Source organism: Uloborus diversus, unplaced genomic scaffold (assembly GCF_026930045.1).
Source record: "Uloborus diversus isolate 005 unplaced genomic scaffold, Udiv.v.3.1 scaffold_682, whole genome shotgun sequence".
NCBI classification, from domain to species: domain Eukaryota; kingdom Metazoa; phylum Arthropoda; class Arachnida; order Araneae; family Uloboridae; genus Uloborus; species Uloborus diversus.
In genome coordinates, this window is record NW_026558882.1 from 19,800 (window position 1) to 91,888 (window position 72,089).

Below are 72,089 nucleotides of genomic sequence, written 5' to 3' on the forward strand. Positions count from 1 at the left end.
TTGTCCTAATAAGAAAATAATCACATACTCAGAATTACAAATGGGAGTACATTGGTATTCTACAATAACAAATAACAACAATTATCAATAATTAGGATGATCTATAAAGAACAGGGCCGATCCTAGGGTGTCGGCCGCCCGTGTGCAAAGAGCTAATGTGCCGCCCCTCAAGAGTAATTTGCATATTTTGACTACGCTTTAACGTCCATATAAATCTTTCTTTAAATTTCCATGCCAAGTTCGAATTTAAAAAGGGGGGGGAGGACAGAAGAATGATCTTATAAAAAGGAACAAATTTTTTATAGTATGAAACTCCTTAGGTACAATTTATATCTTTTAAGTAATAGATACCAAAATTTACTAGTCGTAAAAACGCATTTTATAGTCTTTCTTCGGTGACATCAGAGAAGGGACGGAGGAAGGGGAAGCGTGGGGGGAGGTATCAGTGGTTCAGGGGAGGAGGATTGCTCCAAGAAAATTATCGAAATTGGCGTATGAAAGATATTTCTAGTTAATCTTTAGTTGTGTTTGGTTGCAAGGACAAAAGAGTCAAGTATATTCAAGGTGCATGGAGAAATTTTCGAAATTGACGTCAAATAACGCAATTTTAGGAACTTTTTCGAGACTTTAGGTGAAAGTAATGTTGCAGTTCTTTCCTAAAATTCTTTCAAAATTGAAATCAAATTGAAGCTATTTTTTAAGCCCGTAGCTTAGGAAGGATCGGCGTTCTTTCCGAAAAATCTCCGAAACTGAAATTTTAAACCCGCAATTTTGGGTCTCCTTTGTTGACGTTTCAAGAGGGAGATTCAATCGTCTCGCATCGAAAGATTTCGAAATATAAGTTTAAAACGCAAATTTAGGCCGTCTTTGGTGACGGTAGGGGATCTGGCGGCTATCCTCCGGCAATTTCTCGGCACTATTTTTTCAAAAACCCGTTTTTGGCTAGATTTGAAAACAATAGGGGAAACGTGAAAATATTCCGAACCAAAATATTTTTCGGAACTGAAGTTCATTATAGGCTATTTTTGGGAAGGAAGGATTTTGGAGCTCTTAAGCGGATATTTCTAAAATTGCAATTTTATATTATTTTTGGGTTAACAAAACTGGGAAGTTTCTACTGATCTTTCGGATAGTTTTCAACATTAATATCTGAAAAATATAACTATAGACTTTTGTTCACCTCACCTCGACAATTGATGGATATGCCCTAGCGCCGTGAAAAGTTACATAAGCCTGGCAGTTCTCCTCCGGAATTCTTTAGAATTATAAGTCCCAAAATCGTACTTTAAGCATTGTTTAATAACGATGGGACTAAGAGCGGGCGGGGTTCAGTGTGCCCTCACGAACTGTGTTTTTGAAACTGAAGTCAATTTCAGACTAGTTTAGGCAGGAAGCTGTGGCTCCACGGAACCGTCTAAAAACGAAATTTTCAGGTATAGAGATTGCGTTGGAGAAAATGGGGACCCGGGGTCTTTCCCCAAAAGTTCTTGAAACTGATGTTTGAAAAACGCAATTTTAGTTTGTTTTTCAATACGTTAAGTGAGAGGGGGTGGAATTAGGGGCTTCTCTAAAGACGCTGATTGAGACTGTCTTTGGTAGTAATGTTTGCGAATAAATTTCGGGGTCCTTCACTGCAAAAAATTCGAAAAATGTCAAAGCAATTTTATATGATGTTTGATGATAGGAAGGGCTGTCGTCTGAAAACACGTTTCGGATTTTGGAGTCAACATTTTTAGGCTATGTTTGATTAAGTTAAGGTGGAAGAGGTGAGTCAGAGACTTAATTGGGTCCTTAAGATCGATGGTTCAACCAGCGAAATTTTCCGAAAGTAAAGTCCTAGAAACGCAATTTTAAGCCTTCTTTAATTTCGTCAAGGAGGTCATGGCATCCTTTTGGATCTTCGTTTTGGAGCTGCATTTGCTTCCCGGGGCAAGGGCCATGTCCTCCTACCTGATCTGAAACCGGGCAGTTCATTCAAGATTTTAATCAGAAAAATTGTCGTAAAGGGGGAAAAGTACATTATTTTAGTTCATCATTCATATATGTTACTCTCAAGGGAGTAGTAATTTTCCACTTTCTCTCCACGCATCCACTGTTTGAAATGCTTGCGGGAGTATCTAATCAGTATAGATTTTTTAAAATAAATAAAATATGTCTTCATTGTTTAGGTCTATAAAAGCTTGGGGGGTAAACATTAGTGGCCGCCCTCGGTGCTCCTTTTAGACGGCACGATTTCATGCTTCAGAAGGGGACCTTTCCCCTCCCCTGTATCCATGCCTGATTACCGGTTCTGTTACAAACTTTGCAACCAAATGAAGCATGTGTGTTAAGAGTAGATATTAATGGACAATGAACCAACACAATGTTCCCTAACATTCTATTTTTCTTAAACTATGCTATGCTGTCAGGAAATCGACACATACTTTGACAATTGAACATTTAAAAATCAGCATATTTATTCTACTTATTATAAGTTATCTTGTGAGAAATTCTTGAGGAATTTTGCTTGATTATAAGAACTTTATGATTCGGCCTGCGGCCGCCCCTTGCTTTGGCCGCCTTTGTGCGGCGCACTCTCTGCACACCTGCTAGGATCGGCCCTGATAAAGAATTCTATTTAATTAGCAATTTAATGACAAATAATTCATGTGATAGTCTCTCAGAGGTCCCTCTGAAACAGAATCCTGACTACGCCACTGTAACCTTTTGACGAAAACTCAGAGGTTCCACGAAAAAAGTGAGCATTAAAAAAGTTCCACTAATCAAAGAAATTAAGAAACGCTTATATACCGTGTTTCCTCGAAAATAAAACCCGGTTTTAAAATATTTTTTGTTGCCGATTTATTCTTGCAACATTAATTTACGTTATGCCGTTATCGAAATTCTGGTGCAGTTTAAGTGATGGATTGTATTCAATGCCCGAAAGGTTGTGTTGACACTTTTAACGTTTGCAGTGACGTAGTGCCAACTAGAAAAAAAAAGTACCTCAAACTTACTAAAGTACCTGATTTGAGAATTCAACTTGCATTCGTAAAGCCATTTGTTAAGTTTATCTGCAATAATAAAGTATAAGTACCACTGATACCATAAACTTTAAAACCTAAAATTTTGCTTTAAACGAGTTGTTTAAAGATATTTTAAGAAATTTTATCACACCTATTAAAATACTTTTTGAGGGCAATACATATTATTTGATTTAATTTTTGATTTCTGTGCAATTAAATCATTTTAGAATGCTGCATGCATTCAAACAGTAGTATTGAAAAAAAAATCAGGGGTTCTATGAAATAAAAACAGTTAAAATGGTATGGTTCCTCATTTCAAAGAAATCAATGGAAACGGGGCATCACTGTATGCATAATGCATACGATGAAAATTTACTATACTTGGTCTGATAGAAATACTAAATAGCTTTTCACAATATTGGAAAGTAGAGTGGGCCGAAACACACTTTTTTTCTCATTTCGAGGATGGGTAGTGCGGAAAATGTGCCATTGGCGGAGCAAAGTGCATATTAAAAATTTGAATTTTTTCGGACAATTTTTTTTATTTGTCGTAAATTTTAAAAGGTATTTTCTGAAAGAACATGCTTAAAAACATAGGATTTGACTTTTTAAAAATAATTTGACAAAGTTTATTATTTTTTAACAGTTATTTTAGTTAGTGCACAGATTTAATTTCATTTTTTACGCTTTTGCACATAACACCACAAGTGATGCAATGCCATTCGCGCAGAGCACAATATTTAATTAGCTTCTTTACTCATATGTAATAGCAACGATATGGTTGATAGTAAGCGTAGAGCGCAATATGTAATTCGCTTCTGAATTATCATTAGCTGGAAACGCAGTAGACAGTAAGCGGAAGTATTCAGGGCACCAGTGGATTGCGCGCCAAAGTACATCTCTTGAGGCGTCATAAAGACCACGCCTTGTTTGAAAAATCGGACATTGAAAAAAAAAATAATTCAAAATTAAATGTTGTGAAAATGAAAGTTTTTTCTGGGTCCATGTTATTGTTTTTGCTCATTCTATCAACTTCGGTGACTAAAAGTAGTACTTTTGACTGAAGGAAACAACCAATTTGGACCAAATGCTATTTTTTGATATTCTTTCGCAAAACTAGTAAAAAGACTCTTTTTTTTTTTTTTTTTGAATGTTTTTAAGAAATTTTGTCAAAACGTTAAAAGCTTGTGTTCGCCTTATTTACCTGAAATAATTATATATTAATTTGTCTTATATGATGCATTTTAGATGCTTGGTACGTTATAAATTAACCAGTAATTGCGTATAAATTTGAAAATTTGATGCTCAGGGCCGGCTGTAGTAGTCCTGCCGCCCTAGGCAAAATTGATAATAGCCCCCCCCCCTTGAATTTTTATAATAATAATACAAAATAATATATTAATAAAAAAGAAATAATAGTTAAATGCTTAAAACTAAAGTGAATTTCCAGTTAAATTCCAAATTGGGTTTTGCATATCCAAGCACTGGTACACACGCTAAATTATTATTGATTTTTTTAGCATTGAAGCAGTGAATCTTATGGCGCTGAAACAGATATTCATTCTCAAAAAAAAAAAATAATAATTTGAATCTTGACATCTTGAATTTAAATTATGTTTTTCGCAATCACGAGTGTGTGTATGTAGGCGCGTGTGTTTGTGTGTGTGGGGGGGGGTATGTGTATTGTGTGTAGGGGTATATGTATGTGTGTGTAGGCATGTGTGTTTGTGTCTGTGTGCAGGCATACGTGTGTGAGTAGTTGTGTGTATGAATGTGTGTGCGCGGGGGCGGGGTATGTGTATGTGTGTAGGCATATGTGTTTGTGTCTGTGTGCAGGCATGAATGTGCGGGTAGTTGTTTGTGTGTGCGTATGTGTTCGTGTGTATGTGTAGGTGTCTGTATGTAACTGTGTGTGTATGTTTGTGTATGTGTGTAGGTGTATGTGTGTGTGTAGGTGTGGTAAGTGTGTGTATATGTGTGTGCGTGTGGGGGTGTGTGTGTGCATAGTTGTGTATGTATGCGCGTGTTTATAGGACATGGATTCAACCTGGAGACGGCTTTCGCTATTGGAGCAGCATCGGGAGGAGCCGGTCGACGGTGATGCTGCAGAGGGTGCTGGCGGGAAAATAAAATGATAGGACATCAAAACAGTCAAATGAAAGCAATAAGCAATCGTGATTGCTCAAAAAAAAGTTTCAACTTCAAAATTTGCCGCCCCATAAAATCTGCCGCCCTAGGCGGTCGCCTATCGCAGGAACTGGGCCTGTATATGGGGCATTCCACGGTATTTTTGACATTATGTAGAGTCCGTAACGTGACCTTTTTTTGCCATAACTTTTTAATTTACCGTTTGATTTGCAAATTATTTTAACTTGAGCTGGTGTGTTGGTAGGAAAAGATCAAAATAAAATAATATGCTAATCAAACAGTAAATTAAAAAGTTATGGCAAAAAAGGTCACGTTACGAACTCTACATAAATGTCAAAATGCCGTGGAATGCCCCATATGCTAATAAATAAGACATTGAGTCGCTTTGTTTGCTGTGCGTTCAAAACGGAAGTAAAACAACATGGAATTCACCAAAGAAGGGGCGGATGTACAAATAATTTCTGCCTCTTGTCTCAGCAGAGTATTTTATCTTCACTGTTTTAGGTGACAGAAAACTCTTTCCCGTAGCATCATCGAAGATCGCTTAAAATTGCATTTCTGGAACTTCAGTTTCGAAACATTAGCCGAGGAAAGTGCTTGAACCTCATTCTTCCTTCTAACGTTACCAAAGGTGGTTTAAAATCTCGTCTTTATCATTTCAATTTTTCAAACTATGCGGCGGAAGGTCTCCGAAACTCTTCTCTGCTTAAAATCGCCGATGGTAAAATTCCGATTTTTGAACCCCAATTTCGAAAAATTTTGAGTAGAGAATTCCAAACCTCATCCCTTCTCCTTACGTTATTAAAGATTGCTCGCAATTTCGTTTTTAGGACTTAACTCCGAAATATTTCCGGTTGAGAGCTCCCTGAAATTCGTCGTAAATTGTCTAGAAAGCACATTTTGGATCTTCACTGTCGTAAAACTGCCAGCATAGTCCCTTAAGGGGAAGTCATCACCCCTCCCTTTTATCCGTCAAAGCCGCGTTAGTTTTAATTGTATTTCTATTCACAGCTAGTGTAGAACTTGTAAATCATACTGTATAATCTAAATACGTTTTGGATTTTGGATACTATGCTTGTTTCAGATTATTCTTACGAAAGGCACTTTGTGGTTCGAGGTCCGCTGATAGTAGTTGAGAATGCAATCAAATAGATCGTACTATTCCATAACCCTATGTTTTTTATTTAGGAACTTTAAACCCTCAAATTTATTGATCCTTATTTCTTCTTTGACTTGCGGCATATATTTTCAATTAATTTTCACAACAATGTTTTGATATCCTGCATTTCATCAGTTGCGATTGTTGTGGTTGCATTGTTGTGAATTCTCTGGATGACTATATTTTTTATTTGCCTAGATCCGTTTACATATTTCTTTTGAGCGAATCTTACAGGAAAATCAACACAAATAACGATGGGCGCCAGATGTCTTACGGCTTCTTTAGGATTTGAGATACTTAAGTGCAAGCATGTGACCACTAAATTTCGCTTACGCTTATGGCCGTGACAATCGCTGAAACTCATAAAAACAAAGAGGGCGTTCCAGGGAATCCCTGTTTTCCATTACGTTGCCATTGATTGGTAGATGCACAGGACCTCTTTCGGTCAAAATGGGCGACGTCCAATGAAAAATAAACAAACTTTGAAACGCAGTTCCTTTCTTTAATTATTTTCCAACAATGGCAATGACACCGATGATTTTTCCCCCTTCTGTTCTTATGAAAGTACCGTTTCTTTCAACTGCTACTGGGTAAAAAGTAACAACTTTGTTTTCATTTAAAAAGATCTATCAGTATTTATAGGAGTGATTTCTGGGTTGTTCCCGTTGGTTTTAAACGCAAAAGCAAACAGAACAGCACACGCATATTTCAAATTTTTAAATTTATACGCAATTATATATGTTATACTGAAGAAAATTGCTAACAGCTAATATTACTTACGGGCAGTTTTTTTGGGCTGTCTTTGAAATATTAAAAATATACAACTTTTAACTTGAAGCATTGAGACACGAAGTGCTTATAAATAGCTTTGGAGTATTTCTGCTTAATTACTCAGTCCCCAGCATTGTTTTCCACTTTAACTCCTCCTTCATTGTATGAGCTCATCAATTTTTCACTTTATAACACTTTCTGAATTCAATTCCTCTTCCAGTCCTGCTTCTAAAGAAAATCAAAGGGGCTAAAATCAGGCTTGACCATGGAGAGATGGCAGATGACCTTGAAGCGGAAACATCATTTGTAACAGGCAGAATCAGCCGAAACGCGTCTAGCAATAAAAGGCGCATTCTAGCTGGTCATATGTATTACAAAACAGTGACAAAAAAAAAAAAAAAAAAAAAAACTTTTACAAGTTATACAAATGTTGTTTCGCTTCAAGGTCAACCGCCAACTCTCCGTGGTCAAGCTCTGCTATTGAGGAAATGCAATATTTTGGTATGGGTGTATTGGTATAAATTATGATGAGGCACGGAACGGTGATATCCTCCCCCCCCCCCCCCAATTGCTATGTTTAAAAATCATAAAATGTGTTCAACTAGAGTAAAAAAGCTATGGATTAAAGTTCTTCTGTTACGAATCACTTCCTACATTTATTCAGAGGTGCCCACGAGGGGACTTGTCCCTGGGCAGCCCCCTCGAATGTCGAGTCAATAATCGACAATTTTTGAATATGTATTACAATGTTGCATGGAAATGTCCTTTGGTCCCCCCCCCCCCTCTCAAGAAAGAAGCAATATTTTATCACATCCATCATCCATCAGCAAGTGTCTTCGTGCGAAACAAGACATAATAAAAAGAAAAGAACCGGTGAGGGCCCGCCAATGGCACGGCGTATTATGAGATTATTATACCGAAATCGGAAACATTTGAAATCGCAGCTCTTCAAAACGCTGAGTAAGACTTTACAATCTCCGACATTTCATGTGAACTTATGTGTATCTTTGTCATTGAGCAGAGAACTTTGAATCCCACTCCGAACCGATCGGTAGTCCCCCCCCCCTCCCCATTGCGCTGCTGCCAGCCGGTTTTCTCGAAGGAAGCTCGTGTGCTGGATAAATATCAACAAACGGTTCCCCGACATCTACCGGAACAAAGTTCCGCATAGGGGCGGAGCTAACAAGAACTTTGTGACGATGCACGTGTATGGAGATAAATTTCGCACTTAAAAAAAAATCCTGATCCTGGATGCTACGCCATGACTGACCACGAACAAACGAAAACAGAACAATTTCCGATGCCCAAACTTTTATGAAACAGCATTGGCTGGCTCAGTGGCGCAGCCAGGGGTGCAGTACTGCCCCGATGGGAAGTCACTGCGACCTTAAAAAATTTCCGTATTCAGCAAAATTTTGTCTAACAATTCGGAAAATTTTCGAGTTCTATTCGGCAATTTGGAGATCCAATCGGCAAAAATTATTATTCGATGAAATTCGGAGCTCTATTAGTAAAAGTTATCACCAGTCACCAAATTGTAGAAATCCATTCGGCAAATTGAAAATTTCTGCACTCCCAAAAATTTCACTTCGGTTTGCCCCTGCAGTGGTAGTTTTGAGATCATCTCTCAACAGCGAAAATCCTTGGTTTTAACACATATTACAATCTTAATACGGTATTTTGTATACATAAGGGTGGTTATGACCAAAAGCCCCGCAGAGAAGGACTATCTGGCAGGGCCACTTGGTAGGGTTTATTGACTTGGCGCAAAAAAGGTTATACCGCACCAAACAATGGATGAATTTCGAAATAAAATAAAATAAAATGAAAAACTACTAATTGAAATAAATGTAAGAAAAGTTGAAAGGACATAACAATTCTAGAGTTCTGGATCCACCCCTCGATCCGTCCAGTGGTGAATCCAGGGAGGGATCATAAAAGTTGTATTTATAAAATAGATACGCAACCAGAAACCACTTCCATGGGCAACTGAGCCCTGCGAGTAGACGGGCAAGCGTCCGAAAAGCGCATGCGCACAAACAACGTTTGCCGTAGCCTGATAGGATGCAAACAGCGTTGCATTCTTGTACGCTTTTGCCCATTCACTTCATGTTTAGTGCGTTTAATAGTGGTCAGCGGCTGTCGCTAGGGAGTTTTGAGTCTAGTTATACTACATCTCTGCCGTGTGCAGGTAAAGGACAGTAACTGCAAATTTTCCCTTTTTTTTTATTTTTGTCATTTATTATACGTTATCTTTATCGTACAAGCTTGCTTATTTGGTTTCCGCTGAAAAAAAAAGCGCGAAAAAGACGTCTAATTCCAACATTTGCCTGTTGTTAGTATTGAATCCAAAACGTATTTCTTCTGTTTTTTTTTAACAAAACACAATTTTATACATAATTATGGTTCGAGGAATATATTTCAGCCGGATTGCCTATCAAAATATGACCGTAAATATTGTGAGGCTCTGAGAAGGTGAGCTGCAACTCTAACTAAGTTTACCTCTGTTTCAGTAAATAGGGAGGGGTAATTGACGCTAAGTTGAGTTGAGAAACTTCCGTAGTAGTTTTTCAAAAATATTCCAACTAAAATCCGAGTCAGTTAAACGTCTATTTCGAGTAGACCCCCCTAAAACAGGTAAATATAGTCAAGGTCACAGCTCAACTAACAAGAGCTGCACCATAGGAGGAACTCGTGCCGCCATCTTGGATTTCAAAAGGTGACTTTGTTTTTTCCTTCAGTTTCCCCCCTTTTTTTTCTTTAGCGTGGATTTGGGTTGAAAATTCACGAACTTGGAAATTAAATATCTCCGCACTTCCTTCAGCTGCAAAAGAAACTAAAACAGCATTATATAGGTTCGTTTTATGTCTCAAAAACTATTAACGTATGAAAAAAAATCATTCCTTCATAAGTTAAAGAGCATAAAATTACCTATATAAAAGAGTTTTCATTTGTCAGTAGCCTAGCACGGGTGTCATCCGGGGTGATAATTTTCGGAGTAATCCCCCCCCCACCCCCAAGAAAAATAACTTTTAATATTTTATGTAAACAAGAAATTCAGACCATTTTTCAAAATGAAATTTTTACTTATGTGGTGCAGAGAAATTATATTTAAGAGCCAAGCGTTAAATAGATCGCAATTTACATAAAAGTCACGTTAGACACATACATTTCATAACCGTAAAATCGACGCGACGGTATTTATTGTGCACTATTTTCGTTGAAATTTAACAAAAAATATATTTAAGATTTTTTTGGAGAAATTTTTAATTGAAGTATTTATATTTATCATAAACTGTTTACACTAATGTTTACACTTTATCATCTCAAATTTCAGTGTAATGGTTTATCTTGTAAGCTGTCGAGTTTTCTGAAAGTTTGATAAAGTTTCTTGGAAAACTCAGCTGTTGAGCTAAAAACTGAAGAAGCTAATTGATATTTTCGAAAGAAATGCTTAAATCTTCGTCAATGTGAATGCTTTTAAGAAAACCTATTGAATAATTGTGCGTACACAATAAAACTAATTTGTGAAATTTACAGTTTATTCTTAAGCCTTTTACGATGTAAGGCACCGGTTCCCTATGCATGGGCCGCGGCCCACTTGTGGTCCGCGAGCAGCTTGTTACTGGGCCGTAGACACTAGTCGAGAATCTGAACCAAGATAAATCTGGGTCTCAATTTCCGGGGGGGGGGGTTCCCGAAAATTCCCTTTTTAGATGTATCATCGCTCAAAAACTCTCCATGACACACAGCCAATAAGGAACAAAAGATGAAGATTTTTCATATTTCTTTAGGATTAGCCTATAATTGAAGATGAATTCTTGTGAAACAGGAACTATTTTAAAGAAAATTGCCAAAGAAACTAGTATTAGCTTCATGTTAAAAGTGCTCCTCTTTTCGTAAACTGGCAAAATTAACCAGTGAATTGAGACATTTGACACAACCTTCCTTATTAAATGAGACTTTTCATTGCAGTTTAAAAAAAAATATAGAAATGCATTGAATGTTGCGAGGTATTTGAAACTAAAACTATCCAGTTTCAATCTATATATTCACTTCCTCGTGGAGGAGAAACAGCGCCATCCTATGGAGCTTTAAATTTGATGAATTATTTTTGAGTTTTCTTACAGCTACGTGAATGCAATAAAGTTATTTCTTTCTTTAAAAGTTATTTTGAAAATTTTTCTTTTACAGCATATCTATATCAGTGGTGCAGCATGAAGGGAGATTTACATTTCCAGAACTCTTTTTTTTTTCATACTTTCAATCCTAATATGGTATATTAGTTACACTTACGGAAAAAAACGAGCAAATGCCACTCCCTCCCCCCCCACCCAAAAAAAAAATGCTGACAGTGTAAGTAATATATAGTAGTTAGTGGGCCTCAATGGTATTTTCTACAAAACTGGTGGGCCGCGCAGCTAAAAAGGTTGGGAACCGCTGATGTAGGGTGATCAAAATATCTTTTGTGCTTCTTCAATTGGTTCTCGGTATCTTAAATGCATGTCTGATTGAGTTTTTGCAGGAAAGTGAATTCAAGCAGTAGCATAGCGGGAAATTTTAAGTGGGAGAAGGGGGAGGGGAGCAGGGCTGTTGAGTCTGATTTTGAGGTAAAGGAGTCGTTCGAAAACATGCCGACTCCGACTCCGGGTTTCTTTTTTTTTTCTTTAACTTTCACTGATTCTCCTTGCATTTTTTAAAAAACTGACTACCAATTAATTTGATTACATGTATAAAGGCGTACTAATAAGAAGGTAACTGTCATTATGACAACCAGCTGGCTTGATTGTTTATCGAACTTTCTGTAACAGCTACCTACGCCGCGCCGTGTAATAGTTTGCTTATTTTCTAACTTTATTTAACTGATAGCAACTGTTAGCAAACAGTTTTGTTGCTTAACATTTTCTAAGTATAATCACTTTCAAATAATAATATTTTTTTAACCTCGGTCTCAGTTATAAAATAATAAAAGGAATAGAAAGGAATCGCTTGAGCAAGCCGGGAAACTTCTGAGGGTGCTTGGTTAAATTCAAATAAATGTTGGCACGAAAGCGCAAATCCAAAAGATCCGATAAAATATAAATGTTTTTTTTAAAGACTTTATCTAAGAAAGCTAGGTTATCACTGAAAAGTACAAAATAAAATTAGTACATGTTTTATTTGTTATAACACTCAATAATTGTAGTTAATCCAAAAATCTTCATATTAAATTTAATTCTGCCAATAAAATTAAAAAATTGAGCCAAGAAATGTAAATATAGTAAAAGCTATTCGTACAAAGCTGTAAACCGCCGCATTTTGTATAAAATTTACTCCAGATATACATGTACCCGATCTCTCTTCGCAATACAGTGCACTATTTTTGTTGAAATTTTTAAGATGAAATTTAAGATTTATTATTGGGATTTTGTTTTAGAATTAAAGTATTTCAATTTTTATAGACTATGAAATTAAGTTGAGGTGTCACCCACCAGATGGGTTTCTCCCAGGAGGGGGATGGGACCGCCCCCTCTCAAGAAAAGTTTTTTGTGTGACTTAGCAAAAAGTTTTTTTTCTCTCAAAACTCATTCTCCCACTCTTTCCTGTGCTTTCAAAAAGTGAAAGCACAGGATTTGATCAACATCTATTTGTTAAACATTAAAGGGGAGCAAATTAATTCTTTTCATTTTTTTAAATGGAATTTTTAAGTAATCTCACTTTAGAAATCGCAACTATTGGAAAATTTGATTTTCAAATTGAATTTCTAACATTGTATGCATCTTAGTTTGCAATAATATACAACGCGAATATTTCATAAAAAGGAATTAATATTTCAATCTCTGTTTAGGGGTGGGGTGATTTGAAAAAATAAATTAAAAGAAATAAATAAGCCGGAGTCGGAGTTGGAGTTGGAAGTTCCGAAATTCTGGAGTCGGAGTTGGAAATTTTTCTTCCGACTCTGCAGCCTTGGGGGGGGGGGGAGTCAGATGAAAATTTTCGAAATCAAAGATCAAAAAGCGCAATTTTAGGCTCTTGCATGTGTTCATACAGAAAATTTTGTTGCTCCCTTGAGGGGGGAGTATCCAGCTCCCCAATCCCCCATCTTGGCTACGCCAATGAACTAAATGTCTATTGTACTTACACTTTTGCTATATAGTGTAACTTAAGCAAATGCCGTTTCTAAAGAATTTCTATCTTTTAACACAATTAAGCGGGGTATTCGGTGATGAAGAGAAGCTAAATACGTTAATATGTGCGTTTAACGTAATTAAATTATCAACAATAATCGATAATAAGCAATCAAGGTCAATTACAAAAATAAAATTTCTGAAATAAATTATGCAAACATGTAGTAATTAATTATGTGGTCTTATACGAAAAAAAAAAATTACACGGCGTTGCTCGGGTCAGTGATAAATATGAAAGTCTCATGTGATTTAGCGGTTACTATTCTTTCGCAGATGATTCGGATTCGATCCCCAGCTTAGTAAGAACCTACTACGGGCACCAGTGGCGCAGCGGGGGAGGGGGGAGGGTAAGCCCTCCAGAGGCACAGCGATTGGTTTTGACATAAATGCAAATTCTAATACAGTAGCTTATGCATATAAAAGGGCTGTTTTGATCAAAAAAAAAAAAAAAAAACATTTCAGAAGGTTTTTTGATTAAAAACCACCTCCAGAAGGTATTTTTGATCCCCCCTGGCATTTCTGGCTGCACTGGTGACTGGCACTTTAATGTTTTGAATTTTGCTGCCACCTGAAATCTGAAAATGTCTCAACTAAAACTAAAGGGAACGCATAAAAAAAGTAAAAATAATTAATAGTGCCTTATAATAATAAGAAAAATATTTTAAATACTTACACCCCTAATTTGTTGTTGTTTAAAATGGGTTTGCGTTTTGGTTTCTTACCATTTGTAGACCTAATCTATCCCCCCCCCCCCTTCATCCATTCTTTCATGTGACGCCTCTATTGGCGGATAGTTATTACAACGGGAATTTTGATGCACGGTTTCACTATCAGATGGAGACATCTGGGCTCTCCTCAACGCGAAACTTCAATAGGAATTTAATTTTTCCGAGAGTATCCCCCAATTTGTTGCAAACCCGTTCAGGAAAGACGATAGAAAATTCAACAATGTTTTTAATCGAAAATTGGGAAGATCTCGTAAACTCTCCAAATTGACAAAATGGATTGGCACAGTAACCATTTTAGTTAAAATTAATTAAAAATAATCTCTTTTAAAATGTCTTCACATGGATTGTTATGTAGGTGCATCGTTTTGTTTTTCCCCTATTTTTCCACTGCGTATATGGTACATGTACAAAGGACGACAAAACATGAGACAAAAATGGCGGTAAGGAGAATTGGAGCAGATATCAAACAGCTTATCAGCAGCAAGGCGGGAATTATGATAGGTAGTGAGAAGTTACGTCAGGACACGGGCTATATAATCTTCCTGGTCGTGAATAATACAATCTACTTGTTGTCAGTTTCTCAAAAACTGCATTCCGAATCTAGCTGTGTACGCCCAAGTGAAATCTCCTAGTATTCAAAAAATTTCCAAAGCGTTTTTGTCACCGATACTTTTTAGTAGTGTCTAAAAGCGGTTGGAAAGGTTTTGAATACTTGGAGATTTCATTTGGAAGCTTCTGCTTTCTTTTTGCTTTCGTTTCAGCATTTCTTTCTTCTCATTTATGAAAAATGAATCCGCACCGAAAATGTATTCATTGTTCCCGTGAGTAATACAACAGAAATCCGGTTAGAAAAAATCCTGTTGAGCAATTAGACTTTTGAGCCATTTTTAACAGTACAGAACTATTTTTAATTCATTTTGCCTGAAGAATATAAATAGAGTTTCGCTGAATACCATTTTTTGTTGGAAAGCTCTGCTATCATCAAAAGAACATAAGAATAGGAAGTCTTTAACAATCCCGATGAACTATTTAGAAATCATGTGCTCTTCGTCAAAATTAACATGTTCTAAGCAATTGCATTGGATTTATGGTCAGGTTAGGTGACGAATCAGCCAAAAGTAAACTGATAGAAGCTTCGAATCTCTTATTTATCGTCCATTTGCAATAAAGTGAAAATGACTTTAATAACTCTTTTAGCGAGTCAGAAAATTCTGTTTTCAGAGAACAAAAAAGGTATTTTGTTCAGCTTCAGCACTTTATGTTTTGTCGCTTATTTGGCTGTGGGAGGTTTGTGTTTTTGGCTCCTTGAAGGCCCTCAAATCGAAAAAGCGAATGAAGAAGTATGGAATGTAAAGGCGAAAATCATGAACAAATATCCTGACGTACCTGGTGAGTACATTTTATATTTCCACAATATTTTTAAACATACTTTTAAGGAGTGTATATGATGCATGTTTGGTAGTTCTGCAGCTCAGTCAAACTGTTTAAATTAGCATCTTTTGTTTTCTAATTCAGCTTTTTTTTAATTTTGAAATTAAATATTTTCCAAATTCCAATTATCTTCCCAAAATTTTATCTTTTTTTTTTTCCTTTATAAACATACTTAGTGCAGAATTTATTTTTGTTTTTGAAATAATAATGTACTTTTAAAACGCTAATAACCTTATTGAAATTCAACTTGAAACAAAAATGTAAGAATCAAATGTATTGTTTTCCATAATAATTTAATATTTGAAACCAGATAACAAATAATTCATTGAAAATTTAAACTATAGAATAGTTCAATTTGTGAAAAAATAGCTTTTAAAACAATTGTAACACGGACGCCATTTATTAGTACTGAATTCCGTCTTTGCAGAAAGTTGGCGGACAGATTTCTGTCCTTCAAATTAAAAGTTTATTTTCATTTAAACTTCCCATAGGACGGAAATTTCTCCACTGACTTTTTTCAAAGAAGAAATTCCATCATCAGTACTGAAAAGCGGCAACCACTCTAATAATCCTTTTTTTTGAAAATTGAAGTATATCAAAGTATGCAATCACGATATGTATAATTAACCTTAAACAAATTACAATTTCATTACAGCTTAATTTATTAATTATTTAAAGTTTCTTCTCCTTTAGAACTCTTTTTTTTTCTATTTTCTTTTTAACTGAGCGTTTTTTTAAAAACGCAATGTTAGTAGAAAGCAGATAATGGTTTATTCTAATTTATATTCGATAGAACACCATTTTTGATGGCTGTTTGAAAGTGTTTTTCAAAATTAAACTTCCAATTCAGTTTTGTGAGATGATTTAAATACCTCCGCAAAAGATTAAAAAAATAAACTAGTCACATTAAACTTTCATTATTGTAATTGTTTTAACATTTTGCATGGGAAGTGATTACGATGAAATAAGGAATCAAATAATCATATTTCAAAAAAACATTTACCCACTCGTATAACTATTTTCTATAGGTTACGATTTTCAACATGAAAAATGACATGTTACAAACATGTCATGTAGCAAACATGACATTTCATGTTATACAAAATCACATTTGTGTATCTTGCGAATGTAGATATACAGGTACTGTTACCGTGAATTTCTCAACATCGTGTAAGCAAACGTCATCTGTTTGCCCTCGACAAAAAGATAATAGTTTAAACTTTGTCTTTGAGAGATACGTATATCTTATCGCTCCAGCTTATACATCAAAAACCTATTTTCTATTGGTGTCTAAAAATAAATCAATTCAAGTTTGTTCTAATCTCGGATTTTTATTTGATTAGATTACAGAATAAAATAATGCTTTATTTAGTTGGACATTACGCTATTAATATGTTGATTTAGTATTTCTATATCACATACGTTTATGATTTCCGTTTAATGTATTAAATAATTATTATTTAAATATTCCAATAATATTAATAATGTATCAATAATATTATTTCAATCTTAAAACGTACGAACAAAAGACATGATGGTTACGGAAACATGAAAAGCTGCCGTATATACTTCACTGCAAATATAATGTTATTGTAAAAAACAAACTTTACAGTTTCATTTTGTATCTAAAAAATCAATTTGTTTCAGAATCAAGGATTGCAGCCAGATTTTGAATTTTTTTTTCTTTTTAAGTATTTTCTTTTAAAATTTTTATATCATTTCACTATCCCGTGGCTCTAAAAATTAAAATTTTTCATAAAGATCAGTCTAGCCTTTCAGATTTTATGTTCATAATGAATGTCACACAAAAAGAACATTAATAAATCGTAATACTATAAACATGAAGCAATCAATAAAAATTAAAAAAATTATGCAGTAAGAAATTTGTAACAGTTGTAATGGTGAATGAATGATACTGTTTAAAAAATTGCAACATTAAAGAGATAACTTAAAATATAAGTGACTTTTGATTCAGTTTTAAACTTAATCTTCTTTTCTACTGATCGATTTTGTGAGAACATACAAAACATAGGCACACAAAAATATCACTTAATACTAAATTTTTATCTCTTTATTGTTTCAAATTGATATAATGAATATTTTCCTTTTGTGTGACCATGTCCATGCTTGATAGAAAAAAGTGGACATACTTATGAAATATATATATTCCTTTCGTTTTGCACTTTTTTTGCGGTTAACACTATTGTTTATCATTTTTTTTCTTTCTGAATAACAATAGTACATTATTAAAATGAGTAAAATTCTACCAAATAGGGAATGGGGTTGCTTCCGTCAGTCAAAAATGGTACTTCTAGTCACTGAAATTGATAAAATAAGCAAAAAAGAAGAAGAAAAAAAAAAAAAAACATGGACCCAGAAATTTTTTTTATTTTTCCAATAGTTATTTTTTAATTAATTTTTTAAAACGTCCGATTTTGCAAAGAAAGCGTGGTCTTGATGACTTCACAAATGATGCTATTTGGCGTATTTTGTACCGCGTTTTCCAAGTTACGATAATCAAGAAGCGAATTAAAATTGCGCTCTACGCTTGCAACCATATCGTTGCCAATACATGTGAGTAAAGTTGCGAATTTAATATTTTGCTCTGTGAATGGCAACACAGAATGGCATTTCATCATTTGTGATGTCATCGGCAAGAAATGTATACAATGAAAGCGCAACGATTTAAGTATTTTTTTTTAAAATATTAAACTTAAACAAATAATTTAAAAAATGGTTAAATGCTATATTTTCAAGCAAGTTCTTTCAGAAAAAAATACTTTTAAAATTTTGGAAATGACCCCATTTAACCGTTCCGTTGAATTGCCTTGGGTTGAATGCCATCTAGGCCAGTGGTTCTCAAACTGGGTAACTGGGTTCCACGGCACCCTGGGGTGCCACAGGAAGTGACGAGAGGTGCCGCGAAGTGTCCACGGTATCAATATGTATCTTTCACTAACGAAAATTAATATTTAAAAAGTACTTTTAAAATTTTGGAAACGATATCTTAATAGTTATTCAACACTTTACGAAAAAAAAAACACCATTTTCTACAACAGTGATTACTCTGACCCGTTGTATACAAAAGCCGCAATATTTCCTATTATTTTATGGCGATAGATGCAAGAAACTAACTCTCGTTTCCGGCATTATCATTGCTACAAGATCAAATTGATCATTTGTTGAATCGTAAGTGAAGTTTACCAAAAGTACTTAATTGTTCAAGTTAAAAATTGCAATACTGTAACCTAAACTATAGGCATGAACCTCCATGATCGACAACGATACCTCTTCATCTAGTTGGTTGCTTTTTTATTTATTAACTAGGGGCACCCGCACGGCTTTGTCTGTTGTAGAAAATTAAAAGGTCTTTTGGTTCGCCTGTATATGTACAACTAATGTATGATGAATTTCTCGCCAATTTGCTCGCCCATGTTACGGTTCCACATTATGATAATTCGCTAATTTATTCGTCTACGTTATGATAATTTGCTCGGTAAAATATTCTTAAAATTGGAATAGAAAAAGAACAAAATCGAATTTACGAAAAATCGCTTCAAGGTGCTCACCCCCCATGCTACAAACTAATTCTGCGCAAATTTCATGAAAATCGGCCGAACGGTGTATGCGCTATGCGCGTCACAGAGATTCAGACATACATACTTTTAGCTTTATTATTAGTAAAGAACAGTGAAACCCCCCGTTAAAACGAACTTCAAGGGACTGAAAATTTAGTTCTTTCTAATGGGAATTTTGTTGTAATAGAATTTAAGCAATGTAATGGAAATTAATTCGGAGCTGAAAATGGATTTCGTTGAAATGGATATTTCATTGTATTGGTATTCGTTGTAACGGGATTTCACTATATCTCTAATTGGGAAGCAAATATAACACGTAATAAAATGCATTGACCTTTAACCTTAACTGACATTTTTTCAATAAAAGCTCTTTGAACATCGTAGAAATTTCTTCCGTGCTCCTACCTTGCGGAATGCCACTACTCTGCCAAGGAACAACCGTTTACGGAAAGCAACATTTACAGTAAAGTTCCTGATGAATAATTTAATATTCATTGCAAGTTTATACTGATCGATTTTAAAATTTAAGAAATTCTGTCATCAAATCTTCGCCTAGAAGTTTCTTCTTAGCAAAAATTCAAAACGTGATGTCGATTTCGTATCACATTTTTTTCTCTAAACTTTAAACTAGAAATGTGGTAAATGAAGCTGCGTAACAAATGGGAATGCGTGAGAACGACTGTTGCTGTAAAAACATTCGATGAAATATTATTAAAGGAAATGGTTGCCACAAAAATGATAATAATAATTTTGATTGGAAAAAGCAAGCTCAAAAATAAATTTAAAGCTACTTTTGATGCCAAATGATAATACATGATTCGATTTATTACCAAGGAAATAACGACTAACTAAAATAAATTATTATTGCGAATATAGAAAACAAAAGAACGAATCCAGACCTAAAAATGAAAATTTTTTGAGATAAGATTAAAGGAAATATAACGCCGAGAACAGATATCTCTTTAAATTGTCTCTGTAAATCTCTTTTTCCTTTTTCATATCATTTAATTAATCATCTGTATTATGATTCTTATTATGATTGTTACTTTTTAAGAATTTAAATACATTAATATGTCCCAAATATAAAATGATATAAATGAAAATGTCGGTTTTCTATTTACTTATTGCCAGGTTTAATTGCTTTAAGAGGTAGCTCTTTTTTTTATTGTACTCCCCCCCCCCCGACTTTACCTGGTTTTATGCTGCCGCTTGAAATCATAAGAATGTTCACTTTTGGGTGTTTATAATTTTTTAGTTACATGCTCAAATGTAACCGTACTGATGTAGACTATCAATTCTATAACTGGCCCGTCATTTAGGGGGTGGGGGGTCAGTGGACAGTACATGTAAGAACTTATCAAAATCTAGGCTTACCATACGTTCGAAGCCCGGATAGTCCTGGGGTTTTAGTGTTGTACTGGGTAAGTGTCCAGGTTTTCGACAATTTTTAAAATTGGAAAAGAATATACTTTTTAAGTTTTGGACCTATGTGTTCAATTGCAATAGCCTAGTCGTTATTAGAAGAGAGAGTACAAGTTATTAATGAAATTATAAAACATTCCCATAAATATAGATCACCTATTCGATGAACATACACATTGTCGAACCAATTAATTAAAAAACAACGGCTGGATTGCGGTTTAAGTTCTGAAAACATACAACAGGTACAGTGTTGCGTCTCAACTCGAAAGACTGTGCCAGTGGCGCCCTTGTGGTTGATAAAAGCTCGTACGTTTGGCAGTGCGAGGCACCGAGGCAGTCTTACCTAAAGTGCTGGCAGTCTTTACCCCTGGTCTTTACCTGAAGTGCTGGTGGAGGTGTGCTGGCGCACCGATAGTTTGTTATTACCAAATGTTTTAATTATTTAATAAAAGTATTTTACTGAAGTTTTATTACCTACCTACTTACCATACAGTCCACTATGAACTGTCGCACCCGGCCGTGCGGGAGGGGGGGGGGGGGGGCTACGCGGAATCCTTCGGATGGTGAAACCTAAGGCTTACAGCTAAGTGGTGGGGTGTTCACTATAAATTAACCGAGAGAACCTTACCATACAACAGGTAAACTGGTACTTTGTGTATAAATATTTAAAAAATAACTGCGTTTGCAATGTGTTTGCTCGGATCATGTACCCAAGTGGAGATAGTTTTTCCATCATGCACAACTTTTGAGCTGCAAAAAATTAGTACGGAACTTAGTAGACCGGACGAAGTACTAGTTCGTTTTGGAACACTTATGATTTCGATAGTTAACATTGGCTAAATGTTAAAATTAATTCAGAACTTTCATGTTGTGAGTTTTTTTTTTTTTTTTTTTGAAGTTCTCAAGTAAAAAAGTCACATTTAGTGAAAAGTAGAACTCAGTCCCTCTACATAACTTTTTGATTTCAGCGATATAGTAAGGCTTCTATGTAGTTTCAATTCATTCTTTCACTACTAAGAAAATCCGCATAAACTTGGAAAAAAAAAAAAAAAAAAAAAAAAAAAAAAAAAAAAACAGAAATTTAGAAGTAACGAGTTCATCGCCGATATGTCCGGGTTCGGATTGTTCGATCAGAGCCGGCCTTAGCACATGCGGGGCCCGATTGCAGAATTCTGGCGGGGCCCTTTATAGAATTATTACAAATTTGAGAAATAGCGTCGATTTTTCCGCGGCGGGCAATTATTCGAAATCACTGCAATTATCCGTCTTCCATCAAGTTGCTACATCACTTTTTATTTTGATTTATTCATTTATTTATTAAGAAATGAATGAATGAATGCCCACAAAAATATGTTAGTTTTATAAGAACGTAAGATAAGTAGCCGTGAAATTCTTTATGCACTATCTTAGGCGGCTGGTGCACGAAAAAAGTGGTGGGTCAAAAGAAGTGTGGGGATTAGGAAACGGTGCCCCTGGTGCTGATTTTTTTTTTTTTTGTAAAATTGGACTTTATTACGGGATTTCAACATGATTAAATAATCTCCAAAACATGTGAAATATGGCCTCCAAAATAGGGCCGAATGGTCACCGTAGACTTCCCACTTTAAAATCAAGTTCAATTATCGTGAGATACACGAAAAGGTCCATTTAGTTGGAATTTTCAGTTTTTATTTGAGGGAAATAAATCAATCCACCCAGTAAAAAATCATTTCCCTATAGATCACTAATTTTAACTCTGAAAAGTAAGGGGGCGGTTTCTCCCCCCTCCCCTCCCTCACGTACGAGCCGCCTATGTGAGCAATTTATTGCTTTGACAGAAAAGTAAAATTCACCGAAATTTTCTAGTTCTAAAAAAGAAAATTTGGACTGTCTTTGTTGATGTCGAAAGTAGAACGGAGTTGCAGGGAATGGGAGACCTCCTCTTGGAAATTCTTCAAAATTGAAGTCTTTTTTTTCTGAGCAGTTTTCATACGGAAATGAGGAGGGAGTTAGAAGTTAGATAAACCGACTACGGTCCCCGGAAGAGTCTTCAAAGCTGGCCTCTGAAACCGCAAATGAGGGCATTTTTTTGTGAAATTAAGGGAGGGGGGGGGGCGGAGGTTTCTACTTACCTAATTATTTTTTCAAATTTAGGATAAGTTGAGGCTAATTTTGATAACGACAAGAAATTGGGCGTTTCTCTCAGAATTTTTTTCCGAAATTGTAGTCCCAATTGGGTAATGTTTGATGAAGATGAAGAAAGGGAATTTGGTGATCGCCTGCAGAAAACATTCAAAATTCAAGGATTTAAGGCGCTATTTTTAACTATCATTAGTGACGTCAGAAGATTCGGCGACTCTTCAAAAAATTTTCTATATTGATGTGTTAAAAACGCAGTTTAAAGCCCTGTTTGGTAACGATAGAGGACAAGGGAGGAGACTCTGCCCGGAATCTTTTTCGAAAATGAAATCAATTTTAGGCTATTCATGGAAAGGGAAGAATTCAAGAGTTTTCTCGTGGTAATATTTTGTAAATGCGAAATTTTAAGCTATTGTGCTGAGGCTTAGAAAAAGGGTCATTAGAAAGAGGTGTTCAGAGACCTTCCGCTGGAAATGTTTTGAAATTTAAATCGTAAAAACACTATTTTAGACTACTTTTGGAGATGTTAGGGGAGAAGGGGAGGGCGTTGTGAAATTTATGAATCTTCCTTGATTGGAAATGTTTTGAAACTGAAAACTTCATGATGTAATTAGTCTTTGGTGGTAAAGTTGAGGTAAGGGTAGGCGTTCGGGTAGCCTCTTCCTGAAATTTTTTGAAATTGAAGTCTTAAAAAAGCATTTTAAGTTACCTTCGTTTACATTAGGAGAAATGTCAGGGTTTGATAGCTGGCCCTAGAAATTTGTAGACATTGAAGATTTCAAAACCAAATTTCAGGCTAAATGTATAACGTTAGGAGAGGAATGAAAGCAATAGGCAATTTATTCTCTTTAGAATGGTTATAGAAATGTTTTACGCGTATTAAGCAAGCACTATTTGAAGTTTATTATTTATTCAATTATTTATTTATTTATTTTATTATTAATTTTTTTTTAGAAACGTACCTACTTTAGTTTTAATTGTATATTAGAAAAATTGTCATTGCTGCCGAGTTTTAGCATTTTTTTTTCAACAAAAATGAAGAAATAAAAAAAATAATAAAAGTTAATATATTAAGTGAAATAAATGAAAATGGGAATTCCTGAACTAAAACTTTTGAGAATTCCTAAACTTTCGGGGCTTTGGGTAAATTCCTGCATTGCCCATGAGATAGTACGGTCCTGGGATAGGGCCCCTTGACCTGTATGTTAATGCTCACCGTATTAATTGCCGATAATCATTAAAAATTTGTCCATTGGTTCCACACTACCTAGTCCCTTTCTCTAGATCGGAATTAATGGAGTACAGTGGGTATACGGCCTTGGATATAGACAAGAAACTCTCCCTAAATCTATTAGTCGAACTGAAAATAGCTCCATACTACCAAATTAAGTATCAGTTAAGCGTATTATAATAAATATCAGTAAAGTTCATTTGAACTTTTTCTTTTCTTTTCTTTTTTTCTTATTTATTTTCAGGAGAAAGGGAAAAAAAAAGACTTTTTAGAGCGGGGCCCCTGCTGGCGCGGGGCCCAATTGGGTCTTTTTGCTCTAATCGGCTTAAGGCCGGCTCTGTGTTCGATATAAAAATATGGAAAGTCTACTGAAACCAAATAAGTTAATTGTAATTTTCATATTTTATGAACTTCACCCGTTTATGCCTATCTTCTAAAATGTAGAGAGGTTAGTTATACAATTGAAAATTTTTCGAGTGAAGGCTGTAACAGATGACACCACACGCGCAACCTGAATTTGCGTAGTATACTTATTTAACTAGCTGCGTTGCCCGGTTCACCTTGGAAATAAAAATTGTTTCAAGTGACGTATATTCGACGATCAGGCTTAAATAAATAAATTTAAAAAAAACACCATGTAAAATTTCCCTTCCAAACAATGACGACAGATATTGAAATACTTTTAAGAAATTAAATCGAGAAAGATGTATTTAAAAAGTTAACCATGGAAACACAAAATAAAATAAGTTTAAGGAAATAAAATGCGAAAGGAAATGGTTAACAATTTGATTGGAAATGTGATTTTTTGAACTTGATTTAAAAAAGCTTGTAACTTTTTTTCCTTTCGAGATAGAAGCTTAATTTTTCAACCATAGATCGAGTTGAATCTGGAATAAAAAATATCGTTTTTTCTAATGGTGTCAAAAAGAAAACTGTGGGACAATTTCTTCACCTTTCATTGATAGATTTAACGAAGAAAGTAGTGCCTAAATTTCAGCTAAGCCAAAACAGTTCGAGCTAAAAACGCAAATAACTCCCGCCGTAATTAACTTAGAGTATTGAAACAAAGTTTTTTCTAATGGTGTCCAAAAAGAAAACTGTGGGACAATTTCTTCACCTTTCATTGATAGATTTAATGAAGAAAGTAGTGCCTAAATTTCAGCTAAGCCAAAACAGTTCGAGCTAAAAACGCAAATAACTCCCGCCGTAATTAACTTAGAGTATTGAAACAAAGTGCGTTGAAAGTGGAAAATTCTACCCTTTCTAATGATATGTAATATTAATATGTGAAAGTAATGTTTCACCCCCATATCAGGGAATTCATGTGAAAATTGGGCCTAAATTAGAATAAAAAAAGAACTACTCGTCGAATTTTTTCCGAACTGCTCTGCAAACCTTTCCAGGGCTAAAATACAGATGCTGTGAAAATTTCAGCGAAATCGGACGGGTAGTTCTCGAGTTTTAAGTATTGAAACAAACAGACGTTCTTTGGAGACTTCATTTTACACTTTGTAGAGATTTTATGGTTCAAAGAGTCAAAATGACAACACCTTTAAGATGTGCCATGAACAAGAATTAAAAAATTTCAACAATTTGAAGCATTAAAAAAATTGCCTTACTATCACCAAAAATGCATCGAACAAGATTGAAATCAAAATTATAAAGAATAGTCAAGTTCTTAAGTGGATAAACGCAATCTTATAGGAAATTTAACAGCATAGCTAAGCATGTTTCTGGTACTACATGAAACCGATCGAAACTGGTTCAATGCTGTTTCACTGGATATCAGTGCAGCGGAGTGCATGAAAAAGTCGATATGATTGTAGGAAACAATTCCAAGTTCAAGAGCCCCTCTGGGATTCAAGATAACTTTCTTAGTAATCTATATGTAACGATTGTAACACATTATCACACCGTGACCGGTTTGACTGATGATTCTTCTTTGCTTTTGCCTATAAGTATTGATTGATAAGGAGTTGATGCTTAAAATCGACGCGAATATTTATTTTTAAATATTTCATGATTATCAGATTTGATAAGAAACAAATGCGTTATATTTCAAATTTAAATCATAGCTTCCAACTTTAAATATTTACAGCACTTTCTTTCTTATACTAGTAGTTTTGAACTTTTATTTGCGTAGCAATCGCTTGAGTTATAGATTGATCACAGATCACTTAATTATTAATATGTAATTCATCATCAGCATTGGTACAACACGGCAAGGCTTCTTCAGAAGTTTTCAAATTCCATTCTCCTTCCGGAAAAGGGCCTCCAATTCTTAATTTAGAGAATGGCAAAATCCTCATCAACACAGTGTCACCCAAAGTCCTTTGGTTCTACTATCTCTTCTTAGGTCTTCCTCGCGATCAACCACATGCAGCAGTTGGCGATATGAACCTTTCGTTTTCAAAAGTTCAATAGTATGGTGCAACTACAGTTATTTTATGCTACATTAAATGTTGGAGGGTCAATTTCAAATATTTCTTCATAGTAATCCATTTGAATGCCAATAAGCAACTCATAATTCTTCAAAAAACAAAAAATAAAGAAAAAGAAAGAAAGAAATTAAGAAGGTCCTGGTGCTAATAATAACAAAATCATTTCTTTTTAAATATAAAAAAAAATAATCCGCATATATATGGATGTCTCAATTGCCAAATCGATTAACTCCACTTTAAAAAAAAAGCCCTCATTTCTGCTTTATTAGCGCTTTATCAATGCGTAGCATGTGAATTTATATTAAAGTTTTGGTTCAGTACATTTCTGACTAAGAGATGGCAGAATATGTAACACGAGGGCCTATTTACTCATGTGGATAACACCATCTTCTTCATAACTATGCTCTACTTTTTGTTTTATGGTGTTAGTCGATTTGGCAAGTAAAGCATTTATATAATAGCCAATGATCGAGTAACGCTAATAACGTCATCAACAATGAAACTCGCGCTACGGCATGATAATTTGGCAATGTTTAACATGCAGAGAAAGGCTTTATTGTGATAAGGCTGAACTGGATCCGGTAACTTAACTGTTTCACTGGTCATTTCAGGGGAATAATGAAACGAAAAAGTGGTGAACAACGAACGCTATCTCCTGGAGTTGACGGCTAATCCACTGGAGTTAGGGTTAAAATGTCAAGTATCAAAATATCACCAAACAGGCAATGGCTTCGTTCAAATGTAGAAGAAATTTTCACCCCTCATACATTGATGGGCGATTTTCTAGTAATATAATTTATTATAACAATATAATTATTGTTATAATAAATTATAACAATAATAATTAATTAATTAAAGTTTTTAACCAGTGGAAAAAGTAAAAACATTAAATAGCCAAAATACAAAGAGATAGAGGAGGGATAACATAGGGGAAAAAGAATAAGAAAATTTTGACCATGCGTTTTCTAAAATAGACAAAAGAAAAAGGGCTGCTTTTCTTAATCACTTATGTACCTTACCTTTGATTGAAATTTTGTTCTAGTATCACAGAAAACTCTTACGTTTATGAAGATTGATTTGCTTTTCATTGAATTTTTTTTCAGTCACTAAAATTGCATTTTCCTTATCCTTTTGCAGCCGAAGCATTTGACGATTTTTTGAGCGAGTTACAGTCACTTGGTATAAGAGGCATCAAGTCTCCCAATAAGACTGCCAAGTTTTCATTTGCAGACTCGGTGTTCTTCTGTGCTACCCTTGTTACAACTATTGGTATGTATTGTTTATTATTTTCTCTTAATTTACTTTTGGAACATAAATTCAGAATTAATTCAAAGGATTTTGTGCTATTTTTTTGAAAATTGACCTAGGTTTACATAGCCTCTCATCGACCTAGATTGCTTTGGTGTACTATGTAGTTCTACTTTCCCTTTAATTCATTTTGACACTTATGTAACATCACAATAACTGAGATGTATAAACGAGCTGATGTGTGCATCACATGACTTCCTTTTTACTTTTACTCTAATTTAATATAATTTTCTCATTATTAGCAGTTTTAATGTGAGTCAATAGTTTACTCTCTAAATATCACCAACAGTGGCCAAACTAAAACCAGATTTAAAAAAAAAATCGCCAAATTTGCCGCCAAGTTGGCGACAAAACTTGACGACCAAAAGACTGGCGATATATCGCCAAGTGTCCCCCAAATTATAACCCCACTTGAATTTACATCGAAATTAACAATGATTTTCCCTCAAAAAGGGGCAAAAGACCACCGTTGGAGCATCCGAATGCAACCAAAAAGGATGGTGAAACAACTAGATCCCACTAGGAGTCTACGTACCGAATTTCAACTTTCTAGGACATTCCGTTCTTGAGTTATGCGACATACGCACATACATAGACGTCACGAGAAAACTCGTTGTAACTAACTCGGGGATCGTCAAAATGGATATTTCGGGTGTCTGTACGTTCCTAGGCATATATCTACGTGTGGTCGGGTTGAAAGAAAAACTCAACATTCATTCAGGGGTGAGCGAAATGGAAATTAAGGCCGATTTTTGAGCGAAAATTTTTTCGCGAATACAATACTTCCTTTTTTGTAAAAGGAATTAATAACATGCTAGTACACATTTGGCTGAACAGTATTTTGTTTTCAACGGAAGACACACCCTCCCAAACTTTTGTGGAATGATTGGAATATTTCTCGCAAGACTTAAGGGCAAATTTTCACAAAATAGAACAATTACATTACTTTGTAATACAATGAATATTTCACTAAGTATGGCACACTTAGGGAAATGATTATAGCAACACTATCTATCACCGATTCATTAGCAAAATATCAAGCAGTAAACAAACTGCATATTGAACCAGCTTCAAATAGAGAAACCTTTTAATCATTCCATTAAATTATATTTTCAGGGTATGGACACATCACTCCATCAACTGATCTAGGCAAAGCAATATGCATAGCATATACAGCATTGGGAATTCCAGTAACATTGGTGATGCTTGCAGCCTATGTTCAGAAAATGATCAATCTGTCAGAAGCCTACAAAGCTTCATTGTTCCACAAACTAGGAAGATTGGTTAAACCAGTTTACATCAGACTGACACATGTGACAACGATCTTGGTGAGTACATAAATAGATTTTTAATCCAAAGCTTACATCATGTGAAACACATTAAAAGCCACAACGCACTCTAACAAATTTTTTGACTCCTCTCACTCATCAAAGTTATTAAACAGATAAAACTAATTTTACACTTGTGCCAGGAGAATAAAATTTCGTATGAATAAAAAAAGATAAAAAATGATTTATCCACTTTTTCATCGGGGCTCAAAGAAAACAGCAATATTGTTAAAACACAAAATATCCAAAAATTTGCATAACCCATTTTTCAAAAAAAAAAAAAAAAAAGTGCTTAGGCTTTTGAAGCTTGAAACTTTTTCAGCACTGAAAATAGAGTTTCAATCAACTTCAAATAATATACACATGGAAAAATTTGTATTTTTTTAAACATTGATTTTACCATTTGAAATTGTCCATGAATAGTAACAAGCATGTTATAAGAATGCCAAGTCAATATTGTAACGAAATGTTTGGAAACATTATCCATATACAAGGATGGGATTCACAAATTTTTTCCCAAATTGGTTCAATCTATTGTTTTTAGGAAGAGACAGAGTTATGCAACAATAGGAAAAGTGGGCAAGTAAAAAATCATATTTGAGGTAAAATCAATTTAGAATGAAATTGATTATTAAGAAATATTTTCAGATATAAAAATCTTCAGCTCAAGCTAGGTATAATACAATTTATGCAGAAAGCTGTTCGATTAAAGATGAAATAGTACAAAGTAATAATAATAAAACCGTACTATACAGTAGAATTATTCTATTTAATAAATAAAGTAATAATATGCCTCTTCCCACCCCATCCAAAAAAAGATTTTTAAGAAAAATACATTAATTTTAGTTTTTGACTAATTTAACTGCATGCAATTTCAATTATAAAAGTAATTAGTATTTTTAAAAACTAGTATGCAGAATTCATAAAGAACAAAGTGAAAATAACCAATGAGCATCATTAAGTCTAAAGATGTCAATTAACTCTTCAAATCGAATATTTTATCTTCATATTTTGAAGAACCATTTGAGTCAAGGTTCAAACTTGTCCCTGTAAAAAACAGTTTGACATACATAATTCATTCATTATGATTTGGTGTTTTTATTGACCAAGTCAGTTTAATGGACATACAACTGATTGGGAAAATTAAAAATATATATTTCATTGAATGAGGTTATACTTTTCTGGATGTCTGATCAAAATGAAATCACAGAGCCTTCTTCAATAATCATTCCCTGAAATGCATTTTTCTAATAAAAAATATAGTTTCTTGTATATTGTATTATTTTGCCTGAATGCAAAATATACTCTTTTATGTCGTATGCAAAACAGATTTCTAGTTAAAAAGAGTTGAGGCACATTTTCTATTATTGAACCACACCACTATTCTACAATTAATACTTATAAAAAGAGAAGAGAAAAGAAAATACTACAACAGCATAACATAGTTGTTCTTAATACTAAATTCAAAAGAATGAGACACAACTGGAAAACATTATTTTTACAAAAATCTTGCCGATTCATAAAAGTTTTTTTTCTTTTTTCAACAGGTACTAATTCTGCTGTTTTGCTTCATTTTGCCATCTGTGTTCTTTTCCTTCTATGAGACGGGATGGAGTATGTTTCATGCCATATACTTCTGTTTTATTTCTCTGACTACAGTCGGATTAGGAGACTTTGTTCCTGCACTCAACCCAAATTCACCCTATACAGAACTGTATAAGTATGGAGCCACATGTAAGTCCAAAATTTTATGTATAGAAACAACTACAGATGCCACACGCTGGGGTGGGATACAGCATAAATTAATGGCATAACCTAATCAACTTAATGCAAAGTTTTAAAAGATGATTCTGCAAGTTAAGGAATATGTTTAGCTGGCTTTCAACTTGTTTAGGTTCAAATTTTATCCTACAACATCAGTACTGAGAACATCAAAAGCAGAAATCTCTAATTTAATCGATTGGGTTTGAGTTCGAACATCGGTGATTCCTGTGAAATCTTTATGCTTAATTACTTTTAAACAATATTAAAAGTAAAAAAGAAAAAAAAAAGGCAACACAAAATACTTTAACAGGAGAGATCATAACTTAAATATTGATTCTAGGAGATAAAAGAGGTTCTAAGAACATTTTCTTCAAATAAAAATTATGGGGCTTTATTTATAAAGTGCAAAAATGAAAAATTATGGTTAGTTTTAACTTTTTCAATTACAAAATATCTTAGAAATATTAATAAAAATTTAAATTCTTTAAATTTAGGGAAATCAAAAGATAACATGTTTTTTTTTTCTCTTAGTTCATAAAAAGTGCATCTTAAATTTTTAACTGAAAAGAAGAATCAAATATTTCATTGTTAAGTAATTTACAGCATTTTATAAAATTTAAACCAAAATATTGCCTAATCAAGCTTTCTGCACTTAACAAATATTATGTGTTACTGTTTTGATGGTAACAATTTATAATAAACTATTTTTTAGTGCAAATTTGAAGGAATAGAAACTCAGCACACATTCCAAGTGCAATTCCCTTGATTTGCATAATTCCTAATTATTTAAAAGTTGAACTCAAGTAGATTTATAAAATGAGAAAATGAATTGATGGTTTAATGCAAAAATGGGGCAATTAACAAACACAAAAATAGGGTAAGTGCAAAACAACTAGCTTACTTATTACCAATAATCACTACGATAAGCTCTTGTTGAAACCTAAATGAACACAATATCAAGATTTCAGAATTAGTGAACAAATTAGTATTTTTAAACAGCGCTAAACTTTCAAAATAATCAATACAGCAAACTTCATTTATCATATATGTCCCCTAAATCCTTAAAAAAAACCTGTTCCTCAATTCAGTTATGACATAACTATAATTACAATTTAATATGTAGTAATTTTTCGTGTCTAAATGATTTTTCTAATCTTGATATACCCAATAGTTAATATAACCAGTAAAATGAAAAAGTCAAGTTGCATTATATACATAACATTTTATTATTTTTTACAGTTTACATCATAGCTGGCCTAACTGTTATGATGTTTATGATGGCCATGACAGCTGATTTCATCCATAACTATGACTGCCGCTATGAGGATCCTCTACCATTCACCAACCCGAATCAAATGAAGTTCCAGAAACAACATTTTACTCGACCACATCATAAGATTTCAATAAATGAAGCAAAAATGAAATCCTATGGAGCTATAATAGTCCCAACACACAAATCAGAAGAGAGCAACAAACCACTAATGCCACCTTAGCACTGCTATGCACCAAATGAGTTGAATATGTAAAATAGAGAATTAAAGTTTCATCAAATAAAATAATAGAGCGAAGAGGATGTACATTTATGAAGAAAATGTCCTTGATTTTTTCATGCATTCCTTGCTTTTCAATATTTCCCAACAAATAATCAAGATTTTTCTCACTTAAAAAAAGTAATCACAACCTAGTTTTTGAAGTACTAATATCATGACATAACTCATTTTTACTTACAATTCGAAAAATGGAAATGTGTTACAAAGGGAAATATATTACACCATGTCTTTTCTAGTATTATTTACTATTTTCACTTCTCTCTCTCTCATACATTCATATTCGTTCATTTATGTGTCGCATATAAAAATTATAAGGAATGTTTATCGATTTGATATTGTTTTTACTAAACTATTATTTACATCTTGGGCAGAAATAAAGCAAAATTGAGAGAAATGTGTTTTATTTGACTTTTAAACTCACAGCGAATCATAATTTCACAAAAGTTTATTAAACAAAACATACATACAAAACAATTTTCTAGTTAAAAAAATTGTACATCTATGAAGTGCTTTTAAACAATTTCAGATCTGGCGATAACATGTATCATGAACTTCCATCTGTTTCTTTATCCAATTTCTGCGATGGCAATAGCCCCCGAATCGACAAGTCATACACTACCTCCTCCACTTTCTTCAGGTTGTATTTTAAACCATCAAATTTCTTCCTCAGCGAGTCATTTTTCAAATTTAATAATCTGAAACCAACATTCATTTCTGACACAAACTCAGATATTTGCACTGGGCGGTTGTAATCTCCATATGTGGCTGAATTCAATGACAGCCTAGTCTGCAGGAAAAACTTCATTTACAATGAAATATACAAAAACAGAAGATTAACTAAGAAAATAAATGAATTAAAAAAAAAAGTTATTAGTTGCAAATACATGAAGGAAATTAAACATTCATATGTATGTCTAGGGACATTTTGGTTGAACCTTTAGTACTGGAATGTGTGGACCAGAAACATTCAGGAAAGAAAACAAATTACACATTTTATTCAAAAGCTTTTATTAAAATTTATAGTAAAAGTATAACACACAAGTTTTGCAATTGCAAAATTGATATGAAAAAAAAAAAAAAAAACTGCAATCGTGAAATGTAACCTTGAGCAGGGCAATTATCCACCAGCAAACTGATCCTCCTCTTTTCTTTTCATATATATTTATATGAATTATGAACCACTCAGACGATAATTTAGAAGTCAATCAAAGTAGAAAAAATAAGAAAATGTTATTTCTTTGCCAGAGTTTGAAAATGAAATATTGTTTCTAAAGAGTAAGAAATCACCTTCGAGAAAAATATTGTCTTATCGAAGTTTAAGACAGAAAAATACCAATAAATTAAAAGGCAATTTACATTATGTTGTATGCAAGTTTAGACAGGTTGCAAATAATATCTATACAGAAGATTTTATTGTTGTATAGTACACAGGTTCTGGAGGAGGTTATACAGCATTAACAAGAAATTTAAATAAAATAAAAAACACAACTGTAAACGTGGTTTAGATGCATTAATACATATTGGGTAGAAAAAAAGCACCAAACAAAGCTAAAAGTTTGCCACTTGAGCAATTTTTGCTCCTTTCTTTCTTGAGCTTCAACTAAAAAATTAACACCATTTCATCAAAATAATGTAGACAATACTGATTTTTTTCCAAAGCTATTAATTTAAAGATTAATAGCAATGATTTTTTTCCAAAGCTATTAATTTAAAGATAATACAAGAATGAAATTTTAAGAGCAAATTATTTTAATTGAAGCAATGAGAAGCAAAGGGATGTAAGTGGAAATTTTAAAGTTTTGAGTAAAACGCGTTTAAAGTTGCAGTCCTAAGTAGGCTTTCATGGAAATTTTTTTCTAAATTTCTCACTTCCTCAAATGCATTAAACAAAAATTAAAGTATCATTTTTTTATGTAAATTATTAGCTCCAAGTACTAAATTCAAATCATTTAAAACAAAATGAGAACATTAATAGTTATTCCTGAAATAATACTAGACTTATTAACATATCAACTGTCTCAAAAGTAGTCATTTAGTTTCAAAAGCTACTTTTTTATGGTTGAATTTCCCAGTCCATAAACGGAAAAATTTCATTTGTGGAGGAGGGAGGGGAGCAATACTAGTTTAGGTACAAATAAGACAGTAAAGCCTTAAACTTACCAATTCATCTGCTAAAAGAAGCAATCCCAAAAGGAAGTCATCTAACTCAATGTGAAAAGCATCATTTGGATTTGCACTAACTGGGGAGGAAAAAAACAATACGTGTATAGCTTGACCACGAAAAGAAGGCAGATGACTTTGAAGCAAAAACATCATTTGTATCATTTGTAATAGGTTGTTTGTTATTATTTTGGAATAGATAGGATTAGCGAGACCATGCCTTTTACTATTCGGTGCTTTCTGGCAGATTCTACCCAGTACAAATGATGTTTCGCTTCAAGGTCATTAACCTTCTTTTCGTGGTCAAGCTTTACACTCCGTTATACAGCTAAAAACTATACAGCTAAACTACACAGATAAAAATCACAGGACATTTTCAATGTCAGACATTTTTTCAGATTTCTAGAGATAACAGAATGGATTGTTCTGCAATTTTCTTCATATTAATGTCATGCTTGAACTCCCACTTTTCTCTCACAAAATTACATCATACACCTATTCCCTGGACCAAAGAAAAATCGAATGATCTTGATTATTCTGTTTCTAATAAAGCTAGAAATTCAATGTCATGTCACAAAACATTTAACTTCTCATGTTCAATTATCCCACACAATTTGATATTATTGAAAGTAATTTCACACCATACATTTAAAAAAAATAGCTTGTTTGCTATGTTCAATTTTTCTGTACTATTTTATAAAAATGGCATGCACATTTCAAAAGGTATAAATATTTCCTTCAAAACTCATTTTTTGTCATATTATGGTAATGATTGTTTTTGGTTTTTTAACATATAAAGTATTACACCAGATATCAGCAAACACACAAAATTTGATAACAGATGGAATAAACATTACACTGAGATTTAAAATGAAAGTACTATTTAAAATAAAAAATTTTAACTTTCATAATTTGGTAGGATTTATAAGTGTATGACCAGGGCCTGATCAGAGCATAGTAGGGCCTAGAGCTCATGCAGGCCTTCCCTTCTCTCTCATACAACATACTCGTCATTAGAGACGTACCGAGTAGCACTTTGGCCGAGTAGCCGAGTACCGAGTACTCGGCCTTTCACTACTCGGCCGAGTACCTAGTTACGGAGTACTCGGCCTTTCACGACTCGGCCGAGTTACCAAGTACCAATTATGTTTTAAGAAGAACCACCGACACACATGTGATGAATATTGAACTTATTGGAATAGTAGTATAAACCTCCTTGTCCATATAATAGTTTTTAAAACTAAATTCCTGCTGAAATTTAATTACGCATTATATAAACAATTTTGTTTGTGTCAAAAATTTTACAAAAAAATTATATTTAAAATTCAAAATAAATAAATAAAAGGTATGATTAATCAAGTTTGAATTAAAACAAATTACAGTGAAATCCCTCTAATGCAGACACTAACAGGACAATTTTTTTTTGTCCACAATAAAGAGGTGTCCGCAGGACAGGGGTTTAATAATGTTATTTGCATTGGAACTGGGGAATTAAAAACTGTCCGCATAAGAGGGGTGCCCGTTAGGAGGGGTTTCACTGTATACCAATCGATTATAGTTCTAGTCCGCCAAACATAAATAATTTTTAAAAGCAGATAAAACAAATGTGCAGGAACACTGCAGACACGTGTTTCTGACCCCCCATTACAAGGAACGTCTTTTTCAGTGCATAACATGTGAGCTAAAGAATGTAAAGACATACGACAAAAAAATCTGACTTTTGTCGGATGCCTTTAAATCCACGAGCTCCCATTTTGTGCATTGAGAAAGAAATTCCTTGTAATGCCAAAACACATGTCTGCAGTGTTCCTGCAGTGTGCTTTTAACGTTGTTTTATTTCCTTTTATTTTTTAAGCAAAGGTAATTTATATTTTTTATAACTAATTTTTGTTTGTAGCAAAAATAAATTTTTAATATAAAAATTCCATATTTTCTATACATACCTTTTTTGCATAATTTTTAATAAATAAGTTTTATTAACTTTGGGGACATTAAAATAAAGATTTATTCCACAAACTTCATTATTCTCAAAATTTAAATTTGACTTATAAATTTTAACTGTAAATGATTGCAGAATATAATGCTTGCTCTTTTTTTTAATAAATTTTAGTATCTGTCTTGGACAATTTTTTGCAACTACTCGGTATTGGCCGAGTATCTGATCAGAATTCGGCCGAGTACCGCGTACTCGGCAAATTGGCCGAGTACCGAGTACTCGGTACGTCTCTACTCGTCATGCATCATTACAATATTTTATAAAGTTTTTGTGTTTTTTTTTGGTATGCATTATATGAGCCTAAAAGCATATATTTACTTTGATACCTATCTTAGTGAATCTCTTTCTTCAATATGCACTTTATTTGTATTCTTAACTATAATTTCCAGTGCCAATCTCTATAGAAGCTTTTTCTTCAAATGTTGAATTGAAAGTTGTAAAGATTAGTCTTATGAATACAACTAAAGTACTAATTAAAATTATTCTATATGAACACACTGTAATATAATTTTAATAAAGGGGAAAAAGGCACACATGTGAACAATTTTTTTTCATTTCATTATTTTCAAAAATATTATTAATGTCTCAGAACAAAACTTTCCCATGATTCAATACTAGTCTTTTCTTTGTGTCATGGAATTTTCAAAAAATTTTTAGAACTATATTTCTTTACTTTACGGTATTTTTAAAAATGTCTTCAATTGTGTCCAGAGCCATATGAACACCTTTAACAAATGCAGAACAAATATCATATTTCAACAAAAAAACTCTTTAAATGAAACATATACATCTTTACCGATTGCATTGAAGAGTTTGTTATCTTTACTGTGTCAGTTTAAATGTTACAGTAGTTGTATCATTAAGAAAATATTTTTACTCATATACAACACTATCAAATTTTAACTCACTGCTCACTATCAAATTTTAGTTTTGTAGCATGTTCTGATCACTGAATAGACAAGAAAAAAACTTGTAAGACTATATAGTACAAAGAATATTTTACTATGTAAAGATTGTTCTTATTTACTATGCTTTTAAGCTTTATGCAAACTATGATAATGTATTCTCAAATAATTTCAAACTTTAACAATATTTAATAATAAATTTAAGAACTGGTTGTATAAAAAGAGTACTTATAGATATTTACACTTTTTTACCACTAACTCCCAATTATTGGCGGTCAGATTATCTGCGGGTCTTTTCATTTTTAAAAATTGTCGTTAAATGTTTTTAAAACTCATGATTTGCATTTTTTACCTATTGTTTGCGTTATCTGCCATTTTTGCTTATCCGCAGTTACCGTGCCACCCTATTCCGCGAATAATCGAGAGTTAACTGAAGTTTATGACTTTTCCCTACAATCTGAACTTGTATTCATATATCGACCATGTAAGGACCAAGCAAAACACATTTAAAACTTGATGACTTTCATTAAAAATTCCATTTACTTACTGAAAATATGAATTCAAGATACTGACCTCCTAAAAATTCAGCACCTTCTTCTCTTTCCAAAAGTTTTCCACTTTCTAAGTAGACAATAAAAGAGGCTGAAAATATGAGTCTTTGGGTTACAAACCTCCAATGATCATGATACCTGAAAAAGAAATTCCACTTTTACTAAAACCAGATATTTCTTTCAGAAAAAAGTATGAGGCAAATTATTTTTGATTTTTAAACCAGAAATAGGAAAAAAAAATCCAAGCGCAAACTTATCATTTACTTTGGTGGTACTGCAGTCATAGTCAAAAATTACAACTAGTTTATTGCAAAAGAAATATGTGGAAGAATTTTTAGTCTTCAAATGAGGTCACATTTTAAGGCAATCTACAACTTAAGGCAAGTTCCAAATTCTTCTTGGCTCCTAAGGTTTTACTATTTTTGTCGATCTCTGTAGATATACACTGTGTGTCTATGAGCATTGATACAAACTTGCAGGGCATGTGGAGAGCACATTGACAGTTTGGAATCCCATAGCATTGCAGGGTTGGAAATAGATCCTTCAAACAACAGAGAGTGTCTGATAAGAGTCTGGTAAGAGAGTGGTTCTCCCTTTTGGTACTAAATGCTTTGAAACAATTTACTTTGGAAGTTAAATTGCTCACCAGCTTTGGAAATTGCAAGCAGTTCCATTCAGACTGCTTCCTGATCCGAGCTTGATACCCTGGTTCACCACAAATTATATCATATTTTGGCAGGTGCAAGTTCAATAGTATCATTATAATGACTATTTTCTAGGCATTAAACTTTTTCGGCTAGGCTGATCTTGCCAGAATAAAACCATAGTTGGCCAAAATTTGGCACTTATGCCAAAATCTCCAGTATCAAAATATTTCCCACCAATGGGTACCTACTTTAACTTCAAGAACTTTTGTTAATTAAATGCTGAAATATAATGCAACGCATTTGGAACAGTGCTACTCCAGTATTATTTTAATCTATTGAAAACTATAGCATTCATGTATTCAGCCTTTGTTTGAAATTTTAAATGCCGATAATGAAATTCAACCCATTTTTCTACCTCATTCAGTTTCAACGATTTAATTGGCTGCTGTGACACCATCATTGAATTTTGATAAGCGGGTAAGGGGTTGCCATGATGTCAAACTTTTTTTTCTCACCACATTCGATCCCACAACCCCCTATGTTACACTTTGCTTTTCCACTCCCCCTCTATTTTGTTACATGTGATATTATTTTTCATAAGCAAATTGTTAAAAAAATGAAGGATGTCTCACTTCTTCCCTCCCTCTCTAGTCACATTTTCATGAACGCCAGTTCCCCTCAAAGCAGGACATAATTTATAGACAATCCCTAAGATACAGTCAAAAAAGGCACACGGGAAATGGGTTAAGGTCTGTAGTTATTCTTGCAACCCGTCAAGAAAAATAATTAACAGTAAATAGCTGCAAATCATTTTGTGGCATAAAATATAATTTACTTGCTTGAATATTTACATTATTTACAAAAATAGTATGCAGTAAATAGCAAATATACATTGTATGTTTATTAAGATGTTCATTTATGAAACAAAAAAACTTTTATCCTTCTTAAGAATTTGAAATTATGTCCTCAATATGAAAATAAATTAACAGAAAAGGAAATTTTACCTGTGAAACTGATCGACAGGAATTATTTCTTTCAGCTTCCCAAATAGTACTTTGATGTTGCAAAACTGTTCTCTTCCCTTCTGACATAGAGTTGAAACTAAATGTAAATTAGTCAAAATTAAATAAATAAATACTTCTTATAATTCCATGAAGATAAAAAAAATATGAATGTTCAAAGCACAAAAATTTATACTTCATGAAAAAGAAAGGATACAAAAGTTTTTTAAAAAAATACTATATAATTGAATAATACACATTTTATATTATAAACATCAAATACTAGTGATAGAACAAAATGAAAAGACAATAAAAATGAAGGTAGAGGAAAAGGGGGCTCATGTGAACACGGGGCACATGTGAATATGGTACGAGAGACCTTGTTAGCGTATCAGAAACTATGGGTCCGGCCTTTGGGAGGATTGGCTTGGAATCGAATTAGTTTAAATTTCGAAGGATTACGGGTAGCGGCAAGTAAACTGGCAATGGGCCAACCTTGACTATGTGATTCTTTCGCTTGACTTCTGGTGCTGAAGCAAGAAGTTAATATAATTTAAACAAATTTTGGAATCAGTCTTTTTTCTCTGCGCAAATGGACTCATTTGTTCTTGTTTATTGCTTTGTTTTTTTCTTTTCTACTGTTGTTGTTGAGAGAAGTGGAAATTGACATTTATCTGATTAGGAGGAATGAGGAAGAATAAAATATTTCTCTTTTTTTCCAGAGGATTGGTATTCCGAGCGCATTAATAAAAGTACAAGTGTGACTCATTAAACAGGCATATTGAAGTTCATGAATATTTTGTCTCTTGATTCGCTCTTTTCAGACCAGAAACCGCTCAATCCCTGGTCCAGCACCCCCAGAGGTATCATTTCACTTGGAGGACTTTGTGACCACAAGCATATTTAACGTTTCCCAGCCACCATTAATGAAGACGGTGGATCTTCGACCATGGAGGATGGAACCTGGGACCGTCCGGTCACAAGTCCGATGCCTTACCGATCAGGCCACCACGGCCCCCTACCGGAGCACACAATCCATCCCTCCCCCTATATCTGCTCATATAAAAATTCCTTAATAATTTTTGTTCGAAAAGATGTTTTGGATTATCAAGGAATCTCTTGATAATCCAAAATTCGACATTCAGTTATAACCCTATTCAAATAACCCACTCAAAAAGCAATCATTCGATTTTAAAACTATTCCAAATCCATCCTTCTCAAGAGCGATAGTGAACCATCTACGGAGCTCTTCCCAAATTGCAATACACCCCACCCCCCCAAAAAAAAAACAAAATCCCCGAAAAACTACAATTCCGCAGTTTGCGTCACACCCCTCCCCCCTTTTTGTCATCCCCTACGAATAAATCACACGAGAAGTAAAATACTTGTTTTATTAAGAAATTAATAAACACAACCCATGTCACCCACAGACCTGTTCACGTGTTCATTCATTAACACCTTTCACTCAAAACATATCATTGGACTACTAGAATTATTCAATAATCAAGCATTCGACAGCACACATTTCATTATATAACACTATTTGAATGAAACATTCAAGAGGCATTTATTTGATCACAAAATCATTTCAATCACAGCGGTATCTATTTCTCAAATGTGGTGGCGCATCTTTTCACCCAGGACCCCCCTCCCCCCTTCAATAAGGATATTCCCTAAAAAAGACTAACATCCATTAAGAATTTCAAAGGCGTATTTTGCGCCACATGACCAGGGCTGTCCTATTCTTCCACCCCGGACAAAATTTCATTTTGTCCATTTCGTCCACTTCATCAGTAAACTTAAAGTTTTTAATTAAAAATTGGAAGTTGGAAAATAGTAATTAATTATATAGATTTCCTTATTCAAGTAATATTTTAATATTAATTATATTAAAAAAAATAATTATATCTGTATATAAATAATTGATGGTAAAATATTTTAAAGTTAAAATTAAAAAAAAGTAAAATCAGTTGCAGTTTATGTAAGTGTGTTAATAAATTAAATGAGTGTCAAAATAAATTATAATGCATGTAATAGCATCTATAAAACAAGCACATCAGTTACATAAAAAGTAGTCGAAAACTTTGTACTGCATAGTGAATAAAATATGACAACGTATATAAAGTACAAATTCAGAATGAAAAAAGGTTAAAAAACCAGCAAACAGCTGTTTCGGCACTCTAAAATACAAGTGCCATCATCAGTACAATTAAAAACAAAGACAGGTTCAACCCGACTAAAACACAGTCGAGGCGAACAATGGAATGAGAGACGAGTTGTAAAAGATATGAGAGCAGTACCGGAAACGATGACGTCAAGGTTACGTCAGAACTACAGAGGACAGTTGCACTCAGGAGAAAACGTCACGGACAAAAAATAAATCAAATAACAGACTTCCAAACATTAGGAAAAGGGGGAGTGCTAGACAAATCATTGACGATTAAATTAGCATTTTTCCATATGTAATATGACTCCCAAAAATCTAAATCATGAATGGACGAACACTCGTGAATAACTTTGGCGGAAGAAAAAATAAAATTATGACCGCAAGGCCAACAATGTTGAGCAATAGAGGAGCGTTTGAGATCCTGTTTTTTGACGTAATTTTCGTGTTCTTTTATCCGGAATTTGAGGGATCATCGAGTCTGCCCAATGTAGGCCAATTTGCACTGGCAGGAAACACTATAAACACATCAGTTGTAAATTTTATGATGTTTATCTGTGATGTGGAGGTTCATTGCCCATAATAAGTGCATTTATAAAATTAAAAAGTAGAAATAAAAAGTTTTTAAAGGTTGGAGTTTCAAAACATTAAAAATCATATTTAAAAAAAGAAAGAAAGAAAGAAAAACTACGTGATATTAATTTTAAAAAATGTTGGCATGAAGTGAAATCTGTTCTTGCAATACAAATACAAATGTGATGATCAGCAACTGGCTCTGACTAGGCCGTTCCTAGTCAATTTATTAGTCCCCATTCCCGAATGAAGATTAATGACCCTTTTAAAGGTATCTACTCTCTTGCCTATTATAGCCTATTCCGGTACACTGTTCTGAGTACCCACAAACCTACTAAAGTAGTAATTTTTCTTAATTTGTATGACATCAACATATCCATAAAATATGCGAGTACATAAATATTTTGCTATTTGGTGACATCAATAAAAACTCAAAAAATATAACAGTTATAAAATATTTTTAGTCTATAAATCTTTGTTTTGTATATATATTTCCAAGCATTTTTATTTGACTTTCCCATCGAGTTCATTTTCTACTATTGTATATACTAGTCGAATCATGCCCCATTGTTAAATTTTATTACTTTTAAGTAAATTATGATCTAAAATTAGCTGCACAAAGGGGAAATTAAAAAATTTTTTAGAATAATGAAATTCTAAAGCTAATGATTCTATTTTAATTAAATGATTAATTCATGATAGAAAATTTATTAGAGTAATATACTAATATTATTAAACCATAACAATAAATTTATGTATGTACAATCAGCTTATTTTTCATTTCATCCATTTTCTTCCGGCGTCCCGGACTTTTTACAAAAAAGTGGACAAAATAGCAACAATGCACATGAGCCACTTCCCCAGTGAACACCTCAGTGCATCCCGTCATTCCAAATTTTTCTGGAGAAAGGTCAAAGGATATATACTCAATGCAATTTTTTTCGGAAGACAAACGAAACCATGCCCATTCATATGTGAAAACATTAACTTTTCAAAACCAGCCCTCTGACCTCCTGAATGATGGATCCGCCCTTGCAACTGAATCACTTCAGAAGACAACTACTCAGAGGTTCATTCGATTATCAAATTGATCCATATATACACTGCTCGAGTGATAGACACCTCAAGAACTCAGGATCTTGAGAAGTTCACAAAGTGAGAACTTGAGCAGTTGATTGCTCGAGTGATTGATATCTCGAGAACTCAACATCTCGAGAAGTTCACAAAGTGAGAGCTCAAGCAGTTGATCGCTCCAGTACTCGGAAAGTGATAATGGAGAACTTAAGCAGATGATTGCTCGAGTTCTCGGAAAGTGATAATCGAGAACTCGAACAGACCATCGCTCAAGAACCCGGAAAGAGATAATCGAGATCTCCAGATGCGGTAATCGAGAACTTGAGATGTAATAATCGAGTTCTTGAATGATCCTGAATAATTGAGTGATTCGATTATGAGAACTGAATTATGTCCATCACTACTTGGTACTAATTTCATCAACCTACAGAAGAAAAGAAAAGCAGAGTTGATTAATTGTGCCCAATACGGGAATAGAACCGGGTCTGCGGCCTGGAAGTGTGAAATGCTACCACTAGGCAACTGGGTTTCAAAACTTTAAGCTATAGTTGATTATTAATTTTATTATGAAAAATGTAAAAATTTAATCTCACTGTGAGACACGTAGTCATACAAAAGAAAATCTTGCAAAATAGGGGGCTGACGAGAGATTTGATCAGCAACTATGGGCCCTGTTTTTGTCGGGCCCAGCATGAAATCGGAGTAATGTAAGTTTTATGGGGTAAAGGAGAACAAGCTGAAAAGGGCCCCACCTTGAGTCAAATATAACTCAAAAGGGCACCCCAAGCCCTTTTGAGTTATATTTGAATAGCAGAAAAATATTTTTTCTTCCTCAATAAAAATCTTAAAGAAATACTGAGATCCAAGAAATAAAATATTTTAATTGAAGTATAAAAACTTAACAATCATACTTTGGTATTCAACAAATGCTACTATTTGTACATTTAAGTACATGACTTATTGCACTAATTAACAGTTATAAGGAGGGAGTGGAAATTAGAAAAATTTAACTCACTTTGTGACAATCCTTGAGGCTTATGAATACCTTGAAGAAGAGTAATTATTTCTCTACTGTTTTGCTCAATTTCTTTAACAATTTCTCTTATCTTCTACAAAAAATAAAAAAGCAATTTGTTTTATCAGAGATTTTCAACACTTACATTTGAAAGATTAATTAATATGCTTTCATAATGCCTACGTTAATATTTTTAACAAGGAAAAGGACATAGATAAACCATAAGCAAGGATTACTTGCCGCAATGAACATATAATGAACTAATCTGTTTAAAAAGTATTTTTCATGTTCATGAAAATATTATTATATATTTGCAAAACTATACTTCGTGCCAGAAGCAATGGTTTTCTGTTTTTTTTTTCCTTCTTTTTTTCTGATTAATCAATTACCACCAACAAAATTACAAGATTTTGTTGAATGAGACAGTGCGTTCTTTTGAAAATGCATTCATACTCGATTTCAACACCAACAATCTTTGTACATTCAAAACAGTTTAAATATACTTTGTTGAAAATAATGTTGAACTAGCTAACCAGTGCAATGCATTTGCGCTCAACAGAAGAAATTCATATACAGCTTTTAAGTAATATTTTGAAATACAGGCAAAAATTGACGTTTGTTTATATTTTGCTGATAGCAGTGAAAAAATCTTTAAAATAATGTCTTACTTTTAAAGTTTGATGAAATATTCAGAAAGTTACGGCACACTCAAAAAAAAAAACCTTAAACAGACAATATACATGCTTAATTTAGTGACATTATTTAAAAAATATATACAGGGTGTTTCTGAATGCTTGGGCAAAACTTTAAGGGGTGATAGAGGGGATGATAAGAAGCAAAAATCATATAGTAACATTGGTTGCAATTGCATATCTGATGCAATACATGCACACAAAGCCAGAAGTTGATGGATGCAAAACAGGCGACAAATTTATTACACAAAGACGATTTCATACAACATTTCAGTTTTGAAGAAAGATTTAAAGTGGCTGTTGAAATTTGTGGTCTGCAGCTGTAATACATACGTCTCAATGAAGGCGCAATGAATGATGAAGGTTTGTCGAAATGGCTCGCTATTGCAACCATGAGTTCTTTGTCATTGCGACACATGTATTTCAACTACCACTTTAAACCTTTCTTGAAAACTAAAATGCTGTATGAAATTGTCTTTGCATCATAAATTTTTTACCTGCTTTGCATCCATCAACTTCTGGCATTGTGTACATGTAGTGCGTCAGATATGCAATTATGACCAATGTTTCTTTATAAAAACTGCTTAAAGCTTTAACAAGTCTGCACCATCCCCCCCCCCCCCCCCCCCCCCCGCTCAATCACGAGCGTCCCTGACATTTGCATCTATAGGCTGCAGAAAACTGAGAGTGTAAACAAGATGATATTCAACCTTTATTTCATTCGGGCTACATGTGACAACTATTTCACACAGGTTACAACCTGAATGTCATTGATAATTAATGTGCTATAAATATAAAGGTTGTTTCTGAACTCTGGGGCAAAACTTTAAGAGGTGATAGAGGGGTCGATAAGAAGCAAAAATCATAAAGAAACGTTGCAGAAATAACATTTAGAATTCCCGAATGAAATAAAGGTTGAATATCATCTTGTTTACACTCTGTTTTCTGTAGCCTATAGCAATGCAAATGTCAGGGACGCTCGTGATTGAGCGGGGGGAGGAGGGGGGGTGCAGACTACACCATTTAAATTTGTAGAGGGTGTTTTCAGCGTGGCGTACACCACTGCTCTTGGGAGGATAGGCACACTTGCAATGCCAACAAGACGTGATATAGAGCCTCTTACAGTACTTTCTTTAATTGTTCAATACATGGGGTGTGAGAACGCTGTTACAGATATTAACAGCGTCTGGCCGATGGCAGTTAGACTTCTCCTTTTGGTTCTTGAGCAGCATTTTGAAGACTAGATTAAAATACTTATTTCTAACACTGATCAACACACAATTGTTTAAATATGCATAAGAAGAAAGAAAAAACCTTACTTCTCTAGCACTTTCCTCTTCTTCCATGTATTTTTGGAATACAGAAAATATTTCAGTATAATTCTGTGTCATGGCTAAAGGGAAAGAGGGGGAAAACATATTTAATTTGAAATGCCTATATAAAATGCAGTTTTTCTATTTATCGAAGAGTAATAATATTATCTTTTACATATCTTGTTTAATTAGAAATATTAGTTACCAGGGTTCCCATTACAAAGAAAAACGTGAGTGAAAATAAGTCACCCTAAGCAGAAATAAGAGTGAGATTTTTAAAAATTGAGTGAGTTGAATCTTATACAATTTAACAGATGTGACAAAATCAGGAGGAAGTCCTACATCGAAATATTTATGGAGTGAGAGTTCTTTTAAAGGTGTCATGGGCGCCCATATACAAAGTTGCAAGGGGGGGGGGGCTCAAATATTTTCCCTGTAGTTTAGCTGGATATTTCCCTGTGGAAACTGATTTCAGGATGGATTAGAGTCATTAAAATTTCACATTTTTAATAACGTATTCATTAATGACTGGAAAAGAAATGTTTTTACATTTTTGCAATGAAAAAAGTACTAAAAGCAAGAAAGTCCTAATTTCAGGGGGGGGGGCTCGAGCCCCCCTATATGGGCGCCCTTGAAAGGTGCGTGATTCTTGTGGTTTCCCGTTCTCTTGAGAACCCGGTTATAATGCCAAAAAGTTTTTGTTTGTCGTTTACTCTACCCAAAATTGTGAACATGACCAATTAAATTTGTTTTTATTAAATTCCAGACATAACAAATGACAATTATATTTTTTATCACATGGTTATAACCTAATAAATAGACAGAAGAAATATAATTTCAAAGAATACTCATTAATTGTAACACTGCAGTTATTTTTTTTCCGAGACAACATTTTTTTCTGCAAGCTCCCTAAATTAAAAACAAAAGCTAAATCTTGTTTTTTCAGTCCTCAAATGCACAAATGAAATATTTGCTTTAACGTATCATGTTAATTAGAAAGATCAAAAGTTACAAAAAAAAAAATTCTTGTCTGTCAGGCCTGTAACTTTTAAACTCTATCTTTTTTTTTTTTAATTTCAGAATTTGTTTCATTATTTTGAGAGTAAAAGCTTCAGATTCATAAGCTACAGGAAATACCTTTAATTAGATGTTCAATATATTGATTCTTATGAAAAAGTTAAGCATATATATATATATATATCAGGTTACAAATAACATTTCGATGTTAACCGAAAGACTGAGAAGGGTAACATGTATTTTGTAGAATCACCCAAAACGCGAACACATGCATTTAAGTACCAGGGGGTTCATGTCGAGCAATATGAATTTCAGGAACAATGAGACAGTAATAAATGTCCATTAATATTAAACCTAATTTTAGTTCCAAAAGTTCAAGTTAGCAAGTAAGTATCCGTTAATACTTCCAGTTTGGTGACAACGTTTTATTGATAATGGCTTTTTTTTTTTAAATTAATTGAAAATGAACATGCTGCCGTTACGGATCAGTTAGTAAAGTAAAAAATTCTTTGAATTTCGGATACTTTTCATCCGGAAAATAAAATGCACAAAAAAATTATTTTATTTGAAACACAAATATGATAATAGGAAAAATGATACATGAAAGGTTCAATAATTTATTTAAATGCCAAACTGCTGTTTAATCACCAGGTTGCAAGTGAATAGTTTTAGGTTACCTGATCAGTGCACGAAACAATATCGTCATTGACCTTATAATCAATGTATTCAATTGGTATAGTGGTTTTAGTTACGGCACACCTTGCAGCAGCAGAAAATTTTGCATTGTTTCTGTAATCAGGTTGTAATTTTGACCGGACAGCTGTTTAAAGAGGTTTTAATCGTCCAGAAGAAAATGTGAAACAAATTTGATTGGGTGCATAAGAAAATCATACTTACTTGAAGATTGAAGACGAAATATGAAATCACAACAAACTGACAATACAAACGAAAACAAAACAATGCCGATTTCATACAGCCGGCTACAGTTAACACGTTGTCCGTCCAAAAAGACTGAGCTATCCACTGGATGGAGAAGCTACCTCGCCATCCAATGAACATCGTAGAAACTTTTTTTTTTTTTCTCATTTCCAATTCGTAACTCCAGAGCTCGAATATACTACCTTGCGGTGATAAACAATACTAAAGAAAAAGGTAAAACATTGCATTCCATGTGTTTTCTTTGGGGGTAAATTACAGGCTTCAGACAGTTTGTGGTGTAATGTGATTTCAGAAGAATAGAAAAAGAATGCTTCTCACAAACACGATGAAAAATTACTGCCATTCACTAAGCGTCAAAGCAAGTTATAAGTTACGGCATTTGTTTGTTTTACCTTTTTCAACCGCCATTAGACAGTGACTGCAGCGCCCCTATAGTTTATTGGAGTTGCGAATACATAAATTAAAACTTTAGAGTGAAAATAAAAACAAGTCATATTAACAATAATTATTTCACAATTAAAACCATGGCTGCGGAGTCGGAGTCAATCTCATTTTGGGATAAAAGAGTCAGATTTGGGAGCCGAAGGTATTTAGTTCAAAGACTCGGAGTTGGAATCGGTCATTTACCTTAGAGTCCGCACATCTGCTCATGTTTGCGGAGTCGGAGTCGGATTTATTTCGGGATAAAGGAGTCGGAGTCAGTCCTTTTGACTCCGTGTTTTAATTTTTGCCAAAGCTACGAAGTCAGAGTCAAAGTCGGGGTTTCGTTTTAAACTTCGAATATTTACGTCTCTGTTTTTTTCACTATGTATTTTTAATCGTATTTAATCATTGAATACGCATATTTCATATACGACGTTAATACAGCACGTCGGTGCATGAAAAATCTAGGGATAAAAAATTTCCTTTTTGTGCCATTCTCAGATTTCGTCACATGAACCTTTATTGCATCAATACTTCTTATAACAAAGTACCTTATAACGTGTATTACTTGAGATAGATAAATTCAAGATGAATAGTATCGAAAAGGCATTTTAACCAGTCGTACCTCGTACACAGAAACTGACGCTGGTCAAGCGTACACCCAGGGGAGGGAAAAGGAGCAGAACCGTGCTTGGAGGGGAGAGAACTCTTTTTTTATTCACATGAAAAGAAAATTGAAATCTGTGCTTTTTTTTCTTTCTTGTTTTGAAAGAAAAAAAAAAGAATGAAAAGGAATACCTAAAAGCTAGAGGTCGCGTGTTCGATTCATGCCAGTGTCCGGAGCCGTGGGTCTTATTTCTTTCTCTTTCGTAGTAAATCTTTGCTGAGTGTGTCTGGAGGTAAGGCGCTTTGTACGCAGTCCTCTGTATGTGAAGCTGTTTGGCTTCTGTATAATTAAATCTACGTTCGAAAAATATTCTTCTTTCGTTGATAAAAGTCTTTATTTTCTGATTTTGGGTCACTTCTGTGCACAGCTCGTACACATATGCAGGGGTGGCCCACTGTTTGGGGGGGGGGCGTGAAGGCGCAGACTGTGCCATTGAAATTTTACGGGAGGGGGGGGAGATGTTTTGAACGGTATTTTTCTCATTGGGGTTTCTTGCTTTTGTGGGGTCTTCACGATATTTAGGGGGGGGTGCGTCCTTGCTCTTTTGGGGTTGGCACCCCTGACACATGTGCAGCACTGTAGTGAAACTCGTCTATTTTAGTTATAGCTTTTCTGTTCAGAATAAAAATTGCCAGTTAAACAACATTTGCGACACAATGAATCTAATTTTCAATGGAAAGCAGATCACATTTCTTTCTACTATCAAGGGCAAAAATGCATATTATGGCATATTGATAAAACTACCAAACTATTATCCGTCAGAACACGTATGCATCGACATACAATAATCCATTTATAACTACAAGATATTTTCTCCTTCTGCCTGCTACAATCACAAATAGTTTTTTTTTTTTGTCTCATGAATAAAACTTATCAATGTTTAAAGTTAGGCTAAACAACAATTTATTGAAGAATCCATAGCTATCTTGGAGATATGAAATCATCATCGTTTCAGATCAATTAACAATTAAACACCTAAATTCCTAGTCTCAGATATATCTCAATTATCAGTGAAAAGAGCATATGTTTGAAGAGAAAAAGTTTATGGATGGGACTAAATACAACATCAATGATTTCATTTGTTTGTTACATATATACAGCAACTATTTGTTTCTGAGTCATGTTTTTCTACACATTGATTTTATGCATCGATATCTTCAGATAAGTGATTTTCTTATTAAATTCGAGAACCCACATGAACCGTTACTAGTACTCATTACCTATAAAAGATGATGTCTGGAACTTCTTGAAATATATTAATGAAAGTACTATTAATGTCTTCAACTGAATTTTCCGACAAAAACTGAGTCACAAGTTTCTAGCCAGATCGAAAAAACTTTTGTAGAGAGCAAAATAAATAAATAAATAAATAAAATATTTTGATGCATTTGTTGAAGCTATTATTATTGCTTAAGATATAAATTTTATAAAATAATTTTTTTATAAATTTTGCACTGTGCCAGTACATTTTTTCAAAAAATTGAAATGAATGTTACAAACACTTGCTTTTGTATCACTTAGTTATTTATCTATAGTTCTTTGAATTTTCGTAATTTCACATAAAACGCAGAGAAAATGCTAATGTTCTGAATTTTTTTTAAAGCTTGGAAATCAAAATCCAATTTTGAATTTCTTCAAGAAAATAGTAGAAATACTGTTCTATATTCCTGCAAAATTTGAAAGTTGCCGAAAGTTTCAATCATTTAAATTTTTAGGCTAAGTGAAGGGGAAAATCGCCATTTTACAAAATGTCACTAAGTTCAAAATTACTTTGAAGACAAAAGGAGTTAAAATACAATTTCAAAAGTAAGGTATTTCTGTAACGACACTTAGCATGTTATTGGGTCTCAATTTCAGCAAAGCTAATACATTCCTTAAAGCTTGAGATTAAAAAATATAATGCCTAATTATGAGAAAACTGAAATATTTTCAGTTTTTAAAACACAGTTAAAAGTTAACTATAATAATCTTGAAAATTTTACTCATATCAGATGAACTGCCCTACTCCATAGATTGCAACTATAGGATATAACTTTTATGCTTTGATTAAATAGTTAACAAAATACAAGTCTTCAAAAATGTAACATTTAACATTTATGAGAATGCTGTTCAATTTGATCAATTTTCAATTGCACGTAATTATTAAAATAAAAAATATTTAGTCAAAATATTTTAGATATTTTTATATAGGCATAAAAGGAACCTGTATACGAAATTTCATAAAAATCTGTTACCATACGGCCACCACTTTTTTGTGAATTTTGCTCATTTCGGATGGAATTACCCAGTTATAAACAGATTTGCACTAACACTTGGCATAAAAATTATCTTTGACGGCTGAAATTAGAATCAACATGTGCCAAAACTTTTTTGAAGATTTGTATAGTCTCTTAGAATTAACTAAATACTAATTGGATATTTTTATCTAAAAACTATTTAATTTCCTAAAACACACTTGGAATAAAACAGGGCTGCCTAACCTTTTTTCACCCGTGGGTCACACCTCAAATTAAGATGAATTCCGCGGGACAGAATGCATACAATATTTAAATAGATTTGTCTCCCCCCCCCTGAATAACATATTAGAACTATCATACAAACCAAGAATTGCGGCTATCATTACTTACATGCCAATTTAATTAATACGAAGTTTCCATCAGTCATTGTAAAAACCAATTTCCGACTACTGGCTCTAAATTTGCTAGCTACAACCATTCTAAATACTATGTACTGAATAAAGATTAGGGTAACAGCACCAGAGGAACATACAAAAGGGTCCAATAACGAGAGTCATTAAGTTTGGGTTTAAATAATAAGAATTTTAGACGGGTAAAACTGTTGTTTCTGCAACCTATGAATATGGTGCAACCATCTAGTGTCATCAGAGTGAGATTTATGAGCCAGTTGGTATTTACAAGACAGTGGTGGGAGGTTATGAACAGCCACCACGAGGTCTGCCGGTGTTTCATGTTCATTTGAAATTAATAAAGTTTTAGATCAAAAAATAAGCACACAATCTTTTGTACATTTTGAAGAGAAAAGGGGAATTCTGTCCATTACTCATCCTTTTCTCATATCCTATCTGTTACTGGGTATCATCAGAATTGTCAGTGTCTGTTACTGGGGGTCGCACCTTTTTTCGAAATTGAGCAAATAAAAATATAACTAATTCAGAGGATCCAAAAGTAGCCAAACATTAGATGAGTTGTAGTTGCATGAGGGAAAAATAGTTTAAAAAGCTTAAATACATTAAAAGGCTCAGAAAATTTAGTTAACTTGAGAGCGATGTCTTAAGCATGTCTGTTACTGGTGCCGTTACCCTATTGGTAGTTTTGGAAGTTTTCCTAACATAGTGTTTCTTTCGTAACATTCAGCATAGCCAGGGGCGGACACAACTACAGGTTTGCGAGCTTAAAAAAAAGTAAAAAAAAAAAAAAAAAAAGAAGAAGAAGAAGAAGGCGCACAACTTCAAGGGCACAAAAGAAAAAAAAAGAAGTAGCACAGGTTTGGGCGCAACAAAAGAAAGAAATAAAAAACGAAGGTGCACAGCTTCAAGGGCGCAAAGGGGGAGAAAAACAGAGTTGCTCAAGTTCGAGAGCACAAAAAAGGAAAAAAAGAAAAAGAAGAAGACGCACATCTTTAAGGGCGTAAAGTAAAAAAAAAAAGAAAAAAAAAGTCACTCAGGTTCGATGGCACAAAAAATAAATTAATTATTTAAAGAAAGAAAGAAAAAGAAAAAAAAACCCGAAAGTGCACCGCTTCAAGGGCGTAAAGAAAAAACAAAGTCACATAGCTTCGAGAGCGAAAGAGTGCACAGGCGGGAGAGCGCACCGGCCCGCGGGCTAGTCGGCCCCTGAACATAACAACGAGACACACGGATCAGCTTCATGGGCCGAAGGTTTAGCACCACTGGTATACGATATTGTTTTTACCCTGGATGAGTTTTTTTAAAAGCTAAAATTTTGATTTCTTGCATGCCCATAATTACCCTGCTTGACTATCAGCTTAGCCACCTAACTGTAGTTTTGGAAGAAATGCGACGCAGGCTGTGATTAGTGTATAGGCGGCACATTTGTGAATCCGCCTCTGTCTGTATGCCAAAAAAAAAAAAAAAAACACTTGGGGGGGGGGGGGGGGGGGGGTAGATTAGCTTGGCATGGAAAACCGATAGTCAAACGTCATTAATATCAACATAATTGCAAAATATGTTTTCAAGATTGTTTGCAAATGAAAAATACACCAATCTTAGTAGCTCTGAACACCATACAGTGTAATGTATCTAAATAATTAAACTTATAAGTAAATGCAGGCAAATGCTTTTTTTCTCTACATTGTTTTTTTTTTTTCAGTGGAACTGTTTTGTACAAGTTCTAATAATAAAATGATTTTTGTTTGTTCTCGTCTTTTACTTCTTTTAAATGTTATCTAGAAATACCAGTTATTATTTAAACCAAAGTTCTATTTTGTTTAATTAAAAATGAAGTATTTACTGTAGTATAAGCTTGTCTCTATTTTATTTTTTAGCGGTTTGATCATTTTGTAATTTATTACGACCCACGTTACAGAACCTATGTAATTAAGTAATCTATCTATTCTAGAATGCGAAAGTGAAGTACAAAAGGGCCACCTTTATATACTTTTTAAAATTGAAATACAATTGCTAGTTTTTTAAGTCATCACGACATTTTTCAAATTCAAAACAACGAAATTTTTAAAGATTTGAAAGTAATCCATGATCCTGCTACTCAACAAAATAATCCGATTCTTTGCTACTACCTTCCCCATTTACGAATCGGGGGCTTACATAACTAAACCTGTTCAGTTATTTATCATATTTACCAAGTTTAGTAGTGATTATGAAAAACCTCTTATCACATTTCCGAAATTGGATTCCTTAAAAGAATTGATTCTAATCCTCAGACACGAATCGAATGACCAATTACCACACAAGCTGAATAATTCATCCTGCAGAATCAACAATCGTGCTATCATCCGATCAGGAAATATTCAGTGTTATACCCTGGAGCTAGAACATCTTTTAAACCGGTATTCGAGGACATGGAAGAATATACCCACGTAATCTTTAATCTTTATTAAATTTGAGGCTCTAAAAACTGTTTTTTCGAGCTTTGTGACGTTTTTGTCGAGATTAAAATATAGTGAAACAATTTTCATACAGAAATGTTTTCCTATAAGAAATAGAAAATAAGTGCAAAAAATTCTGTTTTGTTATGAACACGAAGAAATTTTACGTGTCTTGCAATATTAGCAAATGAGTACAATGTTAATTCAATTTGAATTTTCAGATCTTCAGATGAATTCAAATTATGTTTTTTTGCAATCACGAATAGTGATAAGACCCTAATACTCGCTGGGTTTCTTGTCACTACTAATGGCTGATATCGCAACCATAATTTGAATTTAAGACATCAAAATTCAAATGAATTCCGAGGAATGGTTGCTGGATGTTATCAGGGCCACCGAGAGCCAAGGCGGGCCCCTTGTCAGTTTTGTCGCCGGGTCCCTCCTGCCCCTCAAAAAAAAAGAAGAAAACGAAAAGAATTGAAGGGAAAGGAAAAAAAAAAAGGGTGAGGGAAAATAAAAAGGGGGGATAAGAAAAGGGAGGAGAAATGAAAAGGGAAAAAATAAGAAAAAAAGGGAGGGGGGAATCCAAACTGTTTGCTAGAAGAAAAAAAATTAACTCTATTTAAGTGCCACAGCAGTAAATACCAAAAGAGTAAATTTTACATAATCTTTACGTTTTTTCTTATTTGGTACGCCTCCCCTTTTCTTTCTTCCTTTCTTTTTTCTTTCCTTCTTTCCTTTCTTTCTTTCTTTCTTTTTTTTTTTTTTTTGTGTCAGTGCCCCAAGCCCCAATGCATACCTTGTTTAACTATCAAAATATTGCATCAATGTCAAGAAGCTGGAGGAGCATACTCTCAAAATGAATTTCGCTACAAAACAGCATATACGGTGCAATACGCACTGATGTGGCAAACCTAACTTTCGCCACGCGTCTGATCCAGCTATTTATGTTTCAGCGCTATTACGAAAAACTTTTTTTTTTTTTTTACCAACTTTCTATGCTTGAAAGTGTTGAGAATTGGAGTTTGGGTAGATTTTCAATTTCTATGTCATTAACCATACTTCAGATATACTGTAATGTATTTCATGTGTCTTTACTATATAGAAATAGGAGTGTAACTACAATAACAACAGGAAAAATAATTTCAATTTTACAAAATTCATGAACTTAATTTCAAAATCCTCCAAAGAACCTTCTAAATTCCACGCAGTTCATCATACGGTCGGTCATTTTGACTTAATGCTTGTGTATACATCCGCAGTCGGGACAGATTACGGCTTCCAAATGCCAAACCTGATAAGAAGTAGTTCCCTACATTTTATATAATAAACTATTACTAAAAGAAGCGTTTCGTTCGAAATAGCAACAGATGAAATAATATGAGTAATTTCAACTACTCCGCTAAAATTAAGTACCATAATTAAAGCATGAAAAGTAATTTTGTTAAAATTTGAGTACACATATTTTAAACTTCATACTTGTAAACATTGGGAACTCATATCTGAAACAAAAGCTTTCATGTAGATTTGAAAGCATGGATGTACAGTAAAAACCCTCTAATGCAGACACTAACGGGACAATTTTTTTTGTCCGCAGGACAGGGGTTTAATAATGTTATTTGCATCGGAACTGGGGAATTAAAAATTGTCTGCATAAGAGGGGTGTCCGCCTTTGAGGGGTGTATGTTATTAGGAGTTTTACTGTACTCATTTTTGAAAACTTCATTTTTCCCTGTGTTGGAACAAAAACAACCGATGTCAAAAATATTTTGTCGTAAAGTTACTAATTTTTTCTAGCTCTGTCTAATTTTTCCCGAAATTTTTCACACTTCAAGATATTGTTTTCTCGTGCTACATTAAGAATCCTCATATACATAACAGCGAATGATCGAGTAACGCGAGTGTTTCAACAATGAAACTCGCGCCACGGCATGATACTTTGATAATATGTTTTGGTCATGTTTAACATGTAGGGAAAGGCTTTATTTTGATAAGGCTGAACTCGATCCGGTAACTTAACTGTTTTAGTGGTAAGACAGTGTCATTTCAGGGGAATGAAGAAACGAAAAAACGATCACTATGAACGCTACCTACTCTACCGTGCTAAGCACAAAAGTCGTAAATGCACTTTTTATGAAAATTCAGTTACAATCACTTATATAGGTGTTTCTCTCTCACATGTTTTGCCTATTTACAATGTTTTATGGTCATTTGTCAACAGTAAATAATTTAAATTTTTTTTGAAAACATTGCATCTGAATCAAACACATGGAGGTGCAAAAACTGCAACTACTCATTTTGTACTCGTCTGCAGATACGATTAAAATTTCAACAATCAAAATATCATCAAACAGGAAATGGCTTCGTTCAAAAGTAGCAGCAATTTTCACCCTTCATACCTTGACGGACGATTTTCTAGTGTAGATATTTAAAATATTCTTTATTTTATTTGAATTACATAAATTCAGACTTCAAATGATGCTTGTGACAATAATCGTTTTATGACCGGCACAAGTTGGAAAACGTTTGCACAGAAAATCTTTGCGGGATTGAGAAAATCTTGCGGGATTTCACTCTCAATCCCGCGGCATTGATTGTTCTTGTTCCTAGACACAGAGGTTCTTACTCCATGGTACAGCAACACAACCAGTGTGATGCAGCGCCCTAGTTTTGAATTGTAGTAATCGCAATTAGTACCTAAATTCTATAATATTAGTTTTTCAGCACATGCAAACACACAGTGCTTGTACTTAAACCTAAAACAACCAATTTCACTTGTAAGCCAAGTGAGCCAGATTCAAGCATGGGCACATTGGGTACGGTCCCAAAGTACCAACATTTGGGGAGAGGGGGGGGGGTGATCATCAGATAAAGTTCTAATTGGACTTATTTCATATCGTACTGAGCAAGATGTAAATATTAAATCCAGAAATAATTCCATTAAAAAATTTAATCTCTTTCGCAAATCCCAAAACCACCTCAAGGTACACTATTAAAAAGTTACGTGTCATATTTAATTTTGATAGTTACGGCGTACTCTTACTGCAACAGGCAAAGTTTGACGACATATCATATTACAATGTTTAATTATCTTACATTATATCATTTCTACTTTTTGTAATGTATAACATTCTATTGTAATATAAGGTAACGGGGTTGGGGTTGATTGACCTAACCCCCTCCCTGATTGCCCAAATGACGGGCCTGCGAAAAGGTATGCTTCTTCACTCATCTCAGTTGCCATATCCTAAATGTATATAACCCAGTAAATTTAGGAAAAAATAGGGTCGATGCACTACAAATTTATAATTCGCTGAGTTTTTCAGGATTAGTTCCTGAACATGTGTAGAACAAATCTTGAAAAGTCCCCTAAGTTCCCATGTGAGCTTCTGTCCAAAATGGCGGATCAAAGATAGCCGCCTAGTATTTTTTGTTGTCCTTATAACTCGGTCAAAAATTAATATTTTTTTCAGTTCTGAAAAAAAACTGTAATCTGTAAAAGTAATATTGTTTCGATACATGAATTAAAATAACCAATAAAATATTTCTAACATTTGTTTTGACACAAAAAACTGAAATTTCTGTGTTCTATGTAACATGCATAAGCTACTAAAATAAATATTTTTTAAATATTTTTTGAGGGTTTTTAAAAAATATTTTCCTTCATAAATTAGTCAATAGTTGTTATTTTTCAGTTAAAAAAAATGCTATGTATGTTTGAATTGGTGCTTGTGTTATACCGACATTTCCCCATAAAAAATTATAAACATTGTGTGATCTGCAAATTTTGTTTTCGTCTGAAATGAAAAATTTCGGTGTGAAAATTCAAAGCTGATCTGTTTAGATCTTTGAAATTACCATAAATCGTAAAGTGGCTCCAAATTCCTTTTGTAATATTAAGTGAATTCAAAAATAAAATTAAAAAAAAAAAAAAAACACTCACAGTAACGATAGAAATTCGTCAAAAATCGTTCAAAAGGTTCTTCTTTTTTATAAAAAGATCATTCTTATCTCAGAATGATATTTTTTGTACATTTTAGGTTGCAAATAGTTATTCAAGAATGATTTTTTTTTTTAAAATTATTTTTCCAAAGAATTATGGACTATGGAAAAAATGTTGGTGAAAGATGACTGCCTTCAACTTTAGGAAGTTCTTTTGGGGAAGTTAAACTTCAGAAGAAAAAAAGGGTTATTATTGAGTAATGAGCGTTCTGTTCAGTCTTTCACAGTTTTTGACCAGGATACTGCAGTTTTCCAATCAAACGATGATTTACGAGATATCTCAAATATGAATTAGCCCCTCAACTACCCTCTCTTTTTGGTTGGGTTTATCTGCAAAAGGATAAAAACACAAGCGTGGCAGCTATCATTGAAACAGTAGAGCTTTTTGTTAAGCCACCCACCACCAATCTCTTTGTCTATTAAAGATGAAGGATTTTTTTATGCACGCATTGACATGGGATGAGTCGGACATATAATAAAAAGACACATTCCCCAAATACTTCAAGTGCCTTCAGAAAAAACTTTTTATGTGAAGCAGTGGTTTTTAATGGATACGCTGATGCGTTACCAATAAACATTGGGGAGAAACAAAGAAGAGTGATGTCGAAAATGTCTGAGACTACTGCTTTTTGAAGAAAATGTAGTGGGAACGACTGTATAGATTAACTTTTTGCGGAATTCTGATAATAAATCCAAATTTATTCATATTATGATGGAATACTTCCGATTAGGAGGAATGACTGTTGCACAAGTGGATATGGAAAGCCAATGTATTAATTTGCTCTATTGCGACAAAAACATGCCAGAACAGTCGCAGTAATAGGTACTCATACAGATCTGCTCTCGATTCTAAGTGAAAGAGGTATGTCTGGAACATCACTTTACTTTTTACCCCCAAATCAATTTAATACAAAGAAAAATGTTACAATATATTTAAAGTACAAGAAGCCTTGGGTCCCTTGAAGGATCCTCTTCTTTTGCTCCACGCAGCCACAGGATGTGACTCCGAGCCCCCCACGTCAGCTATATTCAGAAAATCTTGAGCTTTCAAGTTCCTTAAGGAAAGTCTCAAACTGTTTTCTCTGATCTCACAGCTCAGTAGTTTTCAGCTTGATTCATCCAGAAAAGGTCACCCAGATTGTAGAAGTGTTGCTGAAACGTCTTTTTGGTGGGAGTAACACTTAATTATCTAGACATCTTACAATACAACCGCTTTAATAATTAAGTAACCAAACCCTAACCAACTCCGTCTTCAAAATTTAAAGCTTGGCAGCTCTTCCATCCACAAGTGCAGTTGCTTCACAGCATTCATTTTGTGTTCATCCGATAGTACAACAGTGATTTAAGAAAAACCTGAATCCAATTAAATGGGGATGGGTTATGAAAGGACGTGGACTGTTCACAACGCTTTGTCACTTCCCGAAGCTTCCGAAGGAATTCTGCATTTAATGTTTTGTGACTACAAATTAACAGTAATTATGTGAGACTGTGATCTAGATGCCAATGAAAACGCAGACCTTTAATGTTCCATGTTTTGCATGCATTGTTTTGGTGAAACATGTAAAAATTCAACTTCTGTACATAGTTTCGAAGATGAGGATGATGATATTGAATGTTGATCCTTTTATTTTCTCTAGATTTTTACTGACATTACTATCTTCTCTTTATATATTTTACATGCTTTTCAAAAAGATATTATATGTCAGTTTTTAAAGTACTAAGTAAATGATATTCTGCATTTTTTTGAAAATTAATTATAAGGTCACTTTTTTTCTCTTATCATATTCTCATTCCAAAGCTAGAAATAGCAAGATTTCTTTCAGAAATGAAATAAAAGCTACTTGATTATTCAGTAAATGGAATATATCAATCATTCTGCAGTTCATATTTTAAAAAGAATACCATAAAAAAATCTTTCTTTTAGTAGCTTTTTCGTTCTGCCGCATATTACGTAGAAAATAGAAATTTTAGCTTTTGACGTCAAAACAATTGTTTGAACTTTATTGGTTATTTTAGGGTATATATCGAAACAGTATTACTTTTAGAGAATACAGGTTTTTTTAGAACTGAAAAATCTTTATTTTTGACGAGTTATATGGAAAACAAAAAGTACTAGGCGGACATCTTTGTTCCGCCATTTTGGATGGAAGCTCACATGGGAACTTAGGGGACTTTTTAGGATTTACTCTACATGCTATGAGGAACAAATTCTGAAAATATTTCTTGATTATAAATTTGTGGTGCAAAAAAATCCTAAATTTACTGGGCTAATATAGCGATCCATCATCACTGAGAAACAAATGCTTTCCGGGATTGCAAACATCTATAAATAAATCGCGTTCTTTTACGTTAAAAACCGTCCGCCGCCGCATCTCGGAAATAAATAACTGTGCCCATGCGGCTTCTTTTTCATAGGGCCGGCAGCGCGTTTTAAAAATCTTGTGCACGCAAGTGCTTTCAGATCTAATGTTACTCTTGAGGGATTTATGACATCATAAATGTTGCAGGAAGACGAATTAGGATTGCGTTTCGATGTCAAAATGTAATTTGAAGCCGCAGCTTAGGTAACATGAATATATATATATATATATATATATATATATATATATATATATATATATATATATATATATATATATATATTTACTGAACTCAATTTTATAAAAAAAAAATAATTTGAATTCTGAAATTTTGAATTCAAATTATGTTTTTCGCAATCACGAGTTTCGGTAAGGCCCTACTCATTGGAGTTATTGTTTCTAGAAATGGCTCCCCTCTCCCCCCCCCCCAAGCATATCCCTCCTCCTGGGTGGTTACGTGTGTATAGTTGTGTGTGTGTGTAGGCGTACTTCCGTGCATGTGTAGACTAGGCTTGTGTGCGTGCGTAGACCTGTGTGTATGCACAAAAGCGTGAGTGTATGTGTGTAAAGGCGGTTGTGTGTGTGTGCGGGTGTGTCAGCGTGTATATGTGTAAAGGCGCGTACGCGTGTGTATAAGAATGTTTATGAGCGTGCGCGTGTGTAGGACATGCACGCTACCGGATTCCGGGGACAGTGCTCAGGACAAGAGGAGGCGCTCCTGCAGAGGCTAATGGGCGGTGGCGCTGCAGAGGCCCCGGTCCAATCTGAAAAAGGAACCAAATGTCAAGGACGGTTAAGTAAAAAAAAAAAAAAGAATCGTGATTGCTCAAAAAAAAAAAAAAAAAAAAAAAAAAAAAAAATCAAACTTAATTAAATAACCTACTTCTCCCAATCAACTCTAATTTGAATTCTGAAACTTGGAATTGAAATTATGTTTTTCGCAATCACGAGTTGCGACAGGACCCTACTCATTGAAGTTATTGTTTTTAGAAATGGCTCCCCCCCAAGCATATCCCTCCTCCTGGGTGGTTACCTGTGTATAGTTGAGTGTGTGTGTGTGTAGGCTTACGTGTGTGCACGTAGACGTGTGTATGTGTGTAAAGGCGCACGTGTGTATGTGTATGAGCATGCGTGTGTAGGACATGGAAGCCACCGTCCAGCAGAAGTGGATTCCGGGGACAGTGCTCAGGACCGGAGGATGCAGAGGCCGGTGGGCGATGGTGCTCCAGAGGCGCCTGGTCCAAGATGAAAAAGGAACCACAACATCAAGGACGGTCAAGTGAGAACAGTAAGCAATCGTGATTTCTCAAAAAAATCTTAAAAATTAACTTGAATTTTTAAATTTTGAATTCAAAATATGTTTTTCGAATCACGAGTTGCGACAGAACCCAACTCATTGGAGTTATTTATTTCTAGAAAACGACTTCTGTCTCCCCAAGCCTGCCCCTCCTCCTGAGTGGTTACGTATGTATATATGTGTGTGTGTGTGTAGGTGTAGATGCGTGTGTTTTGTGTAAGCGTGTGTTAGTGTGCAGGAGTGTGTACGTGTGTAGGACATAGACGCCACCGCTCAGGAGGACAGGATTCCGGTGGACAGTGCTGCTAGTGGAGGCCCAGGACCAGATAAGCAACACTTGCCGGGACTGGTGGACGGCGGCACTGTAGAGGTCCCGGTACAAACTGAAAAAGGAACTGGAACGTCAAGGACGGTCAAATGAAAAAAACCATTAGCAATCGTGATTGCTCAAAAAAAAAAAAAAAAAAAAGTAAATAAATTAATAAATAAATAAAATAAGAAGTTACTCTATATCTCAAAAAATTAACAACAAAGAGTATGATTTTCACGGGCCAAAACACAAATAAAATGTCAAAATATTTAAAAATTTTCCAAATAACATTTGAAAATACGGAAAAGAAAAGAAAATTTCAAACCAATTTTTGTTATCATTGCTATGGTTCTTTTATTAAATGCATCTGTTTTTCAGAAAGCTATTTCTGAATATTTGGCTCCAAATTTGTAGCATTGACATTAATTGTGCTTTTCGACATTTTTTATAACATTATGTTTGTGAAAAATAGTTTGATATGTGACAATGGGAAGAGAGTGAGGTGAAGTGTGACATTTTTTGAAAAGGGGGACGAGGTCAAAAAATATTGAAAAAGGTGTGACATTATTTATGGACGACCCCAAAGCAGTTGCGTAGTAAATATTGTATTGCTACACATAGTTACAGAGAAATCCCGATACGTCCCCCAAATCTACGTTTTTTCCGCATTGTATGTTTTCCCACCATCAGAGGTCCCAGTTTTTCTGAAAACAAAAATGTTAACCCGGATGGAGAGTCTTGTTTATAGTTTTCCCGCATTTTACGTTTTCCCTGGGAAAGAAAAAAAAATGTTTTCTAAAAAAAGCAGTATGTTTCCTTTTGTGCTTTTAAAAAGCTAATCCATGCTTTTTAAAGTAAATCTATGAAAACAGAAATGTTACTGCTCCATCCGGTTATATTACGGACTATTTTCCTAAATGCCCGGATTAGCAACTAAATGTGTTAAAATAATCTAAAGTATGTATACCTCTTTTCGTAAAATATAGTTGAAATTATTCCTTTTAAAAGAGTCATCTTTAGTAACTTTAGTTTCTTGTAGTTGATTTTTGCTTTCATGCGTTTCCCGTGTTTCACATCTTCCCGTATTTTACGTTTTTTTTTAACCCTTTTAGAAACGTAAAAGGGTTTTCGCTCTATTTAATGAGATCAGGCTCGTTTCAGCAGTTGCTGTTTCTTCCGTTTCGTTGGATGTTATACGCTTGTTTGGTGCCAATTTCTTCCTTTATTTGCTCCAAAATTTTGAAAATGAGTCTGAATCTCCAGTAAGAGGCTGTCACGCGCCCGACTGATAAATTTAATTGAATATTCTTAGCACGAGTTAGGGACACTGCTTATTTGAAAACAACATGTGAAAATTTCATTGCATTGTAATTAATTGTTTTCACTGTATCAACATTTTTGGTTTGTTGCTTTTTTTTTTCTTTTTGCGGTAGAGTGTGGAATCATAAAGTCAGATCACTTATGCAGTGTAGTTTTTATAATGCATATCATTGACTGAAACACTGCAGACTTGATATGTACGTTTTCTTTCAACTGAAGACAATGCAGTGCAGAACGCAAATTATATCAAGAGCAAACATCAATAAATTTTGGTTATGGACTTAGCCCGGATTCAGGCAATCAGAGGCAAAACCAGATCGTTGTACTAACTACTTTTCAGAAAGAAATTCTTGTTGTGAACCTAGGTGCAGGATTACTCACCTATAGTTTAACTAATCTCAGGTTGGGGAGTGATAAGAAAAAAATGCCTAAAAATATCCTAAAAGCTAAAATTTTGTTTTCTAAAAAAAGAAAAATGATTTTGCGAAGTTATCTTCGTAAAGGAAAGAAAATATAAGAACAAAAATACTCCTACTATATTTGTATACTATTCGTGTACTATTATAAGACCGTTAGTTTTATCAAAATGGTACTAGTTAACCGGGTACCTAACTTTAATTACGATGAGCTAATTTAAATTAAAAGCAAGAAAATTAGTTTAATAAGTATTTCGTTACAAAGTTTTTGTTAATCAGACTAAACTATAATAAGTACCAGAAAATAAAACTAATAGGAACGCTAGTTTTTTGAGCAATCACGATTGCTTATTGCTTTCATTTGACTGTTTTGATGTGCTATCATTTTATTTTCCCGCCGGCACCCTCCGCAGCATCACCGTCGACCGGCTCCTCACGATGCTGCTCCTCTAGCGAAAGCCATCTCCAGGTTTCGTCAATATCCTACACTTACACGCATACATACACGCACCTACACAGACACACACGCATACACACACATACATACGCCTACACACATACACAAACACATACACACACCACCACATACACACACACAAACACATACACAAACACACACCTACACACATACACACAACTACCCACACACTCATGCCTGCACACAGACACAAACATGCATGCCTACACACACCCCTACACATAAACACACATACCCCCACACACAAACACACACGCCTACATACACACACACACACACAAACACACACTCGTGATTGCGAAAAACATAATTTGAATTCAAGAGGTCAAAATTCAAATTATTTTTTTTTTAAATTTTATTTATTTATTTATTTTTTGCTTTACAAAGTTGGTTAAGCTTTGACTTCAGCTTATCCGCAAATCATCAATTGCTTCTGTGCTCGCTCTTCAGGAAAGTGCAACTCGAAAACGCGTTTTCGCGCGAGTAAATGGGGTCGTTTCTAAAATTTTAAAAGTATTTTTTCTGAAAGAGCACGCTTAAAAGCATAGGATCTGACCATTTTTTAAATAATTTATTTAAGTTTAATATTTTTAAAAAATTATTTAAATCGGCGCGCTTTCATTGTTTACATTTCTTGCCGATGACATCACAAATGATGAAATGCCATTCTGTGTTGCTATTCAGAGAACAAAATATTTAATTCGCATCTTTACTCACGTGTATTGGCAACGATCTGGTTGATAGCAAGCGTACAGCGCAATTTTAATTCGCTTCTTGATTATCATGATGTGAAAACGCTGTAGAAAGATGCACCAAAGTGCATCATTTGTGACGTCATCAAGACCACGCCTTGTTTGCAAAATCGGACATTTTAAAAAATTAATTAAAAATAACTGTTGGGAAAATTAAAGAATTTTCTGGACTCATGTTATTATTTTTTTATTATTCTATCAACTTCAGCGACTAAAAGTACTATTTTTGACTGAAGAAAACAACCCCATTGACAAAGTATTTCAATACTATTGTTTCATTAAAAGATCACACGACATTACTCAACCATTTGCTACTAGTAAATTCTATCAAAACTAATATAATTTTTTATACTTTTTGAAAGATAACCGTGGACCCCTTACACATTATCGCATACCCCGAGGGGTACACATACCACCATATTGAGTGTCTCACGCAGAATTTGAAATTGGGATGTAAAAGTTAGACGTCAACGGAACCTAGTTTTTCTGTTTCAGTTGCCAAAATGTTCTGCTAAGGCGTAATTTCAAATTTCATTCAACTTCCTATTGTTAGAATAATCATTTTATTGCTTAAAATTTTCTTTCGAATGAAGGAAAAACAAATATTTCCACATGTAATAGCAACTATTACAGCCTTGCCGTCTTGTCGCCAAAAATTACGATAAAAAGAGAATTAGTATAGCTTTACTTCATAGGCGGATTTAGGACTGAGTTCCTGGGGGGGGCATGATTTTTTTTTAAGCAACATTTTTAATTGCCCTCCCCCCCCCGATGTTTTTGCCTGTTTTCTGTGATGCGTAAGGCCATTCTTTACTTTTTTTATGTGTCGTTTTCATTACTGTGTGTAATCATGCTGTCCTTTTTAAATTGACCTTAAAAGAGAGGGGGCTGGTATTTAGAGAGTGACGAAGTGCTCCCTTTTAAGTGGGTTATAGAATATCTCCAGTTTTAGGAGGGCCCAGGGGTCACTCCCCCGGAAGAAATTATTTAAAATGGATATAAAATTCTGCATTTTGAAGTCTTATAAGGGTTAATTGGAAATAATAGGCAAATAATTTATTTTTTTTAAGTATTACGCTTTAAAAGTACTTTGTGATGCAAGTTAATACTTTAAAAGAAATGGTGCACAGATTTAGAGAATAGGTATCAAGAGAGTAACATACTACCCATTTGAACAATTCTTAATTTATACACTTGATAAGAAATAAAATTGAAGCACACTTTGCTTAGGAGTTTCAAAGACTTGTCTAATTATTTTCAAGGTTTGGTTGGTTAGATTGGGTTTTTGGCTCAAGAGCCCTTGTAGGCTATACTGCGCCAATTCTTTTCAGGGATTTTAGAACCTATTAATAATTTGCACTTTCCAGTCTCTGAAATTGAGTAGTAGATTATACAGTTGTACTGTATTGTTCAAATTTTGTAAGAAACGGCTATTTTAAGTTTAAAATAAAAAATAAACTTTAATTTCCTATTCAAAAAAGAAAAAAATCATGATTTTTTTTGTTATAAGATTTTGGAAGATAAGTTGTTACTATATAAACTCCTCACAAAATTGGGGGGCATTGTCCCCTTTGCCCACCCCCTATAAATCCACCCATGCTCTTCTGAACTATTAAAAAACAAAAAAATAATGATTTTTTTTTTTTAAATTTTTGGAAGATGTGTTGTTACTACATAAAGTCCTCCCAAAACTGGGGGGGCATTGCCCCCCTCTGACCCCCCATAAATCCGCCCATGCTTTACTTCAGTGGAAGTAACATGCACATTAAGAATTCAAAAATATTTAATAGCAATAGGACATTTCCATCATTCCATTTTCCATTCTGTGATCCCTTCCAGTATAGCGCCATTTAATCAAAATATGGCCGGTTTGAAAAAGATTGGGGGTGATCAAGTTTCAGGGAATAGAGTCCTTTTTCATGCTAAGAATCGGCACTATTGTTCGTAGCTTGAAAAGAAAAACTGAAATTCGATTTGAAAACGCGAAGTTGAATCTATTCCCATAATATATAAATCTATTTAAAAGTAACGACTGGGCTTAAAATTACGACCATCGGATTAATTTTTTTTTCTCTAAAGAGTTAGGTATCAAAAATGACAACTATACGTTGTCAAACTAAAATTTGCAGTTACAGAATGGGACTAACGATCATTTATTTCGAACCCTGTCTCCCACGTATGGTAAATTAGTGTTCTTCATTCGATATTTTAAAATTCTGAGACTGTTTCCAATAAACTTGAACTTCAAGTGTTAAAAGAGCTAAAAAAGAATTTAATTTCCTCAAAGGTTCTTATTTTGTATTCAAAAGTGGAAGAAAAATCCTTTTACTTTCGTAATGCTACTCTTTTCGTTTCTTAAAATGCAGCTGCTGTCTCCGTAACTTTATCACCTGCTTAAATATGGAATTATGTCAGGTGTAATGCACCATTGAAGATAAAAAAGAAAGAGCGATAAATAGCCAAACGAGATTTACAGTAACCTGCTATTATCTGACTTACCTTACTTTTTGTGCAAGCAAAGGCTATTTTAGAGGTTGAAAAGAACGTCATGAAGGAAGCCAAGGATCTTCACGTGTCTATCATTGGAGGTGGGCTGGTAAGTTTTTTTTTTTTTTTTTGGATGATATTTTGAGGATGAACAGATAGGGGGTATTATCACGGGTTTGTCTTTTGCGTCAATGGCAGTGAAATATTTAATTTTTGAATGCAACTATTGGAAGCAAAAGTGAAATGTGTTTGGCTGTCAGCCAATGTATATTCAATGCATTTAAAGACATATTGTGATAGCCTGATTACTAGTGAATCATCTAAAATAGAATTGATTTTGCTCGCATTTTTATTTCTGAACGGGGAAGCTCCAAATATAAGTAAAAAGCTTTCTTGAACGCATTGGAACAATACATTTCGAATATCAGCAACACATGATCGTATTTTTTTTTTTTTTATTTATTTATTTATTTTTTTTTTTTTTGTTTTAGTTCCATCTGTGAAAACGTCTGGTATCTTTAAACCATAGTTTCAAATGTTATGCAAATTTTATAAGAGTTCAAAATCTGTATATAGCATGGCACTTTTATTTATGTTTTTCCATTACAAGATTATAGGTGCGTTGGAGCAGATTTTGATACAGACAGCAAATAATTAAAGAAAATATCAATAGGAGCTGTCGATATAAAAGATATCACACTTTTTTTCCAACATGTTTGACCTCCCCCCCCCCATCACAAAGTGTCACACTTCACCTTACCTCCCCTTCTCCTTGTCACACTATACTACATAAACACATTGAAAAAAAATTGCATTTATTACAATCAAAATGTGTGATGTCACACTTCTTCTCACCCCTCCCTGCCCCTCGTCATAAACTGTTGCTAATTGTGAACCCCCACCCCCTCCAGGCGTGACATCATTTGTGGACGGCCCTATACAGAATTAGCCAGGGAAAAAAGTTAGAACGTGGAGAGCTATCACATTCTACATGGTCGAATGAACAGGGCTGACGGGAGACCATGTCAGCCTAAACCAGGGCTCGTCCTTTGAGGGGCCCCAACACGGATTCGGAGTTATTTAAATTTGACAAGCTTTATGGGGGAATAGAGGCTCGGTGACCAAGCTGACAAGGGGCCCGCCATGGCTCTTGGCGGCCCTGAGAATGAAGATATCCCTAGAAAAAAAGAAATACAGTTTTACTCAATAGTGCATAGCACTCTACGGAGCTGGAGGATATGGAGGCAGAAAAAAAAAGATATTGGAGGCAGCGGAAATGGCTGACCTAAGAATATCACGCTGGGTATTTAAAGTAGATATAATCTTTACTAATAATAAAGCTGAAACTCTGTGCCTTTGGATGTATGTGACCCTGGTTGTCTGGGTGTCTGTTACGCACATAGCGCCAGACCGTTCGACCGATTTTCATGAAACTAGGCACAGAGTTCATAACGCAGGGATGAGCACCTCGAAGCGATTTTTCGAAAATTCAATTTTGTTCTTTTTCTATTTCAATTTTAAGAACATTTCATCGAGCAAATTATCGTAACGTGGACGAGTAAATTACCAAATTATCATAACGTGAAACCGCAACATGGGCGAGCAAATGAACATAGCAAATTGGCGAGAAATTCAGCATTCATTATTTGTAAACATACAGGCGAACCGAATGTCCTTTTAATTCTCTACTACGGGAAAAGCCGTGCAGGTACCGCTAATAAGAAATAAAAGAATCTAAGAATCTATAAAAATTATAGGAACAAGTCATAAAAGTACGCGGAAGTTACTAAATAACTAAGATGATACTGAAAGAACGACGAGAAACATAAATTTGAATTACACACGGACCTTAATCAGAACAACTGGAATAGACCTTCGCAGATTTGTCAGGCTTTTGTAAATTTGACGCCATAATTCGAGTAAGTATAATAAGAAGAGCGGAAGATAAACAAAAACAGTTATAATTTTTAACGGACTTCAAAAAGTAAGAGGTTATCAATTCATACTGTATGTATGCTGTTGTTTATGACTTGCGGTGATTTTCAACCTTTTTAATACCAAGGACCACTTGGTATCCTTTCGAATCCTAAACGAACCACATACGACAGAAATAATATTTTCACAACAATTATAGTAGGTGAAATGAAATGAATCTAACACTTCTCTTTAATAAATTCAATTACAGACACACATCTATAAAAATGATATAAATTAATTTTCACTGTAGCTGTTCGTGAACTACTAGTGGTACGTAGACAACATTTTGAAAAAACCCAAAATTAGAGAAACGATTTGGAATTTATCCTTTTTAATGGATTGGAGTCCCATACCTTTGGCTGACCACATTTGTTCCTTAGATTTAAAAAAAAAATATAATGCGGAAAAAACAGTAGATTTCAAGTAATATCCGTATTACATGATTAAATAGAAAATCCATTGTTAAAAAATGCTTCTTTAGAAATTCTCTTTTTTTGACCATTGTTTCAATAAAAACAACCAGCACAAAAGTTGCAAATTATTGCAGCACGAAAGGGATTAATTTGCATGGGAGCTGAGCTCCTGTACTTCTTTTCAATTCCATGCAATTTTTACACTTGAGACGAAAATCAGGCTATTTTAGGTACGAAAATAAGCTCTGAGGACTAGAAGGCTTCCGCACTTCTCTTGTTCAAAATAAAGGCCCACGTAAATTTTGGGGTTACAAGGAACCAGTGGCGCAGCGAAGGTGAGGTTTTGGGGGTGAAAACACTCCCCAGAGCCATTGGTTTTAACATGAATGCAAATTCTAATACAGTAATTCATGCATATGAAAGGGCTGTTTTGATAAAAAAAAAAATCCCTTCTGAGGGTATTTTTGATCAAGAAATCGCCTTTAGAAGGTATTTTTGATTAAAAAACCCCTCTAGAAGGTAGTTTTGATCAAAAAAAAAAAAAACCTCCAGAAGGTATTTATGATCGAAAAAAAAAAACCCCTCCAGAAGGTATTGTGACCCCCATGACCCCAAAAAAACCCCGTCAGAAAGGGGTTTTTTAATCAAAAAAAAAAAAAAAACCTCTGGAAGGTATTTCTGGCTGCGCTAGTGCAAGGAACCCATGCAAAGAACAGTTTTTCGTTTCTCAAAGTTGTAGCAACAGCATAGGTGAACGGATTTGAATGAGGCTCCTTCCGGTTCCGACCCGCTTGAGTTAACCGCTTAAATTTAAAAGCTTTTTATGAAAGACAAAGTTTATGTACAACATTTTTACTTAAATTTAAAAAAAAAATCGTTATTTCTTAAAATCTTTAATAATTTCTAATAGAAGAACAGCGAAAGCCCTATAGTCTTCAGAACCTTTTTTTTTTTTTCATGAGTAAATAGCTTGATTTCCGTGCAAATGGATAAAACTTCGTTCACATTGAATATAATTATACGGAAGTTGAGATCATAAGAGCTCACATGCAATTAGCCCCGGCTGTGGCTTCCATGCATTGAAAATTAAGACATTCATAATTTTTTTCCGGCAAATTTTTAAGCTCCCTAACTGAAGTAAGGTAATGCACCGCGAATAAATCAGGTAAAAGTTATTCTATAAAAGTTTTTAAAATGCTCCGATTTTATTTCAAATTTTTAAGCTCCCTAACTGAAGTAAGGCAATGCACCGCGAATAAATCAGGTAAAAGTTATTCTATAAAAGTTTTTAAAATGCTCCGATTTTCTTTCGAGAATTTTCCTTGTCTCTTCTAATTTTCTTGGTATCACATTTCGGCTGTTTAGAGAGATCAATTTTGCATTATTCAAGTAGATATTTAGGTTGATACCTTTAATCACACAGCGGTTTTTCACAGAGCGGTAGAAACGTAATGAATTAGATCATTTCAGTATCTATCTGTTAAGTTCGCCAAGAGAGATTTATATCGCCAAATCAAATATAAACAAAGCAATTTTATGAAAAAAAATATAATTAAATTTAAATAGGTGGCGTTTATTTTGTTATGCAGTGAAACCTGTGTAAGTTGGTCACTTGCGGTGCACTACTTTAGTGGTCAACTTACAAAGGCTGATTTATATGATAAGGACTAATTCCGTGCCTGAAAAAAGCGGTCAACTTAGACAAGTGGTCAACTTACAAATACAAAAGTGACGACCAGCAACAGGCTCTGGGCCCAGCTAGACTGGTCCTAGTCAATTTACAATCCCCAGTGAAGATCAATGGCCCTCTTAAAACTGTCTACTCCTTTGCTCATTACCACCTCTTCCGGTAAGCTGTTCCAAGGTTCCACTACCCTGCTAAAATAATAATTTTTCCTAATATCCA

General features: G+C 34.1%; 2 protein-coding genes across 2 annotated transcripts; one reads left to right on the plus strand and one right to left on the minus strand.

Moving 5' to 3' along the window:
- Positions 1-14,899: 14,899 nt before the first annotated feature.
- LOC129233745 (potassium channel subfamily K member 6-like) lies at positions 14,900-32,528 on the plus strand. Its single transcript, XM_054867723.1, has 5 exons — positions 14,900-15,367; positions 27,337-27,468; positions 28,624-28,835; positions 30,383-30,569; positions 31,839-32,528. The coding sequence occupies exons 1-5, from the start codon at positions 15,154-15,156 to the stop codon at positions 32,090-32,092; spliced, it is 999 nt and encodes a 332-aa protein (XP_054723698.1). The 5' UTR covers positions 14,900-15,153; the 3' UTR covers positions 32,093-32,528.
- A 60-nt stretch (positions 32,529-32,588) lies between these two features.
- On the minus strand, positions 32,589-48,263 carry LOC129233746 (translin-like). Its single transcript, XM_054867724.1, has 7 exons — positions 48,155-48,263; positions 46,247-46,320; positions 44,236-44,329; positions 39,413-39,509; positions 37,784-37,899; positions 34,310-34,389; positions 32,589-32,936 (listed from the first exon to the last, which is right to left on the minus strand). The coding sequence occupies exons 2-7, from the start codon at positions 46,316-46,318 to the stop codon at positions 32,694-32,696; spliced, it is 702 nt and encodes a 233-aa protein (XP_054723699.1). The 5' UTR covers positions 46,319-46,320; positions 48,155-48,263; the 3' UTR covers positions 32,589-32,693.
- Positions 48,264-72,089: the final 23,826 nt, after the last annotated feature.

What these genes read in the sequence shown, in the direction of transcription:
- LOC129233746 (XM_054867724.1), bottom strand. Translation starts at nt 46,318, where the DNA reads ATGACACAGAATTATACTGAAATATTTTCTGTATTCCAAAAATACATG. An exon ending in GCCTCAAGGATTGTCACAAA is followed by an intron (nt 39,510 to 44,235) that starts GTGAGTTAAATT and finishes ATTTACATTTAG; the next exon opens with TTTCAACTCTATGTCAGAAG. An exon ending in TTCTTTTAGCAGATGAATTG is followed by an intron (nt 32,937 to 34,309) that starts GTAAGTTTAAGG and finishes TTTTTCCTGCAG; the next exon opens with ACTAGGCTGTCATTGAATTC.
- LOC129233745 (XM_054867723.1), top strand. Translation starts at nt 15,154, where the DNA reads ATGACTTTAATAACTCTTTTAGCGAGTCAGAAAATTCTGTTTTCAGAG. An exon ending in CAAATATCCTGACGTACCTG is followed by an intron (nt 15,368 to 27,336) that starts GTGAGTACATTT and finishes ATCCTTTTGCAG; the next exon opens with CCGAAGCATTTGACGATTTT. An exon ending in CACATGTGACAACGATCTTG is followed by an intron (nt 28,836 to 30,382) that starts GTGAGTACATAA and finishes TTTTTTCAACAG; the next exon opens with GTACTAATTCTGCTGTTTTG.